At 42.6% G+C, this 60948-nt stretch overlaps 2 long non-coding RNA genes across 2 annotated transcripts; one reads left to right on the forward strand and one right to left on the reverse strand.

The window, feature by feature from the left end:
* Positions 1-45530: 45530 nt before the first annotated feature.
* On the forward strand, positions 45531-46140 carry LOC139064147 (uncharacterized). The gene is made up of 2 exons (XR_011517295.1): positions 45531-45666; positions 46012-46140. It is a non-coding gene; the product is annotated as an uncharacterized lncRNA (long non-coding RNA).
* Positions 46141-46437: 297 nt separating this feature from the next.
* Positions 46438-48104, reverse strand: LOC139064138 (uncharacterized). Its single transcript, XR_011517294.1, has 6 exons — positions 47871-48104; positions 47252-47344; positions 46956-47119; positions 46810-46881; positions 46665-46735; positions 46438-46569 (listed from the first exon to the last, which is right to left on the reverse strand). It is a non-coding gene; the product is annotated as an uncharacterized lncRNA (long non-coding RNA).
* Positions 48105-60948: the final 12844 nt, after the last annotated feature.

A 60948-nucleotide genomic window follows, 5' to 3' on the forward strand; every position in this document is an offset into this window, starting at 1 on the left:
TCATCAGGAAGATGGAATAACCTGGTCATTCAGTACATTTGGGTGATCAGCTGACCTCATTCCTGGAGCACATCCTGTTGCTGAACCTAGATCTGACCAACTGCAGCAAGCCCAGATCATAACACTGCCCCCACAGGCTTGTACAGTAGGCACGATGGGTGCATCACTTCATCTGCCTCTCTTCTTACCCAGATGCGCCCATCACTCTGGAACAGGGTCCATCTTGCCTCATCAGACCAGCTTTTTATAATGCATTGGACAGTTCTGAACACAGTTTTAGTCGTTTCTAGATCTCTTTAGATGTTTTCTCTGCTTGATGCCAATGATCTGACCCTTCTCACACAGACAAACATCTTTTCCACGACCAACAGGTGTGTTTTTCTACATGGTTGTTTAAGAAACGAAAAGCAGCTTATTGCACCAGTTGGAGTTAAATAACTTGTTACCAGCTGAAGGATAATTGTCCGTACAGTAGTTATCCAATAGGAGGCTCCTACTTGTTTGCTTAGTTAACTCTAATTCTAAAAGGTGGTGACTTTTGGGGGGGGCTGGGTAGAGTAAAGCAGTGTATTTAAAAAAACGATGAAATGTGCTTGGAAAAGCCCAGTTATGAATCAAGTTATCATCCTGCATACTGTTATTTCTTGAATACCTGCAATTGAATTCAACAAAATACAAGTACTTTGTTACTACAGTTAAGTACAATGTTTCTGTACCTCTGCTTTACTTGAGTAGTTTTCTATAGACCTACCGTTTCTCTAGCCTGGCCTGCCTGACTCCCCCTCTGTTTAATTCTGTACAGAGAAAGGGCCTGGGAACTCTCCTATTCAAATAACCCCACCCCCTGAGAAATCTAACCAAGCCAATCAGGGCTGAGTAGCGTACGTCACACAACACAGTGCTGAGTTTGTCATAAAAATGGCGACTGAAGCGAGTTCGCTGCGGCTCTTTCCTCTGTTCTAAATGACTTGAACGTCTTTAAAATCACAACAAGAAGACGTGCTAAAAGCCTTGTTTCTAAAGAAAGATGTTTGCGTCGTTGCCAGACGCCATTTTTGACTACAGCTAAAAAACCACTGCGTCGCGGATGTCACACACAGTGATGCTAAGTTTCTCTTAAACAACGAAGACAGCGGCAGAGTTTGCTGCGGCTCTTTCTTCTGTTCTAAATTACTTTAATGTCTTTAAAACCACAACAAGTAGAAGCGCTAAAAGCCTTTCTTCTAAAAAAAAAAAAAGATGTTTGACCGTTGCCAGATGCCATTTTTTTGACTATAGCTAAAAACCACAGCAACGCGCGGTACAGTTGGCATTTACGTCTTTTTTCTGATTGTTTTTTTTTTTTTTTTTTTTTTTTTTTACGTGTCCTGTCTGGCTGTGAAGCAAGCAGAATTGATGTCTGAATGCTGGTGACAAGCCTGACAGATTTATTCTCAGGTGGAGCATCAAAGCGTTTGCTTTTAATGTCACACCTGATACTTAAAACTTTATTGTTATTGTTGTTGAATGCTTTGTAATTCCGACCAGACACGGAGACAGAGGTGAAAGAGAAAGGAAAAGAAAAGGTGGGGAGAGAGAGAGGGGGGGGGGGGGGGGGTCCACAAAAATAAACAAAAATGAACAAGAGTCTGCTTCTAGACCTGCAGAAAAAAAAGACAAAAAAAAACAAAGGGACACAAAAAAAGGGACACAACAACAATACAACAAGATCTACCTATAACTGCGTCAACTTGATGAAAAGAAAAAAAATATATATATAATCAATATTGCTTAACTGAAGAATCACGATAATAAATCACAACGCATTAAGTGCCCACCATAGTCTTAAGACCTGTGTTTAACGTGCCCAAGCCCATACTTTTGAGAGCACCATGTGAGCACCTGTGTGTGTACACGCGCTTGTTTATTTAAGGTTTTTCTATAGGAGCGCCAAACAGAGAGTGTGAGGGACCACAGATCCGCCCCCCCAAAGATGCGCAGGAGACGGGGGGAGCTCCAAGTCCCACAGATCCAGGCGCTGCCCCAGAACGCAGGAACCCCAAGGAGACTGCAACCAGGAAGGCCCCCGCCCCCCTCGAGAGGCACAGAGGATCGCCCCGGGGGGCCACAACCAGCAGCCGGCAGAGTCCCTGGAGATATCAGCGGCAAGCCCACAGGCCCGCCCGCAGCCTCCCACACCCTAGCCGGCCGAGCCCGGGATCCAGCGACCCAGGACCCAGGGGCGACCACCCCCGCCGGGGACCCAGCAGAGCCCAGGGACCCAGACCCCACCAGGCAGCCACCGGGATCTAACAGGCAGAGGCCAAAATCTTAAACCCCCAGACCCGGTTGCCACGAACACTCAGGCAGACCAAGGCACAAGCCCCCACACCAGGTGTGGCAGGGGGAGGGGGGACAGAGATCTATATCATCAAGAGAAGTTCCAGGAGAGGGGAGGACCCAAAGGCCCCACCTGACATATACAGTCATACACAAACACAGTCACACGCTCCCTCCCTCATTCTCACACATGCACATACAACCCAAGACTTACAAAAATGCACGCCGGACACCCACTCATGCTCCCCATACACACCCTATTCACTCTGGTCCCGGTATCATCCAGCATATGCCAGCTGATGCCACTGCACCACCCCACTTACACCCTCAGCCATCAGTGTCTAAGTGCGGTTTAAAATTGGAAGTGGGCACCGGCACTCGGGAGGAGGCTGAAATATCCCCCTGCCAAATGCCGTTGAATGTGCTCACTCCCAAGGCCCTAAGTGTGTGTTTGTGTGGAATGTCGTCAGTGGAAGTGTATAAGGTGCAAATAAAATTGGGGGGCAGGTTTCCACAGGAATGCGGAAATGGGGTCCATACCCGCACTCCCTGACCTTCCTACCCCCCAAGGTCCTATGTGTATGTTTGTGTGATGATGTGAGGGAGCAGGAGGAGAGAAATATGCGGGGATGGGGAGGAATGGCTGGTTGGGCTTAGCCCTCCAGGGAGCCAGCTCCCCTACTGGCCCCAATAGGCACCTCTGTTGTCAAACTGCCACCCAGGGCATGGAGACCCCAGCCCATCCTGCCAGGGCCCAAAGCAGCAGCATTACAGAGCCTCACGGAGTCCGAGGGCACCAACCCAGCCCCACCCCAGAAGAATATCTATGCCCACCCCTGCATTTGCACAACTTCCAGAATATATAAGACATGGGACATCCAGGTAAGGTTGGGTCCTACCCCTCCTGGACCTCCTCCTCCCCGTGATGGAACGGCAGAGGAGCCAAGGTCTACCTGATGCCCCCGAACCAGAGCCAGGCACTGCTGGGTGTCCCTGCCTTCTTCCCGGCAGCATACATGTCAGGACCCGACCCCCAAGGCCCCGCCCAGATCCCCACACGGGGCCAGCCACCCCCAAACCCCGAGCCCCCCAGGCCCCCACCCAGACCCGCCCAGGGGCATTGCAGCCGCCAGGCAGTGACCCATGGCTGCCGCCAAGATCCCCAAGGGGCCCCACTCACAACCGCCAGCAGACCACCCCCGCGAGGCAACCCAAGCATCTCCAGAGGGGGGCAACGGCCCCCCAGTCCCAGACACCCCCAGTGAACCCACCTCCAGGGAACATCCGGATACTCCAAACTCAGACCCCACAGCCCCCACCCACACCATCCCGCAGGACAACATCAACGGCCCCCCACCCTCGCTATGTGATGGAACCGATCAAAGGAGCCCAGAGAGATTCATCTGAAGTGGAAGCAGAGGCTATATCAAGTGCAATATGATCTAACAAAAGTTTTCTATACTGGTTAATGCAGAGAGTTTCTTTATTTTTCCAATTCAAGAGGATAGTTTTCTTAGCGATGCATATGGCAGTCAGAACCACGTGAACCAAAGATGTTGCAATCGGGACATCGTCCAGGTTTCCCAGTAAACAAAGAGAGGGGGAAGTTGGGATATGACATTTCAGACAATTTGACAGATCCTCACATACTCTACCCCAAAATTCCTGGACAGGTGGGCAGGACCACAGTGCATGAATGTAATTGTCAGGAATGTTGTTTGTGCAGTGTGTACAGGTGTCAGACGACACAAACCCCATCCTGAACATCCGATGACCTGTATAGTGTACTCTGTGTAGAATTTTGTACTGAATTGATTGTAAATTGGGGTGTCTGATCATTTTAAAAGTTTTTAAACAAGTTTGGGACCAGAAGTCCTGGTCAAAGCTGACTGATAGATCCACCTCCCATTTTTCAATAGGGATTGCAATTTTATCGTCTATTTTGGACAGTGTCTTATATACTTTAGACAGTAGTTTGGGCGGTTTGAGATTATAAAAGTCTAATACTCTTGGTGGTGTTTGTAATTCTATTTTATTGAGCTTTTTATTGAGAATTTTTGTTTGACTACAGATTTAATTTGGTGATATTCTAAAAAGCTATTCTTATCCATTCCAAATTGGGAGACTATTTGATTAAATGGAATGAAGTCCAATCCTTCATATATGTGTTCCAGGTATAGGATTCCTTTATTTTTCCAGTCCGGAAGGTTCATCATTTTGTTGTTTTGCAAAATGTCAGGATTATTCCAGATAGGTGTGCGATTGCATGGTACTAGTGAAGACTCTGTCATTTTAAGATACTCCCACCATGCTGTCAGAGAAGTGCTGATACTAATACTTTTGAAGCTTTCATGTTTTCTTATGCTTGAGCTAATAAATGGTAAGTCTGAAAGCTCTATCGTATTGCAAAGTGTCTGTTCTATATCTAACCAGGACTCGTCTAATGGGTTATCTTGCAACCATCTTGGTATATATTGCAGCCTGTTGGCTAAGAAATAATAATAAAAGTTGGGTAAATCCAGTCCTCCTCTGTCTTTGGTCTTCTGAAGCGTTTTTAAGCTAATTCGTTGGGGTTTATCCTGCCAAAGGAATTTAGTAATTGAGGAGTCCAGAGATTTAAACCAGTCAGCTGGAGGTTTGTTTGGGATCATCGAGAATAGGTAATTTATTCTGGGTAAGACCATCATTTTAATTGTAGCAACTCTCCCCATGAGTGATATTGGTAAGCATTTCCATCTAGCAAGATCATCTTCCACTTTCCTTAAAAGTGGGATGTAATTTAGTTTGGTTAGATCTGCTAACTTGGGAGAGATATTGATTCCCAGGTATGTGATATTCCCTGACTCCAATTGTGTATTAAGCAAATTGACAAATGAGAAATTAATTGGTAGAACTGTGGATTTTAACCAGTTTATAGAGTAATCTGAAACTCTGGAAAAAGAGTTTATCAGTTCTATTGCTTGGGAGAGAGAGGATTGAGAATTCTGGAGAAAGAGTAAAACATCATCTGCCTAAAGACTGATCTTATGTTCTATTTTCTTACACTTTATCCCTTTAATATCTGTTGTTTGCCTAATTGCTGCTGCTAGTGGTTCAATAAAGATAGCAAAAAGTGAGGGGGAGAGTGGGCATCCCTGCCTGGTCCCCCTCTGAAGACAGAAGCTAGCTGATATTTGGTCGTTCGTCCTGACACGTGCTGTTGGTGAACTGTATAATGTTTGTAGCCAGTTTATGAAGAAGTTCCCAAAACCAAATTTATGTAAAGTTGCAAATAAGAACTTCCAGTTAACTCTATCAAAAGCTTTTTCTGCATCTAGAGATAATATACTAGTTTCTATGTTTCTACTGTAAGAGAAATCTATCAAATTAAGTAATCTGAGTGAATTTGTGAGTGATTGTCTACCCTTAATGAAACCAGTTTGGTCAGGGTGTATTATGAAGGGGGTTACCTTCTCTAATCTTTTGGCCAGGGCTTTACAAATTATTTTTGAGATCAACATTAATAAGAGAAATTGGGCGATAGCTGGTAGGAAATGCCGGGTCTTTGCCTGGTTTTAACAAGAGACTAATATTGGCTGAATTCATGTTTGGTTGTAATCTGCCGCTCTCTTCGATTTCCCTCACCATTCTGAAAAATGTTGGAGCCATAATGATCCAGAATTCTTTGTAGAATTCTACTGGGAACCCGTCTGGACCTGGAGCTTTCCTATTAGTCATGGATTTAAGGGCTTCCTGGAGCTCCGCTGATGTTAGTGGCGAGTCCAGGACTGTAACTTGGCTGTCTGATAAGTTAGGAAGTGTTATCCTGTCAAGGAACTCATTGATCTCATTATCTGATGGGTTTATCTGTGGTGAGTACAACGTTTGGTAAAAGTCTCTGAAGGTGTTGTTTATTCTTTCAGGATCATATACTATATTCCCGGTTGAGTCTTTAACAGCAGATATGGTAGTTTTCTCTTTATTTATTTTTAATTGGCTAGCTAAAAATTTACCTGATTTATTACTATGTTCAAAGTTTTCTATTCGTAGTCTTTGTGCTAAAAATTGTGTCTTTTTGTCAATAATTCCATGAAGTTCTAATTTAGCTTTACGTAATTTGCTCATTGACTCTTCTTCTATGGACGCCTCCAAAGACTTGATGATTTCTTCTAACTCCTGAATACGTTTGTTTTCCGTTTTTTTCTTATGTGATGAGAAAGAGATTATTTTACCTCTCATCATTGCATTTCCTGCCTCCCAAAGAATAGATGCTGATGTTCCAGGCAGGTCATTATGTTCTAAATATAAAGCCCACTCCTTTTAAAAAAATTCTATAAAACCTTCGTCTTTAAGCAGTGATGTATTAAACCTCCAGTTTTTGCTTGGTGGGATTGTCTTTTTATTTACCAGAGTTAAAGAAACCGGAGCATGGTCGCTGACAGCTATGGGGTGTATCTCAGTGTCTGAAATGTCAGCCAACAATGAGCTGCTGACTAGAAAATAATCCAAACGTGAATGAGAGTGATGGACGTGCGAAAAAAAAGTATATTCTCTACGGTTAGGATGAAGAGATCGCCATGCATCACAAAGCCCATAATCACTCATGTACTGTTTAACTATGTTAGTGGATTGCCAATTGCGCTGAGTCCCAGCTGTACTGAGCCTGTCTGTTAAGGAATTCATCCAAAAATTAAATTCACCTCCAAGTATAAGTGGACAGTCCAAGTGTTCGGAGAGTACAGAGAAAAAATTATGAAAGAATGGAGGGTCACCAATATTTGGACAGTACATGCAGACGATACATAAGCGTTGGTTCTGTATAGATATTTTTAACATTATAAATCTACCCTCTGGATCAGAAACTGTGTCCAATACTGTGAAATTTATGTTTTTGTGTATTAAAATAGCTACACCTCTTTGCCTAGAGCTATAGCAGGCAGAGAACATGCTGGGAAACTCAGGTGTTTTAAGTTCATCTGCAGATGTGGCAGATCTATGAGTCTCTTGTAACAATATTACGTCTGCTTGCACTCTCTTTAGCTGATCAAAAATTTTTAATCTCTTCTCTCTAGCGCCAGCCCCATGTACGTTCCATGAGACAAACCTTAGTGCACCCATAGATGTGTGTGTGAGTAGCTATAAAATGACGCCTTCATGTGTATGAGATAAGATAAGTAATTAAACGCATGATTGCTGATTGGTTATTTTTGAGCTGCCTAGTCCCGCCCCTCGTGTGCCTCTCTGACTGTGAGTTACCAGACCCTTTCTCCGTACAGAAGTAAGCAGAGGGCGGGTCTGGCAGGCCAGGCTACCTTTACTCCACTACACTTTGAAACAATTATCTGTAGTACTCACTCCACGACATTAAGTTTCAAAAGTAAAAGTGCTTTAGTTTGCTTTTATCTGACTTCCCACACTACCACCTTATTTGATAGACATGCAGCACAATCCCTTGGCTGTGAATTAATGTTTTTTTTTCCCCAGATATATTACAAAATCTGCAGAATCATAATTGAAGGTGTCATAATTTTTGCAGATATCTGCTTGTGAAGCCAAAAATTTAACAAATATGTGCTGTAACGAATCTGAAATGTATGTTCGACGATGCACCGTCTGAGTATTCAGCAGAAGCAGGAGCAAACTGAAGTATGTGTCCTTGTCCCTGCACAGAGGCTCTTGTCAGTGTGCAGCAACAGCCCTGTGATCTACCTTCCTCTCTGGCAAACCAACATAAAGCCCCCCCAGGCTCCTTTCTCGCCCACCTAAGGTTTCAAGGTTGTGCCTCAGCTGTCACAGTCAGTTTTTTTTTTCTCAGCTGTGAATAGAGAGCTCACCTCCTCCTCGCTGACTTCACTGTAAGCTTATCACTGCTCCCATATCAGGCTCTAGTAACGGTCTATTCACATGGCCCGTGCCACCATCTACAATGCACAATATTTATCAACGGCACATTAGTCATTCCTTTTGTGTTTGATGTGAGCCTCAGGTTGGGATTTTCCGTCACGGAGCACAAAACACATTCTTTTTTTCACAATTCTCCTTTTAGCATGGTAATCCTTAATCTGACAAAAATGTAAATCACAAACCACTGTATCAACAATGGATGCAACACATCGGACTAATTTGGTTTCTTAAAGACGTTTTGCTTCTCATCCGAGGAGTTTTGTCAATTGTAACTGTAATTTGGAAGAGTCGAGTTCACAAGGTGTAGCTGTCTGTTTTTGCTTAACAAGCTGAAGCTACCTATGAATACCCCTCCTCCCTAGCCCCTCGAGAAGGTGATGATGTCATGTGTTGAATAGCAAAATGTTTGCAGTGGAATGCAAATCAATAATACAAGATAAAATGAACACAATAACTAGAAATGTCAATAGTATTTTCCTTGACAAAGTAGAACAACAAGAAATAAGAAACAATGTAAAAAAAACTGTGGAAGCAAAAGATCAAGTGATTGTGATGACTTAGACATGGTGACTGTGAAAGCTATAATCGAATCTGGCGCCCTTGAGTCTGCAAGGCTCCAACAAAAACTCCCCCCTCAGAAGATATGTGGAATGTGCCATCGCTATGGCAACTCAACTCTGCCTCCTTTCCCAGCGGGGACAGGACAGCGGGAAGGCCGCCGAAGCGTCCAGGGTCACTGCAACCCTCCAACCCTCAATGCTCCTTCCCTATCCACACTGAGGTGACATGCGCTGCTTCATCGTGGCTGCAGGAACTGAAGTGGGGATAGTCCCAACCCACCATCCCACCTAGTGGACACTTATGTTGTGTTGTGTGAAGTCTGTTGCATATCTGTCTGTCTGAGGTGTTTTTGTTGCAGAGCAAAGCTGCCCTCCTGGAGGGAGGGTAACTTTGAAGTGCCTTTTTTCCCTCCACCTGAACCAATCCTCATGTAAACCTCTGATCTCTATTAAGGTAGAGCGACTCAGGGTTGTGAATGACCACAGTCACCAAGTCTTGTCATGTGTCTTGCCCATGTATGTCTGATCTCTGAATTATGTGTACTGAAACTCTAATTTCCCTCTGGGATTAATAAAGTATCTCGATTGATTGATTGATTGATTGATTGTTTGATTGATTGATTGATTGATTGATTGATTGATTGATTGATTGATTGATTGATTGATTGATTGATTGATTGATTGAACCATTCGCTTACATCTGTAATTTGTCACTATCTACAGGAATCTTCCCTGATTTCATGAAAATTGACAAGGTGGTTCCATTATTTAAGAGTGGTGATAAACAGAGTTTCACTAACTATAGGCCAGTGCCACTGCTTCCACAGTTTTCCAAAATATTAGAAAAAGTGTTTGCATCAAGTTTGGATAAATACTTTGACAAAAATAAATTTTTAAACCATGAATAGTATGGCTTTAGGACCAAACATTCCTCAGCAATGGCAGTAATGGATTTAGTAGATGAAATATCATCAGCAATAGACAATAAAAACTATTTCATTTGTGTTTTTATTGACTTAAAAAGCATTTGATGTCAATGATAATTCAAGGTTACTTCTTAAATTACATTGGTATGGAATAAGAGATATGGCTCATCAACGGGTTAGTTATTTAGACAACAGGAAACAGTTTGTTCGAATGAATGATGACAGATCTGAATAGAAAGGTATTCATTATGGAGTGCCACAAGGGTCGGTCCTCGGACATAACTGTTCATATTGTTTGTTAATGACCTTGTAAATGTATCTCATCTACTTGGTACAGTTTTATTTGCAGATGATACCACATTGTTTTATTCAGGATTAAATATATATGAAATAACTCAAGTAATAAACAGTGAACTGATTAAAGTAAAAAAAAATGTTTTGATATAAATAGACTGTCATTGAACCTGAACAAAACAAACTTTATACTGTTTAACAACAAAATAAGCTGGGGTGTATCTTTAACAATAGATGGAACAGAAATTCAAAGAGTGAAAGAAACCAAATTATATATATATATATATATATATATAGAGAGAGAGAGAGAGAGAGAGAGAGAGAGAGAGAGAGAGAGAGAGAGAGAGAGAGAGAGAGAGAGAGAGAGAGAGAGAGGCAAGTTTCCACTACATTGGTCTGGGTTATTAACGTTGTATCACTCACTGATTGAACCAAATTTAATTTATTGTTTGGAAAATTTGGGGAGCCACATGCAAAACTTTTACTCAACCTTTGTTTGTTTTACAAAAAAGAGCACTGAGGATCATTTATAACAGTAAATATCGAGATCGCTCTAATCCATTATTCATTAGATGTAAAATACTAAAATTTCCTGACTTGGTAGAGTGGAAAATATTGCAAATAATGTACAGAGCGAATACGAATAATTTACCAACTAATATTCAGAAAATGTTTCATAAAAGAGTAAGTGGGTACGTGTTAAAAGGTACTGATGCCTTTAAAAAACCTAAATTCAGAACCAAAATGAAGGAATGTAATGTTTCTGTAAATGGTGAAAGATTGTGGAATGTCCTTAACAGAGAAGTGAAAGAAACAAACTCACTTGCTATATTTAAAAAAATTATAAAATCAAATGTATGAAGTAATTATGAAAAGGTAAATTAAAATGTCAATGATTATATATAAAAGGTAGAAAGGGACTGAGGTTATATTGTGTATGTTTTATATATTTTTCTTCTATCTGCTCCTTTTCATTCAAATTTATTTTTTTCAGTATGTTTGTGTTCTGTATTTGCTTGTGTTTATTTTATGAATTTTGAAAGAAATAAAAAGAGAAAATTATAAATAACTAAATAAATAAATAAATGTCTTTAAGAAACGAAAGAATTCCAGTGGACTTCATTTTAATCCTTTAGATTGCCATGACCTGGATGACGGAAAACCTTCACCAGCATTTGTCTACAGGCAATTTTGATGATTCGCTCCCACTAAAACCAATCCAGTGTGTATAATCTGCCCCTTATTGACTTGCCTAAAATTTATTTGAATGCGTGCTCATCATTATGCCAGCACGTCTCTTCGCCCCTCACTTTTTGCTTTTTAGATCTCAGCTCCTCCCAGGAAGAGAGAGGCAAGGAGAGGACATTAATACTGAGGAGCCAAAACTGTCAGAGGAGAATTACCTGGTCCCTTTGCATCAATTTAAAGCCACGTCAGAGCATGTGACATGCGTGGAGGCACAGGATTTATACCTCATGCCCCTTAATTAAAGACTTGACACTGTGTTTTATGAGGCAAGAACTCCAATGTAGTTGCATAGAAGTCAGGTAGTAACGAACAAATCAAAATTTGATAAAGTACTCACCACTGCCACAGCCAGGTGAATCAGAGGTGCAAATGTACCCGTGAGCTCGACAAACAAGGCCTTAACAGAGAGGACAAACCACATGAGAGGCAATGTGTAAACTCGGCAGACAAACCAGACTTAACAGGTAAACAAAATGCATAAAAACAGTAAAAAGGGTAACCCAGTAAAAAGTTATAAAGCAAGGCTAGACTTTAAAGTGACACTGAACAGTTTCCGGCTCCTCTGTCCTGCTTTTGAAAGCAGAATTACAATTGTTGCAAACAATCTTGCCTCAGCCAGCTGTAGCTAGTCGTAACAACAATTCATTCTCAACAACTCAACAATTCTGGGGATGGGAGGGAATGTGGGTATGCGGGGCCTTTTTTCATTTGTTAAGCACTTTGAGTTGCATGTATTGCATGATTAAGTGCTATATAAATAAAGATTGATTGATTGATTGATTGATTGATTGATTGATTGATTGATTGATTGAACAACAAGCTAATGCTAACATGAGCCAACAAATATTGAAATGAACCAGAAAGTAAAAATATCCACACTGTTGAAGTCCTACATTTCAGTAAAAGTGCCTTGCTGAATCATCTTTGTAAAATCAGCAACAAATGACGACTCAGCCACGTTGTTCGTTACCCATCAGCTGTCTCTGAACAAGGAAGATAGCACATTCTTACTTTTCTCATCCCATTGATGCTCTCCTGTACCTTACAACTAAACATGGCCTGAAAACCCTCTTTTATGTCTTTTTAACCCTCTCAGGCTCAAAATAAGTTCTGACAAAAGGACGAACAACTAAGTCCTTCAGGGGTACTTCTGAGTTAAAAAATGCTCATGAAATACGTGTGTGGAGTAACCAGGTAGGTAGGTTTTAACGTTGTAAATCTGCAACGCCTGCCTCCAGAGGGTTAAAAGGGGATATTTCCTGTTTGTTTGAAAAGACAGGACGGGGCTTAAACTAGTGTGGAACCAGTAACAAGGGGGCTTAAAAATCCTCTAGATCTAAATCAAGTTCATTTCTACTTCAAGGGGAAGTTTGCAACACCTGTTTTTCCATCATATTTATTAATCCTGCATCTAACCAAAACAACCATTCAAACACAATAGAACCTAATGACATCAATGACTCCTTGGCAGTGTTGGGAGTAACGCCGTTTAAGTATAACGGCGTTTCTAACGGCGTTCTTTTACAGGTAACGAAATAATCTAATTAACTACTTTTCCCGCCGTTGCAACGCCGTTACCGTTACTGGGGAAGGAACGCTGTGCGTTACTATGTGCTTGTCGAACGTTGAGCAACAGTGTGAGGCTTTCCAACCGCCACACTTCAGCTGCAGCCAGGGAGAGAGAGGTGTCGGTAACGCGCTTACAAACACGATGATGATTGGCTGGGTGGGCGGAGACCCTCACGGTCTCAGTCACTGCATTCTGTAGACACAACGGGAATAACTCCGTTTAAAATAACCGCGTTAATAAAAAATATGTCTTTCTGTAACAAGCAAACTAATTAATTACCCGCTTCTTTTATCAAAACGTTGTTCCTGTTACTGGTAAGGAAATGCGTGCGTTAAGCAGTGCGGTGTGTTGAAGCTGTCATCATCAGCTGATCAGGAGCTAAAGAGGCAGATGTTTAAGAGCATCATGGCCCGTGAAGAACGAGGAAGACGTGATGAATAGTCTACGGCTGCAGACCCGCAGATTTGTTGCTGCAGCAGCGAATCTGCGGGTCTGCAGCCGTGCCCTTAGCGTGACAGCGGGACGTCCCGAAGGTCCGCTCACCTGTTCACCGCTCAGACGTCCTGATCTTCCACCTTCCTAGATCATCCAGCTGTAACCTGTTTCTGATCATGTCTTTAGTCACGCTGTAACACTGATGCATCAGTCTCAGACGGCATGGAGCTCAGGTGTTATTAGAACTACCTGTGTGTGTTCACCACCCAGCTTCAGCTCTTCTGTGTTTGGGTCTGACCCATGTTAGTACATTTAAGTCCTAGGCTTGTGCCTCTTCTAGTGTCATTTTAAAGGATATTTATTTATTTATTTAACCGATACTAGATTAGTAGCAACAGAAATGCTACTAAAAAGACACAATTATGTGAAGCTGTAAAAATTAGAATGTTGTGCAAAATTACATTTATTTCTGTAATTTAACTAGACTGAGAGACCATTTAAAGGCTCGGGAACATTTACAGGTGTTTCTATTTGCAATTTTAAATTTTAGCTGATTGGGTTTTTGTTAAATATCACACAGTGACCTTTTAATAGTCTAGATTAGTGTAATGTTCCTATTAGTAGTTCCTCCTGTTAAGTGCTTATTTGTTTTAATTATTCAGGTTTATATAAAACATTTGGACATACATTTTATTATGTTCAGTCATTAGTCATTTATATTTTACTATTGTAGTAATTCTTGCATGCTTTAATGAAAAAGTAACTAAGTAGTTACTTTTGTTGGTAATTAGTTACTTTTATGATCTTGTAACTCAGTTAGTAACTGAGTTACTTTTTTGACAAAGTAATCAGTAACTATAACTAATTACTTTTTTAAAGTAACGTTCCCAACACTGCTCCTTGGGGGTAGGAGGAGAGGTGTGGAGCGTCTCAGCTTGTTAAGCAGCAACAGACAGCTACAGTTTATAAACTTGACCCTCCCATATTCCAGTCAGAATTCATAAAGCTCCTCGGGAGCAAAACGTCTTTAAGAAATCAAAGAAGTCCCGTTGCCTTCATTCAAACTCCTTTGGGTTACCATGACCTTAATGACCGAGAACCTTCAATAGAAAAACATTTCCGTTGATACACGGCTAAAAGGAAAAATGGTCTGGAGTAGAAGAAAAATCCAGCACTCTGTAAGACTCATTCACTATTTTTAACTCCACATTAATAGTCTTCATTATTGTGCTCCCACTCACTGTCTTGAATAGGTGTTGGCAAAGCGTTTCTGTCTAAAATATAACTGGACTTAAAGAGTCACGATTTGGTCATCTTGTGCGTCGGCGAGCGAAACCTTCCGCTGTAAACCCATTTAACAACATCACTCAACGTTCGGCGGGAAATTATTTGCACTGAAAGAAATTGGACGCATCAAAGAACGAAGCTGTAAATCGCAAAATAACTCTCAAAGATCACAGACGTAGCAGATTTATTGCTGCGTGTGAGCATTTCTGGGGCTAAAGTGTCTTTTAAAGTCCCTCTTAAAACGTCTGTGTATTGCTCCTCAATAATAACCCCCGTGGAAATGGGACAGGGGTCATCACCCTGGAAGATTTCAAACAGTTTTTTGGCGCTTCGCAAGGTCATTGATGAAGTCGGGACAGTTATAGAAAATGCGTACACACGTTTGTGCTCATAAATCCGAGCACGTCGGCCTTGGTGCAGTAAAATCAACCGTCTCTCCCTCTGTCTCTTTATCATTCCTTACAGAGTCGTCACACACCTCAACACATTTGTCCTCTCCCCATCTCTCTTCCTGCCTGTTCCGTCAGCACGGACCTTGGAATACTGAACAAAGTCAAAGATTTTGTAGAAATACAAAAAAAAAACCACAAGATCCACTTCTTTGTCCGACTTGTTCTGCTGAGAACTTCGTGTACTTTCTCAAACTTTCCTCTTTTTTTTTTTTTAATAAACGGCGTGGCAACATTTTTACGGAGTGACATCCATGCATATTTATAATTTCTGACAACACACTGAGTGTCAGAAGTAATTTTTAACCCTGGAGGTCTTGCAATTATCCCAGCCCGAGGTGGAAAGTGACAAAGAAAACCCAGGGCTGTGTCCAGATTTTTGCTATTTTCCCCTTAAAACCTGGTTTTGCTGACCAGCATCCGCAGAAATTCTTCAGGACCTCGTTATTTTTGTTCGGTGTCAAAGTGCTGCACAGATGCAAGAGGTATTGTGTCTGTCATGTGGCTAGTTAGAAGGTAAGAGAGTGGCAGGTTGATTTAGTGGATGGCAGCATGTCAGGAAGTTGGCAACTAGATGTCTTTCCAAAAACTGGCTCATCCTCATCCATAGATGAAACGAACCCTAATTAATCCAATTTATGCTCCTTGATGTGGCTTATTTACCCTCGCCAACTCAAATGTATCTAATCACATGAAACATCTGTCAAAGTGTATACATCTATACTTGGCACCCAATGTTACTTTAAGAGTATTGGCTTTTTTTAAACTCAGGCAGATTTTCCATAAAGCTCATCGTTTTTGCCAAAACCATGTTCTCTACAGGAAAATTGTCAAAATTTACTTGCAGGTCATGTTGACATAGAAAAGTCTCTCAATCAATGCATCCAGGATTTTATGTTGCTGTCTGACGTTGTTCTGTGAGAATATGAGTCCTGGAAAGTCCATGTTTGTTTCAGAAAGAATACATTTTAGCAAATTTCTTAGAAAACTGGAAGAGCAAATAAATTTAAAGAGGCCCTCACTCATATTTTTACTACATTTGAAGTAGTCTCTTACAGGAATGAATGCCTAATTCGAACTCTTGAATAAAATAGCTCTGGTATGCCTGTTTCAGGAGCTAGAAGATTGCCTAATCAGAGGAGAGCAGGATTTGGAGTCTTGCTTTCTGATATTTGGACATCTTGCCTCTGATTGGATATCAGCAACGCACCTCTACCTGTTTGCTCTGCAACACTGATGTTTTATATCCACAAATAACACAAGCCTGGGGGAGTTCTGCTGTGTGGTGAAGATACTAATGCTAACGGTTAGCTTCTACTAGCCATGACGTCCTCTGCTGTTTCCTGCACACTAAACCAACAACAGCCTTTCCCGTCGTGAGTCAAGATGGATGAGTTCATGAATGTTAAGTGACAGTGTGACGTAGATCTGTCAGACTATTGTCTATTTTCTATCAGAAGCTAAAGCAGGAGATAGGTGTAGGAGACTATTTTCATGTTCAGCCTGCATGAAAAACTCTGAGTGACTGATCATTTTCAAATATATTAAGTACAAAATGGTTTCTCGAAGGACTGCTTTAACAGGTGATAATTCCCTTTTCAGGTTCACATCTCTTTGTAGTTTTGCAAAAACCCTCAACAGGTTACATCAAAACCTAAAACTCAAGCAGAAATGTCCGACAACTTTTGGTAGAAGCGTGTTAGCACTTTAAAATGTGGTACACACAACTATGGCATTTAGGTGAAACAGGAAATAAGCTCCACACTCTTGACCTCTCTAGATGGTTTCGCAGATTTCAAAGTAAGTGTCAGAGTTTAAATGGACCACATAAATTTGGACTTTACATGACTGAACTGGTGATTTGATATAGCCAACGGTGAAATGTTTTAGTTCCACCACGGTTTTAGTTACACATAAAAGCAACTTCACGCTCTGTGTCTGTAGACCACTGTAGGTTTGATGTTGTTGTAAACACTCTAGCTCACAGACTTCCATAATATAAGAAAACATGGAATGAAGGATCTTTTCTTCTATCTTTTACTCCATAACTCCAACATTAGCAATTATAGACACAAAAAATATACATGCGAACCCTTTGAACCCTTTAAAAACTGGCTGAATATTTTTTGCATTTTTGCAGAACTATTTATTTTGAACTCATATTCTATCAACAATAGGCATCTGCTTGTTTGCCATAATGGCCCACTGGTGGCTACCATGGTGACTGTAATTGGCCAAGTTACCATGGTGACCCTAACAGCCAAATTGAAGTTACCATGGTGAACCTAATGAACCAACAAGCCACTGGTGGTTACCATGGTAATATATTTATATGGATTGATAATGATTGAAGACCCTCTAGACTTTACCATGGTGCCCATATTGGCCCACAGGGAGTTAACGTGTGAACCTTAATGGTTCACTGGAGGTTACCATGGTAACATCAATGAGATAATGGCAACAGCTTTTTCACTTTTTTTGGTCCTATTTCTCTTGTTTAAATATTCATTATCTGTCAAAGATTTTTTTACATATATCAGTGTTATTTACATCAAATATCTGACATTTTATTTGACATTTTTGCAACTTATCAGAAAAAAATTAAAACCTACATTCCTTTCAGGCTTTGTAGAAGAAGACTGATCAATGTCGGTATTTGATAATTTACTTTTTATCACTTTTCTTGTTTACCTCATTGCCAACCATGACAAATAAACAATTTGTATCAGAATTTGATAATACCTGCTTTTAAACCACTTTAAACATCTCACCTATGCAATTGAAAATTCTAGTCAAGAATTTTGTTTGCTTAAAGTGATGATGTGTATTTTCCCTGGCGAAAGGGGGCAGATCATACCTAAATCATTGCAAACAAGTGATATTTTTGTGTTGGAGTAAGACCTTACAATGGCCACTGTGGTGAAAAATGCCTGGGAGCACAGTTTTCGAACGTGTACTTTTGTTCAACCTCCAGCAAAATGAACGGAACATCAGACTCCCTTTCATCACTGGCAAGGAATGAAGAGGTAAATGTGTAAAACAACGTTTACGAATGGTGAAAGTTTTGTAACCATTTGTTATAAATCAGTAAATGTATTCTGTCCTCACAGGCTCCCCTAGAAGTAAACATGATGGCATCAAATATGGCATTGACCATAGACTTAAACTCACTACCATGTATTTATATGGTTATGTGTTACAAAGCTGCCAATGTTTTTCAACAACTGGGCATCATTTCATTCATTTTCAACACCATTTCGATGGACAGTTCCTGAGATTAACAACTACACATTGTCTCTTTAAAGCACTTTTTGGTTTATCCCAATAAGTCATAATGTGAATCCAGGCTAAAGACCAGTGATGTAACTGCAAAGACCATCACCATGGAGATTCTACTAGAACCTTTAGACATCTTGACTAAATCCATGAGGTCAAGTGGTGTATAAGTACTGGAAATGTGTTTTTAAAATGTACCAAAGCCAAGAGCTGTCTGGGAACCATCCAACTCCTGCATCATTCCAAGTTTCTCACCAGACAGCCAAGATTTTTACACCTCAATAATTCTTGCTTGATGTACCATCTGCATTCTTTACCTGCTACCGCTACGGATCTAAAATTGAATCCTTCAGCTGTGTGCTGTTATTTGACACCCATCTGGGTTAACCGTGACCCTTTGACTCGCGCACAGACTCGTGTCTTTTGTCATTCTGGTGACATTTAGTCTATGAGACCCTCTGCGAGAAGGCTTTTACGACAGATTTATGTGTTAAATAACTACATCTATATTTGTTTTTTTATGCCCTGAAACACACAGTTAAGATTGCTTTAATCTGAATTTCAGCTAATGGCGCTATTACAAACCTAAGTGGATCTTAATGAGGTGCTTCGCTTTATCTCCCTTAGAGCCGCAAATCAAAGTTACAATAGCAATAATTTCCTTCATATTCCCTTGCCCCTCGTGTCCTCTTTTCTTCATTTCTTCATCATTTATCTCACACCTTCGTCTTGTCTTCACTTAAATGTACAAGGTTTCTTTTTTACAAGGACACATAAAGCCAGGATGACATAGTGCCAGCAATTTTCCGTGGCAGCATTCCTTCTTAAGTGTTGGTGAAAGTGGTAATGCTCCGATAACAGTTTAAGGTGCCACCAGATCATGAAAACGTCTCTTTTTTTTAATATCGAGGATTGAGCTTGTTATTTTTGGCAATAAAGTGTAACCGTGTTCTTCACCTGCTTTGTTACTGAAAGTAGGCGAAAGATCTGGATTGAAGGCACGAAAAACATAGAAGAGCTCGAAGGAGGACTTTATCTAGGAGTAGAACATGATTTTTTCTTCACTTTAAGACTCTGGAGCTGTCAACATGATGGATAATGTTTTAAGGCCAATTCTCCTGGGAGTGATCTGTTGTCTGTACCATCAAGTGTGGAGAGCAGAGACAGAAAAGGAAAGAAGGAATGAGAGGAACTGACAGAGGTCGGCAGACGGAGAGGGCAAGAAGCAGTCCTCATTACAGCCAAAGCCTGCTGGGGGTTGACCAAACTGGGCGCATTTGAAGTTGAAAGTTTAAAGACTTTCCCCGTCTCTCTTCACGGAAGCCTCTCTGTACTTAAATAACAAAAGAATGGCACACATACAAAAATCCTCTCACACACACACACTCCGTGGCCTATCTCCGGCCTGTGGGAACTCATTATCTTCCCAGACGAGTGGCGCCACAAGTTGCCGAGTCGGTCTCCTGCCACCGTGTCACTTTGAGATGCCAGGTAAAAAAAAAAAATTGGTTGTGGAGACACTTGGGTGGGAGGAAACAGAAAGGCAAGAAACGGCTGACACACAGGGCATTGTTTTTGCTCTTTTGGGCATTGCTGGATGTGTCTGTAGAGGTTTTGATGAACCTGGGGGTTTGAGAAGTGCCTGGCCTTTAAAAAATTACAACGCGTTGCCTAGAAACAAAGATAAATTATCCGAAAAGGAGGTTCATGAGTAACTTGAGAATAAACATGTGCAAAACTGATAAACAACATGAAAAATATCCAAAAAAAAACCTTGAATGGTATTAAGATTTAGTTTCTAAAACTATGTCAGCTTAAAGTGACGAAGTGTATTCTCCCTGACGATAGAGGGCAGTACATACCTAGATCAGTGCAAGCAAGCGGTATTTTTGTGTTCCAGTAAGACCTGGGAGCACAAACTCTAGCAAAATGACACACATCAGACACCCTTTCGTCACTGGCAACGAGCGAAGAGATAAATGTGTCAAATAACAACGCTTATGCATGGAGAAAGTTTTGTAACCACTTGGTACAAACCAGTAAACACCTTTTGTCCCCACAGGCTCCAGTAGAAGGAAACATGGAGTCTAACATGGCGTTAAGCGTTGGCACAAGAGCTCTCCAACAGGCTCACAGAGACTGAGACACGCACAAGTTTTTAACTATCTGTCGAACGTCACAGAGACCGCAAGCTTGTGATTAGTCAGGATGCCGCTTCCTGGAAATTCCTCAACAGCACCGCCATTGCCCTGTCAAAATGTAAAAAGATATTTAGAGGCAGACCTGCAACAGATTGAAGAACGCATCGTGGAAAAAGTCAGAACATATGAACGTTTACTGACCTGTGACTTAAGGAGTACAAACACATGCATCAAGCTTTTTATTCCTAAACGAAAAAGACGAGAAACGTGGGTTTTAGGGCGCTCAGGGGCGTGTCCAGAGAGTGGCCTGGGGTAGCAAATGCCACTCTTGGAATCTGATAGGCCACCCCAGGTGCCACCACACTGAATTCCCTTTAAATAGGCGTTTCACTGTCCACAAAAGGCTTGGTGTAAAAAATTAAAAAAAAGCATAACCACTGGTGCCACCCATGCACACAGTAGTGCCTCACCTGGGCCACCCCATTTTAAAAGATCTGGACACGCCACTGGGGGGTGCTGATCGCATGAAGAGGTGGTGGAGAATGAAGGACAAATTTGTCCATGTTCAGAAGTCTCTGAAGTTCATTAAAACAATGTAAACGTCATTGTCTGATTGTGGATCACATGCGTGACTGTAATAGTGGAAGGATACCGAAGAATAGCACTACGCCCTCATTTGTCCTGGCAGGGAATTATTTTGCAAACACTCTCCAGCTAACAGAGAAGTCCAACAGTAAAATGTCTTTGTTAATGTGTGGAGCTAAGAAGTATTAATTAGGCTTTAGACCTGGTCCCATGTATTTTAGACCAAATTTTTATGGTTATATGTCACAAAGCCGCCAATATTTTTAACAACTGGGCATCATTTCATTCATTTCCAACAACAGTTTGATGGATATATTCAGAGATTACCGGTAAAAACTACATATTTTCTCTTTAAGGTTTTTATTTGTCATCTGTGGTCAAAGTTTAGACTGGGTTTAGGTGGAGTAGATGTATCTCAGTGACATCCCCCTGAATCAGTACCTTGACCAAAACAGTTTGGAGTAGAGAGTCACTGGCAATGCACGGGCCGGCGCGTGTCACTCAGAAACTCCCCTCCAATGTTGGTTTGTCTCAATGTAGAATAGAAAAACAGAATAGAAAAAGATTGAAAAGATAGAATAAAGAACAAACGAGAAAGACAGAATAAATAAGGGTTAGGGTTAGGCTGAGATAGGATAAGAAAGTCAGAGCAGAGACACCGCTGAATCAGGTGGGCTTGAACGCCAACCAGGAAGAGTTGGAGTTGCTAGAAAATGAGATGTCTGAGATTTTGATGACATTAAAAATGAATGGGTGGACACATGGATGAAGGACATAAACATTAGCCAAAATGGGGCAAAGTTCAAGCTTCGTGCACCTTTTTAGTAAAATGGTTGTCTCTGTGAGGTTGTCACATGTACGAAAGGTAAAGGCAAAAACACTGGACCTGACAAGAATGCTTTTGCCTCGCAGATTTTGCTAGTAATCAAATTGTTTACTGATGTTTCACATTTGACTGCAGATGAGGTTGTTTTTAGTCAGAGTTTTGGATATAACAAGACACTCATCTTCCTCCAAGCTTTTAATTGTCCAAAAGAGTCTTTTTGAGTAGGCAGCCTCCTCACACCAACATCAGTTCGCCTATGGAGGTAAACCTGAGGTATCTCAGCCACAGCAGCTAGCATCGACGCAGTGACCCTGGATGGAGGTTAGCGGGTCATCCATTCACCGTTGCACCGATGATCTACTCTCACGCTCACAGAAATAGGTCGATGGCATAAACTAAATCCAATAGCTATTGCTTTTCATTGATTTTTTTATCCTACCTTGAGATAATACACATATTTCAGAAAATGGATGGGTCCAGATTTGTGTGTGTGTGTGTGTGTGTGTGTGTGTGTGTGTGTGTGTGTGTGTGTGTGTGTGTGTGTGCACGTGTTTGTGTCTGCATAAACAACAGTTGGTTAAAAGCTGATGATTAGTCATTACTCTAGGTGTTGATGAATGCCTTCATCACTGTAGAATATAGAAACATAACTCCTCTTGGACATCTATGAGACATAATACAGTATAAGACTATAACTTAAAGCAAGTGTGTGTGCTGCAGGACACTCGGGGAGAGAGAGAAAGGAAGTTATTTGTTAAATGCCACAACGACTGTTCCAAAGTCTTAATTGGATTTCCTCTCATGCTCAGAACGCCCCCTCTGCTGTTTATGAGAGTGACCTCGAACTCTGTCTCTCTCTCCCTCTTCCTTTCTTTCTCTCTTTCTCACACACACACGCACACACATACACACACACACACACGCACACACATCTTTATTCGGGTGTCAATACAAACAGATATGGAGCCTGACACACAAAGTTTAATTGCCTGCCACAAAAAGCAGGGGGAAATTTGTTTGCCTCTGTGCAAGTGTGTGTGTGTGTGTGTGTGTGTGTGTGTGTGTGTGTGTGTGTGTGTGTGTGTGTGTGTGTGTGTGTGTGTGTGTGTGTGTGCGCGCGCGCCAAATATCTCACTGGGTGGATTAAATGAAATCCAGACTGAGCCCTGCTCAGTCTGCAGCAGCCTTTATGTCCTTGGCGAGACACAACCCACACTGCCTGCTGGTGGTGGTCGGAAGGACCGGTGGCACCAGTAGCCCCAGGGCAGCTGTGACCACACTGTAGCTCACCACCACCAGAGTGTATGTGTATGTGGGTGGGTGAATGGCTGATTGTGCTGTGAAGTGTCTTGGGGGTTCTAGAACTCTAGAAGGCACAATATCAAATACAAGCCATTTCACAAGCCAAATGTCAACATTTTTTTTGAGTTAAAGCTAACAATAAGCTAGCTTCAAGCAGTTTATCATGCCTCTAACAAGGTTCTAACATAGTATAGCTATAAATATGTTGTGGAAATTTAAAAAACAGAAAAACTTAATGAGGTGTTATTCTCGCATTTGTCTAAAATCCTCAGCCAATAACACGGCTCAGTGCGAACTAACGACTGGGCCATCCTGTTGTCTGTCTCACCAAACTGCACTGCACTTCTGCATTTACCTGGGCAGGCAGGGCGTCAAGGCCAGGCCTGGGCGGGCCCGGCCAGCCTATTTTCAAATCTGGCCCGCCCGGGACAGATTACAACACCTCATGCAAATGTATTGGCTCAAGACGATCAACAGGGGGCGCTCTAGGTTACTAATCGACAGCTTTAGATGTGGTAGAAGAAAACGCACATTAAAGTGTAAACTGTTTTTGAACCATCTTCAATACAGGGTTGTCTGTTCTCTTTATAGAAAGAAAACACTCTAGATTTTCAAAATCTTGTTTAGGAGAACTAGTTTACACATCTTACCAGCTGGTGGCAGTAACGCACCAAGTCAATGTTTACCAAGGAGAAGAAGAAGAAGCACGCAGCCAAGAGTAGCATGCTAACCTGATGCTAACTAGTGTTAGTGATGTAAACTACGTGCAAAAAGAAGAATTTACTAAGGTTTCAAGCTGCAGGGCAGGATTTGGAAGATGACTTGTGGACCAAGTACTTTATTGGAGAACATTAACTGGACGTAAGGATTTAAATGGCATACATGATCAGAATTAAACAATGAAGAATCTTAGCTTTTCAGTTAGTTATGTAGAACAAGTTGGTGACACAAAACGGCGGATTTGACGCGGGAGTATATGTGTGTAACATCCACCGGACGGATTATAAACATGCAAAGGGGTTAATAAAAACTTGGTTTACTAGCCCCCCCCCACCCCCCCCCCACCCCCCACCCCGAAAAACCCACTGCCCCTCCAGGTGAAGTCCTCTGGCGCCGGGTCTGTACCCGGGTCCTCCAGCATTAGTGATAAAAATGTACATTTAGTATAGCTGTGCAGGATCTCCAGCAGGAGATACAACGAATGGCAACAGTAAGGTGCAAAACATCATTTGAGGTTTCATTTAAAGATTAGGAAGACTTTACCAACAGGTTACATTTTTATTTAATGTCAGAGATCTGGGTTTGCCATTTACCCTGGACAAAGACCTCTGACTATTGCAACAATGGAGTCGTTATTCTAAACACACAAAGGTCTATTTTGTGATGTATCTGTCAAATAAAAACTAAATAGAAAAATTTTAAAGACAATGATCCAAGAGTTGACTAGTTTTTCAGATTTTGGCTTAAAGGTGTGGTTCAATGAAAAAAGCATTATTATTTCTGATTAGGATCGGTCAATTCGTTTTAGTGTCCAGGAAACAACAGAGAACGTCTCAAATAGCAGAAGCTAACCTTTAGCATTAGCAGCTCCACCACACAGCAGAACTCCTCCAGGCTTGTGTTATTTGTGGAGATAAATCATTAAGGCTGCAGAGCAAACAGAGTCAATGCTAACACATTGTGTGATAATCCACAACGCTATTTTCAAGAGCATCTTGAAGTATAAATTGTTTGGATGCTATTTTAGTTTGGTGTAGATGTTCAATAGGAAATGCACACTAAAGATGTCTGCTTGTGGTGAAAAGATGATCCAACACCTCTAAACCTGCTTTTGATGCGAGAAAATTCTTCTTGAAAGCCTGTTTTGGATTCATTTAATGCCACGGAGGAGTCTGCATGAGCCAACTCAAGTTTTTTTTGTGTGTTTTATCAGCATTTTGTCAGAAGATTTGCAATTGAAACCTAAAGGTGAGCCGTACCAAACGGTGGCGCACAAATCGGATGCAGTTTATTCCTTTCTCGCCCACGAAAACAAAAGCTAAAATTCAAGAGTCAAATTGTGACTCTCTTCTTCAACACGCCGTCTGCTGACTATTGTTTGCTGCAGTGTTCCAGAAACAAACCTGTCCGACTGTTTACTGATTGCAAAGAGAGAATAATCCTGACACACACCCACACACACACTGCTTTCATGCATACTCTTTTGCTTGAGCGTTTACTCCTCTTTCAAGGTCTTAAAACTCCCACACATCTGCCTGCTGTATGCCTTCATTTTATTGGAAATTGGTCCTTTCAAATTCCTGCTCCAGGATCCTGGGTGCTCCCTATCCAGAAAAGCACAGGTGTGATAGATTGGTTCGTCTTCCCAATTAAGCTTAATGAATGCTAACGAGCCGATCATTGTGGAATCATGTGTGTCGGCAATGTTTAATTACCAACTGAATAAATAAAGTGAGGCGTTAACATGAAGTCAGCATATTGTTGACTGTTTACATTTGGCCAACATAGATCCAGCAAATGCACTTCATTTACATACATGATAAGGAAGTTGCTCTGCATGGCTATTAGCATGTAAATGGCCTCATTCAACATCCATTCCATTGAGGCAACAGTCATTCCCTTTTCATAGAGCAGAAGGAATAAGCTCCTCACAAGCTGTAAAAGCAGGATTCAGATGATTTTAATGCATTTTAATGCATCAGACCATGTTTAAACAAGGAGAGAACAGTGGCCATTTTCACGCTAATTGTTTATCCCCTCTTTTGCTTTTCTCGTCCTTTTGCGAAAGACAAAAAGTCATGTTTAATATTCAAAACAGCTTTTGGGGCAACTCCCCAGAGTTTCTTTATGCCAGATGACGAGCAGGCGTTCAGGGGTCACCCAGCAATCCAGTCGCTCTCCGTGGAAAGTCTGTCTCCAGCAACAGATTGTGATCTCACTCACCAAGGTCATCAAGGGTTGATTATCCATGTTTTTCATCTTCAATGGGAATTATAAGGCCTATTCCCAATACTTGTACTGCGTCCTACCGTCTTCAGCGAAGTGCACTTGGAGGAAATGTGCAGTAAGGCTGTGAGTGTGTAGTACACAAGTGTGCAAATAACTGCCTAATTGGGACAGTGAGCATTGGACGCATGCCGGTTGCTGTTTGTGCTACTTTTCTTTACAAATCTAACTTTTAAACAAAAAAAAACTTCTTGACAAAATTTGCATTCAATGTTCACAATAAACCTTAGTCTAAAACATTCAGAGCATGAATAAATATCGTTAATCATCTTAAAATGAACTTCTTTAGTCTGAAAACATATTTTCAGAAAAGGCCCTTGAGTCTTTGTTCTGTCTTCTTCTCACAATTGCCACGCAACAATGGATTGTGCGTAATACCCTTCGGCCAAGTCAGCATCCTCGCAGACTTGAGCAAGTGTGGATCATTAGTGCAAAAGGGGGCGTGCCCCTGGACTGGAACACACAATTGAAAGGCACACTGAAAGTTTGATAAACCAAGCAAATTCTACATCAAAACCAAAGTATGCTTGTCCGCTTGCACTCACTGGGTCTCCGGTAATGTAGGATTTGCTATTTTCCTATAAATCTTCCTGGAGCTTCCAAAGTCTTCAGTTAAAGAGTAACACCGAACATTAACCCTAACCCAAAAAACTAGAAGTCAAGGAAGTTATTTTTGTCATTTTGCAGGCTGTGGTTACCACGGTGACCCTGTTGAACCACTGAAGGCAGCTTTAGTGTTTTCGTTTTCTAAATGCATCTGCTGTAACATTTAGTCTGAGATTGTTTGAGCTTTAGCCAATGGCTGCATCGACACCCGTTAAAGGTTCTTATAGACTTTCCAGATTTGATCTCTATTTTCTGTATTCTTAGAGAGATTTTAGCAGCTTTCTCAGCTCATTTCCATCAGACGCACCACAGGAACCACCGATTGTTTAGTTGTGACAATCAGCTTCTGAGTCATCTTTCCAGGAGCGTTTCTGTGCTGGCTACTGGTTTGTATGTCCCTGTGAAATGACCACTTCATTTCCTTTGTCATCAAACACCAAGTTTTATCTTTTATTGTCCTGAACTTGAGTGAAAGCTCCTTGTAACCTCACGTTATCTTCCATCCATTTCCCAAACATTCACGCCCAGCCCATTCCCATCAGACGGGCCTGCCACGTGCCGCTCCCTCGTCTCTCGCCGCTCCAGTGGGCAGCAACAATAGAGAGAGCAGAGCCAAAATGGCAGCCACCCACTCCCCCCTCCAACCCGAACATGTCTGACCCGTCCCCTTGGGGCCCATTGCGTATCGTCCCGGCCAATCTTAATGCACGTCTTCCGCAACAAATTGGCCAGTTTACTTAAGAGTCTGCTGTGGCCCATGAATATTTGATGCGGTCAGGGTTGTGGAGCGGAGGGATACAATGACAGGGTCTTATCTTATTTAGCCAGACAGAGGGGGTCGGATCCTGGCCCGACCCAGAAACACTCCACTCCTCTCCTGAGATCTGGAAGAGCCCAATCCAGGAGAAGTAGACACCATGAAAACATTTTACTCTCTATTTGTCTGCACCTTTGAAGTGCAAAAAGCCCATGTCTTGAAATGGTCCCAATCTTGGACGAAAACCAAGGATTTCTGTTCTTTCCTCTTTTTTCTTCTCGTTGCTGTGATTGGCATTTTGGGAAATCATACAATGGGCTTTTAACACGTTTAATGGACCCAGGAGAGATAAAAAAACAAGATGCTCTGGCTTACTCTTGGACTCTATGAATAAAAATGCAAATTTCCCTCCAGTAACAAAGAGAAAACAATATCAAAGGCTTGGGTTACGTCTTCCTCTTAAAGATGCAGAGATTTGATTGTAGAAACCAGGAGAAGTACGTTATTTCTTTTGTGATTCGATTCCGATTGAAATGGCAGGGAGAGGAAACAAAGTAAGGATAGTTTTCCCAATTACCCCCTCCCCCTCTCTCTTCTCTCTGTCCCTCTGGGCTCGGGGTGGCGGTGTGATTTAAAAAAGTCCTCTCATATTGCCTCAGCTGTGATGGCTAGTAATACTGTAGCCTCCAAATCAATGGAGGCTGTCCTAGATTTCGCTGCGGTCTCAACTCTCTCTATAAAGGGATCTGGAGGGCACTCTATATTTTTATTACCTGCAGAGAGAAATGGAGAGGCCAGGACCTGGATCTCATTTCACCTGCACACATACACAACTTCATGTAGAAAAACGTGATGTGCCAATCTTTTAAAGGAAGCATGTAAATGTTTAAAAATGCCCGTTTGCCCACAAAAGTGAGTAAAATCAATATATATTTTTTTCGTGCACTGACTTGACCTGAAAGCCTTCATACCTTGAGAACAGGAACCTGCAGAGACTGTCTTTTTTATTAGAAGTGGCACACACACACACATCCACACGCAGTCACAGAGGGGCACGATGCAAATGCCACAGTGGGTTGCGCTGACGACTTTGCTGACTTTGCACATTGGGAGGCTGCAGCAGAAAAAGATTTCCAGAGAGCGGGGAGGATGAGAGGGGGAGGCATGAATTGTGCTGTGTGTTGTGCAGCACAGCAAGAAACATCCCCAAAATTTGCACAATTTAATAAACTATTCCGTTACTTTTTTTTAGCTTTCAGCAGCAACGGTTTTTGGAATCTGACTGACACCCTTTTTCTGAATGAAGCAACGATTTCTGCTCAGCGTGTGGAAATTAGGATAACTTTTTATTGCTTTAAAAGTTTGAAATCATATTATGACTTGTTTTACATTTTTATATTGGTAATGTGTCCATTTGAAGCCTAGTGAACTGATTGTTGGGGGTAAAATTGGCCTACTACTTATGTTGAAATATGAAGAAGTTAACTTCAGATGCTTGGAGTCAAACCAATTCTAGATGGCTGCCACAGCCGCTCAATATTTTTGCAAAATCTCAGGCAACATCAAGAGATCTTGAGTGATCAATTAGTGCTCAGTTTGTTGTGAATGACATGGAGTCAATTCCCTGTGTTTTCCATGGCGGCCATCTTGAATTGAGTTGGCTCCATAAATTAAGTAGTTGGATCAAACAAACAGGACTGGAGAGGACAACTGGTGTGAGCATGCGCTGACGGCCGATCACCGGATACACGGCAGCGTTTGAAGCTGATGGCAGCTCGTTAACAAACATCCACAAACAATTAAGACACATTTTCGCCTAATTTATTTACTGACAATGCAAAAAATAATTTGGTAAGTATAACTCACTCAATCTGGAGGTAAGTGAAGAAAATTCAGAAAGTTTACTAAATTATATTGACGAAGTTTTTGAGTTATTCGTCATGGGTCCGAAGAAATCAGCAGCTGAGGCTGAAACACCTGCTGGGACCAAGAGGAGCCGTCCTCAGGACTCGCCTGAGGCCTCATCTCCCCGTAAGGACATATTAGAATTATTAGATTCTATTGATAAACGGCTTCTGGGATTTGAGGGGCGACTTCATCTGCTCGAGGTTCTTCACCAGGAGTTTCAGAACCTCCGAACATCTCTGGAGTTCAGTCAGGAGCAGGTTGAACGGCTCGCTGCTGAGAACGCGTCTCTGCGGGAGTCCGTTTCTTCCCTGGAAGAGGGAATGACGCGGATCACCCAGGACAACAAAACTCTGAAGGAGACGGTTTTGGACCTTCAGGCCCGCAGCATGAGGGATAATCTGGTGTTCGCAGGTCTGCCGGAGCAGACGGGAGGGGCGGAGAACTGCGAACATACAATCAAGAACTTTCTCCAGACAGAAATGAAGATTCCAGAAGAAACGATAAAAAACATCACATTTCACCGGGTACATCGCCTTGGACCTAAAAGAGGAGACAGCAGAAGACCTCGTCCCATCGTGGCTAAATTTGAACATTTTAAGCAGAAGGATCTTGTTAAAAGTCACGGAAGAGAGCTCAAAGGAAAAGATTTCAGCGTGAATGATCAGTTCCCGAAGGAGATTCTGGATCGACGCCGGGTCCTCTTTCCGCTGCGTAAAAAGTTTATCCAGGATGGAAAGAGAGCTGTCATCTCGGTGGATAAGCTTTATGTGGACAATAAGCTTTACAAGGACTGACTGGCTGTATTAGCCCAACATCAGGTCAGACATTTATTATTCTTATCAGGATTCACTGAGTTTGATCACGTCAGGATTAAACAGCTGCTAAATCCGTTTTCTAGATGATAAGATCACCTGTTCATCACCACTTCACACCCCATCACCCCTTCTTTTTAGTTCTTTCTTCTTTTCTAACCTGTATCTGTACTTTCCCTTCCTCTTTACTTGGTTCTGTTCCTTTACACCTGTACGGCACAACCACACAACTTTCCAACACTGCGTCAGACTCGACACACACACACACACACACACACACACACACACACGCACACACACAGCACACACACACACGCACACACACATGCACACACACACGCACACACACATGCACACACACACACGCACACACCCATGCACACACACACTTACACACACATGCACACACACACGCACATACACACACACACACACACACACACACAGATATATTAAATTCATAGCACAATATCATAATTTAAGCGTCAAATAATACAACCACAAACACTGTTGGATCTTTATTATTATTATTATTATTATTATTTACTTTTTTGTTATTTATTTACATACTATTTATACATTTATATACTTATTCCATCCTATTCACATAAAGGCGTCATATTTTAGCTACTCACACACACATCTATGGGTGCACTAAGGTTTGTCTCTTGGAACGTACATGGGACTGGCTCTAGAGAGAAGAGATTAAAAAATTTTGATCAGTTAAAGAGAGTGCAAGCAGACGTAATATTGTTACACGAGACTCATAGATCTGCCACATCCGCAGATGAACTTAAGACACCTGAGTTTCCCAGCATGTTCTCTGCCTGCTATAACTCTAGGCAAAGAGGTGTAGCTATTTTAATACACAAAAACATCAATTTCACAGTATTGGACACAGTTTCTGATCCAGAGGGTAGATTTATAATGTTAAAATTATCTGTACAGAACCAACGCTTATGTATCGTCAGCATATACTGTCCAAATATTGATGACCCTCCATTCTTTCATAATTTTTTCTCTGTACTCTCCGAACACTTGGACTGTCCACTTATACTTGGAGGTGATTTTAATTTTTGGATGAATTCCTTAACAGACTGGCTCAGTACAGCTGGGACTCAGCGCAATTGGCAATCCACTAACATAGTTAAACAGTACATGAGTGATTATGGGCTTTGTGATGCATGGCGATCTCTTCGTCCTAACCGTAGAGAGTATACTTTTTTTTCACACATCCATCACTCTCACTCACGTTTGGATTATTTTCTAGTCAGCAGCTCATTGTTGGCTGACATTTCAGACACTGAGATACACCCCATAGTTGTCAGCGACCATGCTCCGGTTTCTTTAACTCTGGTAAATAAGAAGACAATCCCACCAAGCAAAAACTGGAGGTTTAATACATCACTGCTTAAAGACAAAGGTTTTATAGATTTTTTTAAGAAGGAGTGGGCTTTATATTTAGAACATAATGACCTGCCTGGAACATCAGCATCTATTCTTTGGGAGGCAGGAAAGGCAGTGATGAGAGGTAAAATAATCTCTTTCTCATCACATAGGAAAAAAACAGAAAAGAAACGTATTCAGGAGTTAGAGGAAATCATCAAGTCTTTAGAGGCATCCACAGAAGAAGAGTCAATGAGCAAATTACGTAAAGCTAAATTAGAACTTCATGGAATTATTGACAAAAAGACACAATTTTTAGCACAAAGACTACGAATAGAAAACTTCGAACATAGTAATAAATCAGGTAAATTCTTAGCTAGCCAATTAAAAATAAATAAAGAGAAAACTACCATATCTGCTGTTAAAGACTCAACCGGGAATATAGTTAATGACCCTGAAAGAATAAACAACACTTTCAGAGACTTTTACCAAACTTTGTACTCACCACAGATAAACCCATCAGATAATGAGATCAATGAGTTCCTTGACAGGATAACACTTCCTAAATTATCAGACAGCCAAGTTACAGTCCTGGACTCGCCACTAACATCAGCGGAGCTCCAGGAAGCCATTAAATCCATGACTAATAGGAAAACTCCAGGTCCAGACGGGTTCCCAGTAGAATTCTACAAAGAATTCTGGATCATTCTGGCTCCAACATTTTTCAGAATGGTGAGGGAAATCGAAGAGAGCGGCAGATTACAGCCAAACATGAATTCAGCCAATATTAGTCTCTTGTTAAAACCAGGCAAAGACCCAGCATTTCCAACCAGCTATCGCCCAATTTCTCTTATTAATGTTGATCTCAAAATAATTTGTAAAGCCCTGGCCAAAAGATTAGAGAAGGTAACCCCCTTCATAATACACCCTGACCAAACTGGTTTCATTAAAGGTAGACAGTCATCCACAAACTCACGTAGATTACTTAATTTGATAGATTTCTCTTACAGTAGAAACATAGAAACTAGTATATTATCTCTAGATGCAGAAAAAGCTTTTGATAGAGTTAACTGGAAGTTCTTATTTGCAACTTTACATAAATTTGGCTTTGGGAACTTCTTCATAAACTGGCTAGAAACATTATACAGTTCACCAACAGCACGTGTCAGGACGAACGACCAAATATCAGCTAGCTTCTGTCTTCAGAGGGGGACCAGGCAGGGATGCCCACTCTCCCCCTCACTTTTTGCTATCTTTATCGAACCACTAGCAGCAGCAATTAGGCAAACAACAGATATTAAAGGGATAAAGTGTAAGAAAATAGAACATAAGATCAGTCTTTATGCAGATGATGTTTTACTTTCTCCAGAATTCTCAATCCTCTCTCTCCCAAGCAATAGAACTGATAAACTCTTTTTCAAGAGTTTCAGATTACTCTATAAACTGGTTAAAATCCACAGTTCTACCAATTAATTTCTCATTTGTCAATTTGCTTAATACACAATTGGAGTCAGGGAATATCACATACCTGGGAATTAATATCTCTCCCAAGTTAGCAGATCTAACCAAACTAAACTACATCCCACTTTTAAGGAAAGTGGAAGATGATCTTGCAAGATGGAAATCCTTACCAATATCACTCATGGGGAGAGTGGCTACAATTAAAATGATGGTCTTACCCAGAATAAATTACTTATTCTCGATGATCCCAAACAAACCACCAGCTGACTGGTTTAAATCTCTGGACTCCTCAATTACTAAATTCCTTTGGCAGGATAAACCTCCACGAATTAGCTTAAAAATGCTTTAGAAGACCAAAGACAGAGGAGGACTGGATTTACCCAACTTTTATTATTATTTCTTAGCCAACAGGCTGCAATATATACCAAGATGGTTGCAAGATAACCCATTAGACGAGTCCTGGTTAGATATAGAACAGACACTTTGCAATACGATAGAGCTTTCAGACTTACCATTTATTAGCTCAAGCATAAGAAAACATGAAAGCTTCAAAAGTATTAGTATCAGCACCTCTCTGACAGCATGGTGGGAGTATCTTAAAATGACAGAGTCTTCACTAGTACCATGCAGACGCACACCTATCTGGAACAATCCTGACATTTTGCAAAACAACAAAATGATGAACCTTCCGGGCTGGAAAAATAAAGGAATCCTATACCTGGAACACATATATGAAGGATTGGACTTCATCCCATTTAATCAAATAGTCTCCCAATTTGGAATGGATAAGAATAGCTTTTTAGAATATCACCAAATTAAATCTGTAGTCAAACAAAAATTTAAGCTCAATAAAATAGAATTACAAACACCACCAAGGGTATTAGACTTTTATAATCTCAAACCCCCCAAACTACTGTCTAAAGTATATAAGACACTGTTAGGTATTTTTATTTATTCATCTTTGTTGTGAAATCTTTTGTTAAATGTGTTGGGGAAAAACCTGACCTTACTTGTTTTTACGTTTGGGTGTTTTAGGAAACTCCTTTCTGCTTTAGGCATTTTTATCCAGTATCTGAAGTTTTCATTTGTCCTGTGCATTCTAAGACCAGAGTGTTTTCCATTAGTTAAAAGCAAACTGGTCAGGTAGGAAAATTAGCTCAAATCTAGAAACTTCTCTTGTGATTGTGGAATTTGTGGGTGTGAACATTTTGGATTCCATAAAAACCCCTCCATGAGCTCGGGCTCCTTTGTGAGAGGAAAATGGCTTCCTTGTTGTATGGTCTGATTCTCTCACCCTCTGCAGAGTTTACACTTTGCAGAGTTTGTTGTCTGTTTAAGGTTTGTTACAATTTACTAAATTAAGAATCTAAGCCCTCTGTGTGGGTGTTCTGACTTCCTTTAAGGTAATATAAGTTTAAGGTATTATAAGAACAATAGTATAAATTAAAATACGCAACATAATAGTGAATAATGCTAAATTAACTTAGAGAACATAGATTAAAATTACCTATCAGACACTGTCCAAAATAGACGATAAAATTGCAATCCCTATTGAAAAATGGGAGGTGGATCTATCAGTTAGCTTTGACCAGGACTTCTGGTCCCAAACTTGTTTAAAAACTTTTAAAATGATCAGACACCCCAATTTACAATTAATTCAGTACAAAATTCTACACAGAATACACTATACAGGTCATCGGATGTTCAAGATGGGGTTTGTGTCGTCTGACACCTGTACACACTGCACAAACAACATTCCTGACAATTACATTCATGCACTGTGGTCCTGCCCACCTGTCCAGGAATTTTGGGGTAGAGTATGTGAGGATCTGTCAAAATGTCTGAAATGTCATATCCCAACTTCCCCCTCTCTTTGTTTCCTGGGGAAGCTGGACGATGTCCCGATTGCAACATTTTTGGTTCACGTGGTTCTGACTGCCATATGCATCGCTAAGAAAACTATCCTCTTGAATTAGAAAAATAGAGAAAGTCTCTGCATTAACCAGTATAGAAATCTTTTGTTAGATCATATTGCACTTGATATAGCCTCTGCTTCCACTTCAGATGAATCTCTCTGGGCTCCTTTGATCGGTTCCATCACATAGCGAGGGTGGGAGGCCGTTGATGTTGTCCTGCGGGATGGTGTGGGTGGGGTGGTGTGGGGTCTGAGTTTGGAGTATCCGGATGTTCCCTGGAGGTGAGTTCACTGAGGGTGTCTGGGACTGGGGGGCCGTTGCCCCCCTCTGGAGGTGCTTGGGTTGCCTCGGGGGGTGGACTGCTGGCGGTTGTGAGTAGGGCCTCTTGGGGATCTTGGCGGCGGCCATGGGTCACTGCCTGGCGGCTGCAATGCCCCTGGGCGGATCTGGGTGGGGGCCTGGGGGCTCGGGGTTTGGGGGTGGCCGGCCCCGTGTGGGGATATGGGCGGGGCCTTGGGGGTTGGGTCCTGACATGTATGCTGCCGGGAAGAAGGCAGGGACACCCAGCAGTACCTGGCCCGGGTTCGGGGGCCTCAGGTAGGCCTTGGCTCCTCTGCCGTTCCATCACAGGGGAGGGGGAGGTCCAGGAGGGGGAGGACCCAACCTTACCTGGATGTCCCATGTCTTATATATTCTGGAAGTTGTGCAAATGCAGGGGTGGGCATAGATATTCTGCTGGGGTGGGGCTGGGTTGGTGCCCTCGGACTCCGTGAGGCTCTGTAATGCTGCTGCTTTGGGCCCTGGCAGGATGGGCTGGGGTCTCCATGCCCTGGGTGGCAGTTTGACAACAGAGGTGCCTATTGGGGCCAGTAGGGCAGCTGGCTCCCTGGAGGGCTAAGCCCAACCAGCCATTCCTCCCCATCCCCGCACATTTCTCTCCTTCTGCTCCCTCACATCATCACACAAACATACACATAGGACCTTGGGGGGTGGGCAAGTCAGGGAGTGTGGGTATGGACCCCATTTCCGCATTCCTGTGGAAACCTGCCCCCCAATTTTATTTGCACCTTATACACTTCCACTGACGACATTCCACACAAACACACACTTAGGGCCTTGGGAGTGAGCACATTCAACGGCATTTGGCAGGGGGATATTTCAGCCTCCTCCCGAGTGCCGGTGCCCACTTCCAATTTTAAACCGCACTTAGACACTGATGGCTGAGGGTGTAAGTGGGGTGGTGCGGTGGCATCAGCTGGCATATGCTGGATGATGCCCGCACTGCCCACTCACCACAGCCATGGAATACACCTCATGATCACACAACACTATATTGGAGCAGGCGGAGGGAGACTAGGGGTCTTAGCCACCTCTGTTGTTGCTAGGCTTCCTGGGGCTGGAGGCTAGGAGGGAGATCTGGCCGTCTGGTTTGGGTCTGGGGTGGTGGGTTGCTGTGCTCAGCGTTGGGCGGGGGAGCCTGCTCATCAGCACCCCAGCAGAAAGGGTCAAACTCTGGTTACCGGTGATGGTTGGACCCAATGTGCAGCAGTACCGGGACCAGAGTGAATAGGGTGTGTATGGGGAGCATGAGTGGGTGTCCGGCGTGCATTTTTGTAAGTCTTGGGTTGTATGTGCATGTGTGAGCATGAGGGAGGGAGCGTGTGACTGTGTTTGTGTATGACTGTATATGTCAGGTGGGGCCTTTGGGTCCTCCCCTCTCCTGGAACTTCTCTTGATGATATAGATCTCTGTCCCCCCCTCCCCCTGCCGCACCTGGTGTGGGGGCTTGTGCCTTGGTCTGCCTGAGTGTTCGTGGCAACCGGGTCTGGGGGTTTAAGATTTTGGCATCTGCCTGTTAGATCCCGGTGGCTGCCTGGTGGGGTGTGGGTCCCTGGGCTCTGCTGGGTCCCCGGCGGGGGTGGTCGCCCCTGGGTCCCGGGTCGCTGGGTCCCGGGTCGCTGGGTCCCGGGCTCGGCCGGCTAGGGGGTGGGAGGCTGCGGGTGGGCCTGTGGGCTTGCCGCTGATATCTCCGGGGATTCTGCCGGCTGCTGGTTGTGGCCCCCCGGGGCGATCCTCTGTGCCTCTCGAGGGGTGGGGGTGGGGGGGGGGCATTCCTGGTTGCAGTCTCCTTGGGGTTCCTGCGTTCTGGGGCAGCGCCTGGATCTCTGGGACTTGGAGCTCCCCCCGTCTCCTGCGCATCTTTGGGGGGCAGATCTGTGGTCCCTCACACTCTCTTTTGGGCGCTCCTATAGAAAAACCTTAAATAAACAAGCGCGTGTACACACACAGGTGCTCTCATGGTGCTCTCAAAAGTATGGCCTTGGGCACGTTAAACACAGGTCTTAAGACTATGGTGGGCACTTAATGCGTTGTGATTTATTATCGTGATTCTTCAGTTAAGCAATGTTGATTATATATATATATTTTTTTCTTTTCATCAAGTTGACGCAGTGATAGGTAGATCTTGTTGTATTGTTGTTGTGTCCCTTTTTTTGTGTCCCTTTGTTTTTTTTTGTCTTTTTTCTGCAGGTCTAGAAGCAGACTCTTGTTCATTATTGTTTATTTTTGTGGAAACCCCCCCCCCCCCCCCCCCACCTTTTCTTTTCCTCTCTCTTTCACCTCTGTCTCCGTGTCTGGTCGGAATTACAAAGCATTCAACAACAATAACAATAAAGTTTTAAGTATCAGGCGTGACATTAAAAGCAAACGCTTTGATGCTCCACCTGAGAATAAATCTGTAAGGCTTGTCACCAGCATTCAGACATCAATTCTGCTTGCTTCACAGCCAGACAGGACACGGTAAAAAAAACAAAAAAAAAAAAACAGGACTGACTCCAAGAGTTAAAGAAACACTAAGAAGTTTTTTACACTTTAACCAGCTCTTTTAAAAGTGGGGTTCAGTGATTGTGCTGGTAGAAACGTCACCAACTTCACATCTGCGGCCCTCGGCTGACCAGAAACAACATTTACCAGTTTGGTGGAGAGGGTATGTGTCCTATAGATGGCACTCTTTTTCTGCCTAATGGCTGTTAGCTATTTTCTGTGGTAGCAGCTAATAAAAGATTAGCAGTTAGCCTTTTCAGTCCGCTGATTGTCACAAAAAAAATACAAGAAGAAGAAAGAAAAAGAAGTTTGCTTTTTTCCTGGCAGCCTGTAAGTAAAAGTAAGAGAGTAATGTCTTTGGAGGTGAAGCAAGAGCTAAGAGTGAACATCGGCACAGTTTACATTCATCTGAGGAAGCTAAAAGATGCTACAAAAATCACAGACTGATTGTGACCTGGCTTTGTTGCTACTGGACTAAGTAATATTATTTTTTGTCCAACTGTGAGGATCTTTTTACTTCGTGGTTTATTTAGTAAGAATTGGCTCATGTTAGTGTTAGCTTGTTGTTAGTGCTAGCCAGAGGTGTGGACTCGAGTCAGACTCGAGTCATTATTTTAATGACTTGTGACTTGACTTGATAAAATCTATAGACTTACGACTTGACTTGGACTTGAATGCCAATGACTTGCGACTTGAATCGACTTGCATCTGTTGACTTGATTATAACTTGAACACATTTGATATTTTAGCACAAAAGTGGCACGACATGTACAAAAATCATAAATCATTCTTGGTTCTGGGTTTGATTTTGTTCTGCTAATTGCAGCAGCACTTTGTTTAGAATCAGTTTCAGTTGCACTTTATGCTTGTTTGAGCAAATAAATGAAGCTTTAAGAAGCTTTATTTCTGGAATGTGTTTATTATCATTGTCATTAAATTGAAGTTGGACAGATGACTTGATTATGACTTGAAAATTCAAAGTTGACTTGGACTTGACTCGGACTTGATTGTCTTTGACTTGGACTTGGCTCGAGACTTGACTGGAAAGACTTACTTTTGACTCGTAAAGCAGTGACTTGGTCACACCTCTGGTGCTGCAGGGTTGTTTATGACTGTTGTAATTCCACTTTCAACCATTAGGGCAGAGAAGCAGGAAACTTGTTAGTGTTACTTTAATTACAAATTTTAAGCAAAAACATGTGGCTCTCATGGTTTTTGTTCTTAACGATATTCAGCTATTAAACACAAACTCCACTGTTGTATCTATTAGTGGTTGAATATGGAACTATTATAAACTATAATATGGTACTATATTAAAAAATACCTCCATGGGGCATTTAGTACCTCCTTTAAAGTCAATATTTTAAATAAAAATGATCAAATATTTATTTTGACGAGCACAACACCGGGTTTAGGTTTCCATCTACCAGCCTTAGAGGAAACCATTGCGGGTCGCCAAATACCACCAAACTTGACTCAGTCCATTCAACAATTCTAAATGGACAATTATGTAACTCATCAATTAATTATTTGAAAGGATAATTTGTCAATTAAATGCTGAAAAAAATAAACAATACATTAATGAGGCAAGAACTTTTTAAACTTGAACATACCTACACCCACAAGTCTATTTTTACCTGGTTAAAACCATCTAGCATATGTGCACTTTTTAAAACACTGCCCAGCAAACATTCGGACGTTTAATGACAGTTGAACGGTCACAACTGTAAAATAATATCACAGGAATTAGGAAAGAATATTATGACATCAACTCTATGTTCCTTGGCCAGACTCGAACCTGGATCCTCCAAAGTGAGAGTCACCCGCTCTCCCAGCTGAGCTATGACAACAACTGCTGAATCTCAGATTTTTTTTATATAGATAGGTAGAGAGTAAAGTGCGGGGTAAACTAACCAATCAGAGGACAGGGAAGATCTGCCACAGGCCACGCCTCCAGAGTGCCAAAACTCCTCACAGCCGAGCGAGCGGAATTAGAAACCGAGCGCGCAGAGGCTGCCGCGCGCGCACGTTTTCCTCTGCCGTGTGCTCGTTGGCAACGCGCGCACGCAGGTTTGTCACTTGTGCACATCCTTGTGCGCTCACAGACACAGTTTGCTCCCTCTCAGTGCACAAATGACCTCTCGCCATGTATATTTTCGCTCGCGAGTCCCGTTCACGCGCGCGCTGCCATGTATATTTTCGCTCGTGAGTCCCGTTCACACGCACGCTGTGGACCCAATGCGCGTGCACGGGTTGTGGCACGGGTCTGACGCGATACTGGCTGGTCATTTCCCGTATCAGCAGCAAAGCTACAACCTCCACACACTAGATGTCGCTTTGGTGTTGGTGTTAGTTCTTTAATTTGACTGAGCCGTAACCATTTTTGTGGTTTCTAGCATTAACCATGTTGGCCATCTAGGATTTTACAATACTCAATACCTCAAAAGTGTTTCAGCAAACATGGCTCCATGATTCCAATGGTAAACTGACTCAGACATAAGACATAAGTAGAATGATTTGGTGGGACATTGGTAGAAAAGCTATCTTTGCTCTGGCACCTTCAGACCACATCGGATATATCGATCAAAGCCTAATTTTCAACATCATTATCGGGGTTAATAACTGGCCAACCTGGAGTAGCCATTAAAAGAGCTTCTCAACATCAATAGTTTGATAGTTTGAGCCAAAAAAATAGTTTAAGCTGAAGATGACTCAGCTACTAAAACCCCCAAATCTACTTCAATGTCCATAAAACTGACTTGATTTGTGGATATTTCGTTTTTTTCTCGAACTGTGTTGAATCCAAGGATTAATCAGTGGGTGACAAACAGGCAAAGTGGAACTAGAACGTGCAACCCACTGATGAAAATGTACAAAAGTAGCTGCCTTTATCTTCATATGTACACTAGCTGTGAAATAGTCCCCTATCTAAAGATAAAAAGGTTATCTTTGAAAAATTCTTTCACATTTTACAAAAGTCTTTCTCTTTATTAGATCTACTGAAGAGTCACAAGGAGAGGAAAAGATGGATCAAAGCTACTAATTAACCCCCATGATGTATCAATGGGCACATTAAAAACTGCTTTAAAGCAAGTTAGTGAGAGTGATCTTTAACATCGGTGCCTCACAGGCCGAAATGGCAAACTCAATTTCACACACAGCAGCAGAGCGTGTAAAACCCTCTGTCAACCTGCCAGCTAACACTCCTCACCTCTTCGACATCTGGGGGGTTAAAGGCGGCCGGCGGTCATCTTCCCCACGAGCCTCGGAGTCCCATCCACCAGCCAGCCAGCCTTCGTCAGCAGCTAATTAAATCTGCAGCAATTCATTTCGCCCTAATGTGCTTTTAATTGGATTACGGGGCGGTCATGGGGAGGGTTCAGGAAGGGGTGAGGAGGAAAACTTGGGAGTGATGCGTGAGGTGAAGTATTCCGGAAAGAGAGACGGCCTACAAGCAAGGTAACCTTCTCTTTAACTCCAAGCAAGAAGATGCAAAAGGAGCGAAAAGCTTCATGGTGATGCGATTATTGTTTGTTTTTGGGAGTCAGCAGGATTCAAGCCCCTAGAGAAACTGCACATCTGTAATCAAACGGGGGGAGTGGCAGTGATGAGATGGAGCATAAAGGAAAGATGACTCTTTGATGTGGTGGTAAAAAAGTTGCAAAGTGCTGGCGTGTTTAGGGTAAGGCAGACAGCGCTCGACGATCGCCACAGAGAAAAGAGAAGATCAGAAACAACGGAGAGAGAAAGCGAAGTTCTGGTGCAGCATCGAGAACTAGTTGTTTATCTGAAGAAGTCCTGAGGGTTTGAGAGATGCAGAGAAAAAGGAGGCTGAAGCACAGAGCTTTTAATAGTCTTCAAGCAAGACGGGGAAAGAAACTTTATTTTACCCTGACCTGTTTCACTTTTTTTTTTTTTGGAATCAAAGATCTGCCGTTTGACAGCCGGCTTGGTATTCAAGCCGCTCTCTCCTGCAAGATTAAAAAGGAACGAGGTCAGTGTTTAATTTTTTGTTGAATTGATAAATAAATTACAGCCGGATCGATAGACTTTTAATCTGCGCCTGGTCTTGACAGGGAGCCAAGTCCCGCTCTCCGCCCACCTTTTGCTGCCTGATTACGGATGAAACTTGTGTCCAGCAGGGTGACACCCCACCCCCACTCACCTGCCTTGGTTTTATTCACATTCAACGCAAAGAAACACATAATCTCACTGGGAGCATGATCCTATAGTAAAATGTAAAATAAGCCATTTTGTGACAGAAAACTCTTCAAAGTTGATGAGTAATGCTATAAGGAAGGGCACAAGCTGTTTTAACATAGTAAATGATGGAAATGTCTCCTTTTTACCATGATTTTGTACATAGAGTGGACAAGTACTCCAAATACTGTATATATATTTTTTGTGAGTGGGCAATGCTGTTGTTGCATTTGAGCCTCCATATTGGACTCTATAGTGAGTCTAGTGGACACATTTCCTGCTCAGAGCTCATGTTGTCCACTGAAGTGCACGCATCAAATTCAAATAGCTAACACTAGCATACAAAGTCCGAGATGGTACGGCTCCCCATCCACTTACAAAGGCTTACGTCTCAGCCCGGCCACTCCGGTCACACAGGATCGTCGGCTAGCAGTGCTTACACCACGCTCAGGACAATCCAGACTCTTCTCATGCATCGTTCCACAAATGTGGAATGACCTACCAAGCACTACCAGAACTGCGGCTTCCTTTTCAATTTTCAAGAAACTCCTGAAGACCCTGCTCTTCAGAGAGCATCTTCTAAACTAGCACCCTCCCTGCACCCACCCCCCTCTCTACTGTCCACTCCTTGTTCCCTCCTCTCCATGATTGATGTCAAGTTGTTGTTGTTATTGTTGTTGTTGGCCTCAAGGGCAACATGCCGACTATCACTTGTAAGTCACTTTGGACAAAAGTGCCTGCTAAATACATAAACATAAACATTTCTTTGAAAATTAAATATTCAAAACATTTCCGTTGACACTAGTAAAGAATCCAGATAATTCATGCATGGAAACATTAAGGTAACCAACAGGTTTGTTTAAATTTAGCTTAGAATCCAAATTTATCCTGTATATTTATTATTATTATTATTAAAGTTAGTTTTTTCCACCAATAATCTGATTTTGAAAAACGAACTGGTTTAATTCTGAATCTAATTTCAAACAATTACCTGAAATATTGACAGAATCAATCATCTGCTTCCGTTGGCCTAAAGAGAAGCATTCAGACCACCGCTCTGGCCAGAGTTATAAACTACGACCATCATAAGTACAGAATATGAGTCATGTCCCTTTAGTCAAACTTAGAAGATAAAGTCATGCATGATTTCTCAGGATCTACCACATTAAACTCCATTAAGCCATTGTCACATTTATGCTAACTATGGGTGACAAATGATTGCATTAATTGCGATTAATTAATTATGTTTATGTTTATGTATTTAGCAGACGCTTTTGTCCAAATAATCGGCATGTTGCCCTTGAGGCTAACAACAACAATAACAACAACTTGACATGAATCATGGAGAGGAGGGAACAAGGAGTGGACAGTAGAGAGGGGGACGGGTGCAGGGAGGGTGCTAGTTTAGAAGATGCTCTCTGAAGAGCAGGGTCTTCAGGAGTTTCTTGAAAGTAGAAAAGGAAGCCCCTGTTCTGGTAGTGCTTGGAAGGTCATTCCACATTTGTGGAACGATGCATGAGAAGAGTCTGGATTGTCCTGAGCGTGGTGTAGGCACTGCTAGCCGACGATCTTGTGATGACCGGAGCGGCCGGGCTGATACGTAAGCCTTTGCAAGAGGATTCAGGTAGATGGGAGCCGTACCATCTCGGACTTTGTATGCTAGTGTTAGCAGTTTGAATTTGATGCGTGCTGCTAGCGTTAGCCAGTGGAGCTCAATGAACAGAGGGGTGACCTGTGCTCTTTTTGGCTGATTGAAGACCAGACGCGCCGCTGCTGTTCTGGACCATTTGAAGAGGTCTCACAGTACAGCCTGGAAGACCAGTTAGAAAGGCATTGCAGTAACCGAGGCGGGAGATGACAGTAGATTGCACCAGGAGCTGGGTGGCATGTTTTGTTAGGTATGGTCTGATCTTTCATATGTTATACAGCGCAAAGCGGCATTAACGAGCAACAGAGGCAACATGATCTTTAAAGGTCAGGTGTTCATCAATCACAATTACAGCCATAATTAATGCATTGTGTTTTTTAATCGTGTTAATCTAAATTTTAATCTAACTTTACTTTTTCTGCATGCATGCTTCTGTTGTAGTAGGACAGGCAGGTGAGGTAAGTAGAGGTGAGTTGCAGAGGAGAGAACATGGACCCACAATGGGTAAAGGTAAAGAGATATGCCTTGTTTTGCAGGTGCGCCATGGCTGGCCCACATCATACAGTTCATTCTAATGCCAGCTACTTTGAAAATGTTGGTATGAAAGTCGTGTGATACCATTCTTTAAAGGTATGTATTTTCATTCAGGTTCTCATTTTTATTCTCGGTTCAGAGGCAGGAGTGTGAGCTGATTGTTGGTCTTCGTCTTCGTCTTCCTCCGCTTATCCGGGTCCGGGTCGCGGGGGCAGCATCCCAATTAGGGAGCTCCAGGCCGTCCTCTCCCCGGCCTTGTCCACCAGCTCCTCCGGCAGGACCCCAAGGCGTTCCCGGACCAGATTGGAGATGTAACCTCTCCGATGTGTCCTGGGTCGACCCGGGGGCCTTCTGCCGGCAGGACATGCCCGAAACACCTCCCCGGGGAGGCGTCCAGGAGGCATCCTGACCAGATGCCCAAACCACCTCAACTGGCTCCTTTCGATCCGGAGGAGCAGCGGTTCTACTCCGAGTCCCTCCCGAATGTCCGAGCTCCTCACCCTATCTCTAAGGCTGAGCCCGGCCACCCTACGGAGGAAACTCATTTCGGCCGCTTGTATCCGCGATCTCGTTCTTTCGGTCATTACCCAAAGCTCATGACCATAGGTGAGGATTGGGACGTAGATCGACCGGTAAATCGAGAGCCTGGCTTTCTGGCTCAGCTCCCTCTTCCCCACGACAGATCGGCTCAGCGTCCGCATCACTGCAGACGCCGAACCAATCCGCCTGTCGATCTCCCGATCCCTCCTACCCTCACTCGTGAACAAGACCCCGAGATACTTAAACTCCTCCACTTGAGGTAGGACCTCTCCCCCGACCCGGAGGTGGCAAGCCACCCTTTTCCGGTCGAGAACCATGGTCTCAGATTTGGAGGTGCTGATCCTCATCCCAGCCGCTTCACATTCGGCCGCGAACCTACCCAGCAAGAGCTGAAGGTCAGAGCTGGATGAAGCTAGGAGGACCACATCATCCGCAAAAAGCAGAGACGAGATTCTCCTGCCACCAAACTCGACACACTCCACACCACGGCTGCGTCTAGAAATTCTGTCCATAAAAGTGATGAACAGAACCGGTGACAAAGGGCAGCCCTGGCGGAGTCCAACCCTCACTGGGAACAGGTCCGACTTACTACCGGCTATGCGGACCAAACTCACGCTCCTCTTGTAAAGGGACTGAATGGCCCTTAAAGTGCATGTCAAGTGTGCCTCAGAGTCTTACCCCACCCACGTATCAATTTTGAAAACTGCAACATTAGTAGGCGTTGCCTGGAGGACCGAGAGGGCGGAGCCGTGGCAGTGACGAAGAGACGGCTAACTAGACGAAGCTAGCTCCCTTCACTCTGAGCAGTCATTAGAAGTGGAGGACGTTTCTCCCCCTCCTTACCCAGACACTCGAGAAGAAAGGGACCAAGTCTATTTGGAGGAGACAAGCGGACATGAGCCTTATTGTTTTGAGCTTGTGAGTTGCCTGAAATTACTGGAACCGACCCAACAGACCCATCTCTGAACGTAAGTAGCCGTTAGCCATAGCATTGGATTAGCTGCAGGGTTTGTCTCCATGGCCCTAAAAAGCTAGTATTCAGCATGTTTTAGAGATTTATCTGCATCAACACACCTGGTTTTAATCAGCAACAAACAGCTGAGCTGCTTAACAGCTTATCTAACCTGTTAAAGCAGGAAAATCCACTGAAACGTGCTGGATAGCAGCTCTCCAGGAGATCTGGGCTCAAGCTAGTCTGCTGCATAAAGTTATGAAAATATACCATGAGAAAATTATTCTGTAATGTGTTCAGCCCATTAAAACTGCCCTGATTTCATTATTTATTTACTGATACTAGCTGCTCTTGGTTGCAGGTGATCCTCTGGTGTCTGCAGCTGGTCTCCTGCTGATGTCGTCGGGATCAGGAACTTCCAGAAGAATGTGCCTTTCAATGACTCTTTCCCCCTTATTTGTTATATTAATTAAATAAATCTCAATTTATATATTTCCTGTTTTTGTTCATGTCCATAAATACTTAAACATGCTTGAAATTAAAACGAGCTTTTAACAGTGAGGTGCTAGTTTAGTTCATCACAATAGAGCTAGTTAAACATGCGACAATGTGATAATTCAATTAATGTAATTTATAAATATCCATTAAAATATCAAAACTGGAATCAAAATGAGATATTTGGCAGCACAAAAAACTTGTCAAACACAATATTTATTATAATAATTGTAGGCAGACAGGAGACAGAGCTGATGGAGGTTCTCAGTCATCGAAGGATGGCTGAAGGCTTTCCAGGAACAGGAGATGTGGTGTTGTCTCTTCTCTCTCTATTCTGCCAGATGAGCTGATAGGTTACAGGTGTGTGAGGACATCCTCATGCTGTCATAACCAGATGACAGGAGTTATCAGGTGATCAGCCAGGCTAATGATGAGATGCAGAAAGAAAACAAATCATGCAGAAAGAAAACAAATCCAGGACAGTGTACAGTAATAAAAATAATATGTGGTGTTGCTTACCTTATGTGATCTTATAGAGTTATTAACGTGTGCCTGCCTCATGGTGTAGAGTCCATATTTTACTGAGTGTCCTGCAGTAATGCAGGTTATTAGTTAATTTACTTTTGATAGCAAAAACAAAATATTTAATTTAAAAGTTATTTACCAGGTGAATCAGCTCACACGTCACCACCTGGTGGTGACCACCAAGTGTCACAGGGCCAGAATCAGTAGCCTCCTTCATGATGTAATCACATACTTATTTAATTGTTAATATCTTAAAAATTCAGAAATGTTTTAATTTTTTTTTACCTTGAACAGTTCACTGAGCTTGCACTGTCACTGAGGTGGAAGCTGGAATCAACAGCAGACACCTCACACCGTGGTCTTTTCAGGAGGTGTGGATGCTCTGGGACCTTCTGGAAGATGAATTTCTGTCATGGTCCCTGTGTCACAAGACACTGAGGCTGTGAGCTCTATAAAAACAAAGAAGCAGCACATTTATAAATGTTTAAAAGAGCATAAAATCACTTGTAACAATCTGTAAAACAAATTAAAACTAGAAGGTAATAAAATGTTTACATAGAAGATTATTAAAAATAATTCACCTTTGCTACGGGTAACACCACGTCAGCCTGGACAAGTGCATTCTTGCAGATTACTAAATCAGTCTGACAGCCAGTGTCTTGGGTAGATTTAGCCTGAAAAAAAATAGAAGCACATTGATGTTTATAAAGTCAGATAAAATACAAACGAAACTGTCCCATATAGGCGCTTTATAACATTCCTAGTGTGTGATGTTATTATAAAGTAAAAGTCAGTCACATATGATGTGGAGACCCTGAAATGCGACCTCCTGAACAGAATTCCTCACGGAACCGGGTCACGCTGTGCTAGATTTCACGCTGTAATGCTGTCTGTCAACTAGTGCTGCGTCAGTTTAGAGTCACTGTTGCTGAATTACCGACTGACACAAAAACAACCCGAATTTTCTCTGAGCCTGACAGTCATGTGGACCGTTTTGTCGGCCAGGGCTTCGAGATATGTTCCGATTCGCCGCTGATTCTAACCTTACATCCCGTTCCACATTTTGTGAACTTGACAAAATAGCCCGAAGGCAGTGCAGACTGATATTAGCTAAATGGAGTGAACCACGTCTCTCAAACTTTGCATTTAGGTAGGAAATTGTCTTTAGAAGATGTTAAAACTTTTATTTAGCTTACTCACCTCAGACTGTAGCCCGTCATGGTGGGGGAGCAGAGTCGGTGGGCTGCATCTAAATCGCGGAAGAGCCACGGTGGGCACAGCCTCCCTCTTGGAACGGAGACGTGCAGAATCGCGGGTAAAATGCTGGTTGCAAACTACAGCACCAGGCGGGAGCTGAATCTTTTCCAGACACGCAACCACTGGCGCCTAATTTCTAAGTCCAGCGGAAAGGAGTGCAACCCGACAGAGCTCCGCAACCATACTACACTACACCATCTCACCATGCTAACACGATATGGAGCACTAAACCCGAACTACTTTCCTAATTACACTAACAGCCAAACAGTAACTAAACTACAATATCCAACAGCCAAGCTAACACTAAATAAGTATGTATAACACTAAAAGCTATGCTAAAGACTAGGATATGCTAATGCTATATGCTAATGCTGAACTACGGCTAGCCTCCTACACTCTCATGCAAATCCAACTCCCAACTCGCCACAAGGCGTGGCCGAGACTCCCGATGCTTTTATAACGTTGACACAGAGCTGCTACGTAGTACTCTACTGGATTACGTAGTATCTTACTCTTTAGCCATTGGCTAAAATTTATTCAAAATGAGTCAAATTCTATGTTTTAAGCTGATGGTGGAGCTATACTGTGGTATTTAGGCAGAATTTTTAATTTTTTAAGAAAATGCACCAAAATGCTAAAATAATGAATACACACATTTAAAACACTATTAGACACTCATTTATACAGTTCATCAGCAAAAAAAAGTTAATTTAGACGTTACTTGCTCTTTAACAGAAAGCCACCCACCCCATACTCCTGGAGCGTCCCCCACAGGGTGCCCCTGGGGACACGGTCATAAGCCTTCTCCATATCCACAAAGCACATGTGGATTGGTTGGGCAAACTCCCATGCCCCCTCCATCACCCTTGCAAGGGTATAGAGCTGGTCCACAGTTCCACGGCCAGGACGAAAACCACATTGCTCCTCCTCTATCTGAGATTCAACTATCGATCGGACCCTCCTCTCCAGTACCTTGGCGTAGACCTTTCCAGGGAGGCTGAGGAGTGTGATCCCCCTATAGTTGGAACACACCCTCAGGTCACCCTTCTTAAAGATGGGGACCACCACCCCGGTCTGCCACTCCCTAGGAACTGCCCCCGATGACCACGCAATGTTGTAGAGACGTGTCAACCATGACAGCCCTACAACATCCATAGCCTTGAGATACCCAGGACGAACCTCATCCGTCCCCGGGGCTCCGCCGCTGTGTAGTTGTTTGACTACCTCAGCAACTTCTGCCCCCGAGATCGGACAGTCCATCCCCAGGCCTCCCAGCTCTGGTTCCTCCTCGGAATGCGCATTGGTGGGATTGAGGAGCTCCTCAAAGTATTCCTTCCACCGTCCGACTATAGCCTCAGTTGACGTCAGCACCTCCCCATCCCCACTGTAAACAGTGTGAGCGAGTTGCTGCCTTCCTCTCCTGAGGCGCCGGACAGTTTGCCAGAACCTCTTTGGAGCCGATCGATAGTCTTTCTCCATGGCCTCACCAAACTCCTCCCACGCCCGAGATTTTGCCTCGGCAACTGCCACTGCTGCACCCCGCTTGGCTATCCGGTACCTGTCTGCTGCCTCCGGAGACCCACAGACCAGCCACACCCTGTAGGCCTCCTTCTTCAGCCTGACGGCTCCCCGAACCTCTGGTGTCCACCAGCGGGTACGGGGGTTGCCACCACGACTGGCACCGGCCACCTTACGACCACAGCTAGCAACAGCCGCCTCGACAATCGCAGAGTGGAACAAGGCCCACTCGGACTCAATGTCCCCCACTGCTCTCGGGACGTGGTCAAAGCTCTGCCGGAGGTGGGAGTTGAAGACCGTCTTGACAGGTTCTTCTGCCAGGCGTTCCCAGCAGACCCTCACTATGCGTTTGGGTCTGCCAGGTCTACGCGGCATGTTCCCTTGCCATCTGATCCAACTCACCACCAGGTGGTGATCAGTTGACAGCTCCGCCCCTCTCTTCACTCGGGTGTCCAAAACATACGGCCGCAGGTCAGATGATACGACTACAAAATCTATCATCGACCTGTGACCTAGGCTGCCCTGGTACCAAGTGTACCGGTGGGCATCCTTATGTTCGAACATGGTGTTCGTTATGGCCAAACTGCGGCTTGCACAGAAGTCCAATAACAAAACACTGCTCGAGTTCAGATTAGGTGGGCCGTTCCTCCCAATCACACCCCTCCAGGTCAAGCTGTCATTGCCCACGTGAGCATTGAAGTCCCCCAGCAGGACAATGGAGTCCCCTGATGGAGCACTATCTAGCACTCGTCCCAGGGACTCCAAAAAGGGTTGGTACTCTGAACTGATATTTGGCCCATAAGCACAAACAACTGTTGTTTGTGCTGACTGTTGGTGTTTTGTGAAAATGATGCTTACATTTTGCCAGTTTCCCATCACCAAAGTGTGCTTATGCCAGGTTCAGAGTTTGTTTAAAGGTTTGTACATTTTCCTGTCGGATTTTTCTTTTTAAATCACAAAGTTTGTGTAGAAAACGACTGAAGCAATTTTCAGCAAGCTTTATATGCAAAGCTGGTGTATTTAATTTTCTAATTATTGGAGATTGACAAAAGAACGCAGCATTATTCCCTTTGCTGGTCAAAAGTAAAGACTTGGCACTTGGAACAAGTCTCAAAAACAGCAGAATGTAAATGACTAGGACTTCATCTGTTCTAGTCTGTTGAATACAACAAACAACTTCATAAAACTCCTTCAATCTTATTGTGACCTGTCTGAGAACATGTTCCCATTTACAAACATGACCTGACCAAGAAGTCTCGGAGGTGGTGCAAAAACAGACAAACAGCAATTTGAGCATATAAAAGAAAAGAAAAGACAACTGATGACAGAGCATAAAAGAACAAATAACATCTTTAACATCATTAGAAAATTCTCAGTCAAGAATGTTTGCAAGAATACAAATACATGCAGGAATACAGAAAAGTTTAGCATATCTGTATTTCTATGTAATTATAGGTGATCAAGGTTAGTGGTGCGCAACCTTTTTTCCTTGAGGACCCCCAGTCCCAACTCCTACTTGCAAACATACATTAATGACTAATTACAAACATAAACGGCAACTGCAGGTGTTTACTCCTAAATCTTCTGGTGGTGGTTGAAAGGACCAGTGGCGCCAGTGCTCAGCAACCTTGCCTCTGTCATTGTGCTCTTTGGCAGCTGTGGCTACACTGCAGCTCATCATCACCAGGGTGTGAATAGCCCTTTTTACAAGACACACTGTGCTGGCAAATCGGCGTAATATTACAGCTACGGTGTGTCTTATAAACGCGCCATGCCGGCATGGCGTTGCATGAATTTTGCGGCACTCGCGCCGCCTCGCTTGGTAGTAATATTGCCGTAATGGCCTGTCTTATAAATAGCTATAGCACCATGGCGCAACAGAGGGAGGTGTCATGATGACGTTGCCGAGCTCAGGCCGGCAAATGTATTGAATATTTATATATTTGCTTTTTGAGCCAAATCAACTGAGAAACTGGAGTGCAGCAGTGCTCCGTGAGGTTCTCTTCATTAAAGCTGAAGCTCAGATCATAAGAGACTGCACAGGGACTGATGGGGACAGACACCTTAAGGAGCGTAATCTTTTTTTTTTTATTTGTTTTCTTACACAGTTTAGTAAAAGTTATTTGTTTACCCTACATGTTTCAGCTAGTGGCTCTAGCCATCCTCAGAGATCGCCCGTGATGGTGGCGTCACTTCCTTTTATCCGCGGGCAGCAGAGGATGGTGTCGCCCTCTACTGCCCGCGTCCTCCCTGCTGATGACACCATTCCATGCGTGATCCAACTTGTATGTTCCATCATCTCTGTTCATGGTCCTGTGCACACGCCTCCTTACCTCTATTGCGTCTTTTATCCATATTTTATATTTTTTTTTGTTCTGTGTTTATGTTCCGTGTACCGTCCCAGTCCAATTTGTGGTTTTCTCTTGTGCAGTGGTCAGTTACAGCTGATTTCTTTATTTGTACTTTCTGCTTCTTGTTGGTCCTCATTGGTCGGTCCACACGAGGTGGGTCAAAGGTTACCCTGAGCAGGTTACTGATGTCAGGGATTCAAGTATTGAGTATATTTACTGCATATTACAGTAAAATATTCTGTATGTGACCACATTATGGTGATCCTCGGGTCGTGATGATGGGGCCCTTGAACATTGTTGCCCAGGGTACAACAAAGTGTTAATCTGGCCCTGCGTGGATATAATTGTCAGGAATGTTGTTTGTGCAGTGTGTACAGGTGTCAGATGACACAAACCCTATCTTGAACATCCGATGACCTGTATAGTGTACTCTGTGTAGAATTTTGTACTGAATTAATTGTAAATTGGGGTGTCTGATCATTTTAAACGTTTTTAATTAAGTTTGGGACCAGAAGTTCTGGTCAAAGCTGACTGATAGATCCACCTCCCATTTTTCAATAGGGATTGCTATTCTATCGTCTATTTTGGACAGTGTCTTATATACGGTGGTGTTTGAAATTCTGTTTTATTGAGCTAAAATTTTTGTTTGACTACAGATTTAATTTGGTAATATTCTAAAAAGCTATTCTTATCTATTCCAAATTGGGAGACTATTCTATTAAATGGGATGAAGTCCAATCCTTCATATATGTGTTCCAGGTATAGGATTCATTTACTTTTCCAGTCCGGAAGGTTCATCATTTTATTATTTTGCAAAATATCAGGATTATTCCAGATAGGTGTGCGTCTGCATGGTATTAGTGAAGACTGTCATTTTTAGATACTCCCACCATGCTGTCAGCGAGGTGCTAATACTAATACTTTTGAAGCCTTCATGTTTTCTTTTGCTCGAGCTAATAAATGGTAAGTCTGAAAGTTCTATCGTATTGCAAAGTGATTGTTCTATATCTAACCAGGACTCATTTTGTGGGTTGTGTCGCAACCAGCCATCTTGGTACATATTTCAGCCTGTTGGCTAATAAATAATAACAAAAGTTGGGTAGATCCAGTCCTCCTCTGTCTTTGGTCTTCTGAAGTATTTTTGAGCAAATTCGTGGAGGTTTATCCTGCCAAAGGAATTGAGTGATTGAGGAGTCCAGAGATCTAACCCAGTCAGCTGGTGGCTCGTTTGGGATAATTAAAAATAAGTAATTTATTCTGGGTAAGCTCATCATTTTAACTGTAGTAACCCTCCACATGAGTGATATCGGTAAGGATTTCCATCTTGCAAGATAATCTTCCGCTTTCTTTAAAAGTGGGATGTAGTTTAGTGTGGTTGGATCTGTCAGCTTGGGAGAGACATTAATTCCCAGGTATGTGATATTCCCTGTTTTCAATTGTGTATTAAGCAAATTGACAAAAGAGCAATTAATTGGTAGAACTGTGGATTTTAACCAGTTTATAGAGTAATCCGAAACTCTTGAAAAAGAGTTTATCAGTTCTATTGCTTGGGAGAGAGAGAGGATTGAGAATTTTGGAGAAAGAGTAAAACATCATCTGCATAAAGACTGATCATATGTTCTATTTTCTTACATTTAATGCCTTTAATACCTGTTGTTTGCCTAATTGCTGCTGCTAGTGGTTCGATAAAGATAGCAAACAGTGAGGGGGAGAGTGGGCATCCCTGCCTGGTCCCCCTCTGAAGACAGAAGCTAGCCGATATTTGGTCGTTTGTCCTGACACGTGCTGTTGGTGAACTGTATAATGTTTGTAGCCAGTTTATGAAGAAGTTCCCCAAACCAAATTTATGTAAAGTTGCAAATAAGAACTTCCAGTTAACTCTATCAAAAGCCTTTTCTGCATCTAGAGATAATATACTACTTTCTATGTTTCTACTGTAAAAGAAATCTATCAAATTAAGTAATCTACGTGAGGTTGTGGATGACTGTCTACCCTTAATGAAACCAGTTTGGTCAGGGTGTATGATGAAAGGGGTTACCTTCTCTAATCTTTTAGCCAGGGCTTTACAAATTATTTGAGATCAACATTAATAAGAGAAATTGGGAGATAGCAGGAAGGAAATGCAGGGTCTTTGCCTGGTTTTAATAAGAGACTAATATTGGCTGAATTCATGTTCGGCTGTAATCTGCCGCTCTCTTCGATTTCCCTCACCATTCTGAAGAATGTTGGAATCAGAATGATCCAGAATTCTTTGTAGAACTCTGCTGGAAACCCGTCTGGACCTGGAGCCTTCCTATTAGTCATGGATTTAAGGGCTTCCTGGAGCTCAGCTGATGTTAGTGGCGAGTCCAGGATTGTAGCTTGGCTGTCTGATAATTTAGGAAGTGTTACCCTGTCAAGGAACTCATTGATCTCGTCATCTGATGGGTTTATCTGTGGTGAGTACAAAGTTTGGTAAACGTTTTTGAAAGTGTTGTTTATTCTTTCAGGATCATAAACTATATTTCCGGTTAAGTCCTTAATAGCAGATATGGTGGTTTTCTCTTTATTTATTTTTAACTGGTTGGCTAAAAATGTATCTGATTTATTACTGTGCTCAAAGTTTTCTATTCATAGTCTTTGAGCTAAAAATTGTGTCATTTTATCAATAATTCCATGAATTTCTAATTTAGCTTTACGTAATTTGCTCAGTAACTCTTCTTCTGTGGATGCCTCTAAAGACTTAATGATTTCTTCTAACTCCTGAATATGTTTGTTTTCCGTTTTTTTTTCTTATGTGATGAGAAAGAGATTATTTTACCTCTCATCACTGCCTTTCCTGCCTCCCAAAGAACAGATGCTGATTTTCCATGCAGGTCATTATGTTCTAAATATAAAGCCCACTCCTTTTTGAAAAATTCTATATAACCTTCGTCTTTAAGCAGTGATGTATTAAACCTCCAGTTTTAGCTTGGTGGGATTGTCTTCTTATTTACCAGAGTTAAAGAAACTGGAGCATGGTCGCTAACAACTATAGGGTGTATCTCAGTGTCTGAAATGTCAGCCAACATTGAGCTGCTGACTAGAAAATAGTCCATACATGAATGAGAGTGATGAACATGTGAGAAAAAGAATAATCTCTATGGTTAGGATGAAGAGATCGTCATGCGTCACAAAGCCCATAATCACTCATGTACTGTTTGACTATGTTAGTGGATTGCCAATGGCGCTGAGTCTCAGCTGTACTGAGCCTGTCTGTTAAAGTTTCCATCCAAAAATTTAAATCATCTCCAAGTATAAGTGGACAGTCCAAGTGTTTGGAGAGTACAGAGAAAAAATTATGAAAGAATGAAGGACCATCCATATTTGGACAGCATTTGCTGACGATACATAAGCTTTGGTTCAGTACAGATATTTTTAACATTATAAATCTACCCTTTGGATCTGAAACTGTGTCAAATACTTTGAAATTGATGTTTTTGTGTAATAAAATAGCTACACCTCTTTGCCTAGAGTTATAGCAGGCAGAGAACATGCTGGGAAACTCAGGTGTTTTAAGTTAATCTGCAGATGTGGCAGATCTATGAGTCTCTTATAATAATATTATGTCTGCTTGCATTCTTTTTAACTGATCAAAAATCTTTAATCTTTTCTCTCTGGAGCCAGCTCCATGTACGTTCCATGAGACAAACTTTAGTGCACCCATAGATGTGTGTGTGAGTAGCTAAAATATGACGCCTTCATGTGAATAAGATGGAATAAGTACTTAAATGTATAAAATAATATGTTAATGAATAACAGAAAAATAAATAATAATAATAAAGACCCAACAGTGTTTGTGGTTGTATTATGAGACGCATAAATTTTGATATTATGCTGTAGATTGAATGTGTGTGTGTGTGTGCGTGTGTGCGTGCGTGTGTGTGTGTGTGTGCTGAGTCTGACGCAGTGTTGGAAAGCTCAGTGGTTGTGCCATACAGATGTGAAGGTCCAGAAGCAGAAAAAAAGAGAAAGGGAAAGAATTATAAAGGTTAAAGAAGAAGAAAGAACTAAAAAAAAGGTGATGGGATGTGAGGTGTGAGGTAGTAAAGAACAGGTGATCTCATCATCTAGAACATGGATCTAGCAGCTATTTAATCCTGATGTGCTCAAACCCAGTGAATCCTGATAATAATAATAAATGTCTGACCTGATGTTGGGCTAATTCAGCCAGTCTGTCACTCCTCGCTCCTTATAAAGTTTGCTGTCCACATAAAGCTTATCCACCGAGATGACAGCCCTCTTCCCATCCTGGATAAACTTTTTGCACTGTGGGAAGAGGACTCAGTGCCGATCCAGGATTTCCTTAGGAAACCGGTCATTTATGCTGTAATATTGTCCTTTGAACTCTCTTCTGTGGCTTTTAAAAGATCCTTCTGTTTAAAATGTTCAAATTTAGCCACGATGGGACGAGGTCTTCTGCTTTCCACTCTTCTAGCTCCTAGGCGATGCACCCGGTGAAAGGTGTAAAGGGGCTCTATGACTCTAGAAGACGCTATATCAAATACTTTTCTATAAGTGTTTGTGCTGCTGTTGCAAGTGAATTTCCCCACTGTGGGATCAATAAATTCTATTCTATTCTATTCTACAAGCCATCTTGGTAACCTCACAACCTCAGCACAGACAAAGTTGTGAGGACCACGCACAATCTCCAGTGACCATTTTGAGGGGTTGTGGGCCCCAGGTTGGGAACGACGGTCCACCTGAGCAGCAGTCACCTATAGCCTGACGAAGTTTAGATTTAAAGGTTGTTATTGATGTAAAGGTTGCAAGTTAAATGGTGTTTGCCAGACTGTTGAGCTTTAATTACTTTTGTTGCATTGGTTCTCTTTGTGGAATTATTTAAACTATTATCTAAATTATCTAAACAAACTGACACAATTTTCTTAATACAGTATATTCCTTGAATGTGACCTGCTGGGGAAATCTCTGAAGTCTATTCAGTATCGATGTTCCCTGTTAAACTGCTTATCTGAGATCCTGTGTGTTTAGGGTTATGGTTTGTAGGCATAAATTAAATCAAACAAACACAAAATCAGCATTGCTGCTATACAGTATACCGTTATTGTGTCTTCAGTCAGAGGCTTCTTCAGTTTCGCTGCAACACTGACCACTACTGGAGATCCATCCTGCCAATAGCCATTGTAATATACAATAACTCTTTGATGACTTGGTTATTATTATTCTGAGCTACTACAGCAATCAATTTCCCTCTGGGATTAATAAAGTATTTTTGAATTTAATTGAATTATAATAAACGGACAATGTGTAGTTTTTACCGTTAATCTCTGGAAATGTCCATTGAAATGCTGTTGAAAGTGAATTTAATGATAACCAGTAGTTGGAAAATACTGATGTCTTTGTAACGTATAACTATAAAATCGGGTCTATAATACATAGGAGTGGGTTTAAGTCTCTGGGTGATACCATATTATGATGTTTCATTCTACGGGAGCCCGTGAGGACAAAAGATATTCATTGATTTGTAACAAACGGTTACAAAACTTTCTCCATTCATAGACGTTGTTGTTTTACACATTTACCTCTTCATTCGTTGCCAGTGATGAAAGGGAGTCTGACGTGCTTGTCATTTTGCTGGAAGTTGAAGGATCTGATGAAGTACTCGTGTGAGAATTGCACTCGCAGGGATTTTTGACCCTAATGGCTATCTGTTGGTAAGGTCTTACTCGAACACAAAATTACTGCTTGTTTGCAAAGATTTAGATATGAGCTGCCCTTCTGTCACCACGGAAATTACATTTCGTACTTTAATAAAGTTTATTGGAGACTCGTGAAAACTCTGACATGAAAGCATGTATTGTTCATACTTTTCTCAGTGAGCAGTGATCCCCTGTCCCAAAGCATCAACAGGTGGCCCAGTCCACGAGCAGTTATCCCCCTCTGAGCTGCAGTCAGAGCAGGGGACCATTAACTCATTTGTATCTAAGTGGCAAATGAGTCCATTGCAAATGGATAATAATATAATTTTGTTATTTCTAAGACAGCCAATAAGTACTTTTGTCCTTGGAGAGGTGGCAACATTGCACAAAATATCATTGGACTTGACCTCACCAATGTTCCACCTGCGTTCTGCCTTTCCCACCATTCATTAATAAAGGTTTAATTCTGAATTCATCCACAAATGTTAGTGTTACAAAAAAAAGCCTCACTTTTTTCTGCACTGATCTCTAGTGCCCCACCACTTACCTTTTCAGCGTCTGGATCAGTGTTTGGTTCCATTTGTTCTGACATTATGACACTAAAAGTCAGAAGAAATGATTGGTGCTTTTGTTTTCTGCCATCCACTCAACCCCAGAGCTTGTAGAGAAACATGTTTCCTCCTCTCAGCTTTGTGACCTTCTTGACTCTGTGAGCCAGCTGACACAAACACGATGACACTCGGGTCGTCTCGGTTTGATACGTGTCTCCTAAAGCTCATCCTGACCAGATGAAAATCAATGCGGCAATGTCATCGGGCCTGCTTAAGGAGTAATGAGGCTCCTTCGGCACGCTCTAAAGCATGCACACGCTTATAAGTACCCCCACTTTTCTCCCCCTTTTCTCCACCATATCATCAAGCCCATCAGCAGGCTTAACCGGGAAGAGATCGATACCTTGCAAGGGTCATGGAGAGCAAGGCGAGGCTCGTGACACTCGTATTAATGGTGCGCCGCTTCACTCATCACTGTCAAGCAAACTATCTCAAGATTGTCCTTATCATGCCCATCTGAACTAAGCCACTCGCTGTCTCCCCAGGTGACCGATGATTTAAATGATAACAAAGCAGAGGTCAATCCCTCTTGATACTGCCACATCTTTAGTTAAGTGAGGGGAAACGTTGATCCTGACATCCGGGTGACACCCTTTGAGATTGGCGTTCCTTGCGTTGCCCATTAGGCCCGTTGGCTCGAATGAAGTTTTTCCCCATCCCCTCATTCTAACCCCTCATTACAGCCAGTTTATTATGCCAAGAAGAAAGTGGCAAAAACAAATTAGCCCACGGAAGGGAAAAATAGCAAGGGATATCGATCCCTCCCTTTTCATGCCAGAGTAGAGCGCAGAAAATATTGGGCTATAAAAGGGAAACAAGGATATAAAGCCATTACAGTCCGCACTTAATTGATCCGAGTTCCCATAACAAATTAATTGAGCAGAAAATGGCAGATGGCTTTGATGAATGCCATAAAAAAAGGCTCGTCAGCAAGCCCGGTGTGTGCGGCTGACCCTCTCTTTTGCTGTGCCGCATGAAGGAGCTGCTCAGGAAGCAGGTTTGTGGGAGTGCGGCGAGTGTTTCCTCAAGTACTTACATCCCAGTGATCCGGATGTTAATCACATTGACTTATTGACATCATTGCTAATTGTCTGCTGCTTCTCGGTGGATATCCCCCCCCCCCCCCCCCCCCCCCCCCCCGCTTTTCCTCAACATCTGGTTGCTTCCCCTCCTTGGCCATTGCTGTACAGGTGTGTGTTTGTTTGCCTGGGTGGGGAGTGTGTATGTTTATCCTGACAGGCTTCTGTCCCCGTAGCAGAACAAATGCTAATTTAATCAATTGGCTATAAATCCTACTGGCCGCTGACTCATGCGTCTCCTGCCCTGGGGACGCTAACAAAAACCCTACCAGTGCAGTTTGTTCAGTGTACACACACTTGTGCCAAAACACACACATCCATTCTCATCCTTTTTAGTTTGCGTCGTTGCGGCATGAGAATTATTTGGGAGCAATCCTCAAACACATGTGCATATGTGGGGAAAACTGCTGTTTTTTTAAATTGCTGTTGAAGTTTACCACCTAGGGCTGCAGCTTGGAAGATCCAATTGATCCACTCTGGCTCTCACAGGGCCATCCATCTCATAGCTAACTTTCCTGCTACCTGTCTTAGACAGAGGAATTATTTATTGAGAGCATATCCCCCCTCATTTTACCCTCCATTCTGCACACACACACACACACATTGCTGACACACCTGCAGTTTTGTGACATCCACATCTAAAAAGTTGCTGAAACTGCGTCTTCAAGTCTAGTTCGGGGGCGCAGTGGGGCGATAGAGGGACAGAGAAATGAAAAACGGGGATGCAGAAAAGTGACAGAAAGTAACAAAGTACCAGAGTGGCAAAGAAAAAAAAGAGAGGTGACAAGAGAGAGGAGAGACAAGCTGCCGTCTGCCAACAGCGTGGCAGGATGGAGCCCACAGGCTCTGCTCAGAATTCTGCTGGGCCTCTGCGGCCCCCGTGCTCCCCATCAATCTCAGCCTGCTCTGGCAGCCACCAGCGGCTGCATCTAAATTCACAGGGGTTGGACGTGAGGACGGACAGGTCGCCTGGGCCATGCAGTAAATAACCCTTCTCCTGTCTGTTCCTTTACGCAAAAACGTGCACAAAGAAAATCCACAAAGCGGCAACTTTTCTGCAAAACTATCCTGGAGTTTCTTCAGAAAACTGAATATGCATTTTGATTTAAATTAGGCTTAACTGTCCACATTGAGATTTCCAGAGAAGAACAAGAGAATTGGTGAAGAATGCCATAACTACTCTTCTTTTAAAAAAGAAAACCGTTTTCTAGTAAAGATCAAGCCAAAGTCTTTCAGATGAGAGCGAGCTTGTTCAACATAGTCTTCAGGAAGTTTCACCTTCTGTTTCCTCTAGTCGTACTGCCTTTATAAATCAAAATCAAATCATTTATAATTAAAAGAAACCAAAGACGTCCAGTTGCCTTCATTCTGAGATCATAATCCAAAGGGATCACCTGTTGCAACACATTCTCACGCCCAAGGTGTCAAAATATGACACGTGTGACCAAGCCTCAATATATGACGATTCGGGACGCCGCAGCGTGTCAGGAGACGACGATCAGGGACACACTGATGACGCACCGTCCCAAAGCGTCGGTATCCAACGCCGGTGGTGAGACGGACATTAGAACGACTTGTGAACTACTTAACCTTCCCCTCACCCCAATCATAACCTTAAGGTCACAGCTACTGACCTTAAGGTTAGGATTGGGGTGAGGGGAAGGTTAAATAGTCAAATAATATCCGTGTGACCGCGGGCGTCAAACACTGTCGCCAGCGGAGCCACGTGTCCCTGCGTGTCCCTGATCGTCGTCTCCTGACGCGCTGGGGCATCCCGAATCGTC

The sequence above is a fragment of the Nothobranchius furzeri genome, chromosome 2 (genome assembly GCF_043380555.1).
Source record: "Nothobranchius furzeri strain GRZ-AD chromosome 2, NfurGRZ-RIMD1, whole genome shotgun sequence".
Taxonomy (NCBI): domain Eukaryota; kingdom Metazoa; phylum Chordata; class Actinopteri; order Cyprinodontiformes; family Nothobranchiidae; genus Nothobranchius; species Nothobranchius furzeri.